At 41.0% G+C, this 72089-nt stretch overlaps 2 protein-coding genes across 5 annotated transcripts in view; both read left to right on the top strand.

The window, feature by feature from the left end:
• LOC142108170 (pregnancy-specific beta-1-glycoprotein 3-like) overlaps window positions 1-5174 on the top strand; it is a 13637-nt gene extending 8463 nt beyond the window's left edge. Inside the window, exons 4-7 of one of the 3 annotated variants that reach the window (XR_012680113.1) lie at window positions 886-1013; window positions 1325-1472; window positions 2601-2713; window positions 3371-5174. Coding sequence is in view for 2 of the 3 variants with exons in the window: in XM_075191782.1 (XP_075047883.1) it covers window positions 886-1013; window positions 2601-2713; window positions 3371-3416 (287 nt within the window). In the remaining variant the exon portion in view is untranslated. The remainder of the gene's footprint in view (window positions 1-885; window positions 1014-1324; window positions 1473-2600; window positions 2714-3370) is intronic. The other 2 variants (XM_075191782.1, XM_075191783.1) reach the window with 2 other exon arrangements.
• A 31241-nt stretch (window positions 5175-36415) lies between these two features.
• Window positions 36416-52738, top strand: LOC142108272 (cell adhesion molecule CEACAM3-like). Of its 2 annotated transcripts, none has more exons than XM_075191911.1 (5): window positions 36416-36649; window positions 42132-42443; window positions 46379-46690; window positions 49565-49642; window positions 51525-52738. In XM_075191911.1, exons 2-5 carry the CDS (start codon window positions 42245-42247, stop codon window positions 51662-51664), a joined length of 729 nt encoding a protein of 242 aa, XP_075048012.1. In that variant the 5' UTR covers window positions 36416-36649; window positions 42132-42244; the 3' UTR covers window positions 51665-52738. The 2 variants fall into 2 exon arrangements, with proteins under 2 accessions (XP_075048012.1, XP_075048010.1); XM_075191909.1 differs by lacking the exon at window positions 36416-36649 and adding an exon at window positions 38375-38450.
• The last annotated feature ends 19351 nt before the right edge of the window (window positions 52739-72089 follow it).

Raw genomic sequence — 72089 nt, 5'->3', positions numbered from 1 at the left:
AAATGAAACTGGTTTGTAGTAGGTGTAAGGTCAGCAGACTTGCATGTATTTGGCACAGGTAGATTTATCATGGCCCTCGTTCTCCTCCTACAGACCCCGGAATGTTATTATATCGTGTGACTATATTATGCTATAAGGAAAATCCAGCAGCCCGATCAGCACTGACTCCTGTGATAGGAAACGCTCACTGCAGTCATTGCAGGTTATGTCATGTCTGACTGAGTGAGCTGTACATTATAACTGTATAATAGGTTGCATCGTTTTATAATTTGGTTACATGGAGTTCCTTCGCTGATCCCTATTAGTATGTCATACATTAATACAACTGGCTCTTTCACTCAGCAGTCTACAAATTTACGGGGGGTCAATAGTCGCTCTTGTCTGAGAGTTTAAGATTCTCATCGTAGTCTAATACATTTGGAGAGGGTTTACAATATATTTCAGATTTACCCACCATTTTTATAAATATAAAAACTTTATATCAATTTATATAAAAAGTTTTTCAGTAAAGTTTTTTTTTTTTTTTTTTTTGTGCTGTTGATGCAGTTTTTATTGTGCGGTGTTTATATCTTTGTGGACTGATTGCCTTGTCCACATCCACCATAAGTCACTCTACAATATTATTAACCTCTATACACCTTGTTACTCTGATTCACAAGCCCCTTTTTGGTGAAGTATAATTTAGTTGTTTGTGTGTATCTTCCATTTCTTTAATATGTACATCTTGTATTACTAATCCTTACTGTGTGTAAGAGCGTCAGTATTATTCAAATCTTTTACCACAACTTACGGCAGACAGGTTCGTCCGCCTCCTCCCTACTGCATTTTAATTTGTCTTTTGATGATGGATAATACATGTGTATGTTCTTAAACCTCTAATTTCAGATGGCAGTAGAGGCCAGACAATTCCTGTGGTGGTGCCTATGCCGTTGTTGATAGTTCCAGTGATAGTGGTGATGATGATGACAGTGATGATGATGATAGTGCTGAGTAAACGCTTGATTGGTCAAAGTGTATGTAATATTTTACTTCAGATTTGTTTTACTTTTTTCAATATTTTCACCTGAATGATCTGCCGAATTAATCTTAAGATTGCGGGACACCGAGTCTGTCTTTTTTAGATGATGCAACTTTGTGTATTTCAAGGTAGCCTTTTGGGGGGTGCAAAGTGAGCGTTGAAATACGCTTCTATGTTAGAAATCACCAGAGTTGGTACAAAATGTCCTACAGCCTGGTTCTTCTATGTGGTCGCAGTACTACTCACTGACTTCTAATGCACCTTGCCAGTGTTTAGTATCCCAGTGTTTTTGCATCGTGACAATAGCTGTGCACCAGGACCGGATTCCCCTGTGGGCTTATCAAGAACATCTCACTCTGCCCAGATCTACCCATCGACCAGTGCCAATTCCGCCATCTTGGAACGCAAACTTGTGCCCTTTGGCATTCAGCTAGGCGCACCAGCTGAAATCAAGGTGCGTGACAACACGAGAGAGGGTTGACGCTACGCATTGGCAGTTCTACGCATTGCAAATGACTTAAGTGTTCAGATAGATGGTTATCAAGAACATTTGTAGTAATTGTTGTTTTTTGCTGTAATATTATATCCGTACAGGATTCTTGTGACGCTTCATCAATTGTTGATTCATTTCAGAAAGTGGGCAGAAAAAGCATTTAAATTCTGATCATTTTTTCAACTGGGCAAGGTGGTTCTTCCAATATTCAATTGGAGGTCAGGTGGATATACTGTAGGGTAACTGCTTTCACCATCTCCTGCCAGCAGGTGGCAGAGTTGAGTGCTCTTCATCTTTTTCAAAACCTCTGAAGCATTCCCATCAAAGTAGATTTAGAGTTTGTTATACGTTACCTCTTTCCCTGGGATTAGGGTTTTGTGACTGCCTGCTGAATTACATTGTTACATTTACCATGCACCGATGCACTATTTCCAGTTCATATTCTACGAATGACTGAACAGTTTGTAGAAGTATCACTCAGCAATGTACAAGCATCGACTCTCCGGCTTCTACGTATATAAATCGGCTTACTAGTTAAAAGCGCAGGGTGAAATAAGTGTCCATAGGTAAACGTAAACCACAGTGCAGTCACCTGTCGCTTGTAATGGAATGGGGAGAAAAACGAAAAAGTGGAGAGGCTGCTTTTGATTTCATCATGTAGAGGCACCAGTAATTTACATAGGCGAATTTCCAAAGATGGTTCAGCTCTCTGTACACACCACAGTGTCCTGTGTTTATATCCATGTCATCTGCTAACCCCGTGGTCTGGTAAGAAGCCAGAAGAGGGCAGGTAATTCCCCAGGTCAGCTCCCCACATGACATGTGTGACCAGTTACTATGTAGACACTGTTTCCCCAGCGGCTCTTCCCACTAAAGCTCTGCAAAAATCACTGGAAGCAGAGAGAAGTTATTGGCAGGAGGGGAGGGTGGTGGGTTAAAGAAAACCTATTGCCTGTAATAGTCCTTCAATGGATCTCTCCTTCTAGAATACCAGTTGACATGACTACAGAGGGGATTTTTATCTTTCACAAGTATATTCATAAACGTTTGAAGCCAATATATTTATTATGTAATTTATCCTGTTTTTAGACAAAAAATCCTTCCTCTGGGAGGTTCCCATTTATCCAAAGGTTAACAAATCAGCTGTCAGTTTCACACAAACTCTGGACTCTTGGAGACATGAGGGGAGCTGGAGGGAGCAAGTAAGTGAGATTTTCTTCTTTAATTTACCTCCCATAATTCCACCCAAATCTACCTCTGTCCATGTGTAATACATGCTGTGTACAATGTAGAGAAACTGCCTAGTGCAAGTGTAACAATCATCAGCATCATCATTTATTTATATAGCGCCACTAATTCCGCAGCGCTGTACAGAGAACTCATTCACATCAGTCCCTGCCCCATTGGAGCTCACAGTCTAAATTCCCTACTATAGACACACACACAGACACACAGAGAGGGGGAGAGACTAGGGTAAATTTTTGATTGCAGCCAATTAACCTACCTACGTGGGTTTCCTCCGGGTGCTCCGGTTTCCTCCCACCGGAGCACCCGGAGGAAACCCACGCAAACACAGGGAGAACATACAAACTCCACACAGATAAGGCCATGGTCGGGAATCGAACTCATGACCCCAGTGCTGTGAGGCAGACGTGCTAACCACTAGGCCACTGTGCTGCCCCTAACAATGAATGCAAGCGTCGCAGTGTTGGGAAATTAGCTGTAATGTCTGCCTTATATATTACCCACAAGTTAAACACTAGACGACAATATTCGTTACTCCTCTACAATTGTGTTCACTAAAGGCAATTTTGCTTTGTTTGATTTTATTTTAATTACTTGTATTTTTTTGTTTTTAGGATACGTCTTTTCCACAATTATGACCTGCCCTCCACCTGTAATTGAATGGACTCTGATTTATGTTCAGTTATGATATAAAATTCCGAATGGCCCACTCTATATCTCTTATAATTTTCAAAATTGACTTAATTCATCCACAATATTTTATAAATATCGGACCAGCCTCCCTACTGCAGGGAATAGTGCACGTCACTGACTCACCAAAAGCAATACTTAAATGCAAAGAAAACAACACAGTGCTGAGGATGGGCAAACTTAAATATTAAAATTTCCACCACAGTAAAAATAAAATAAATGTATACTTTGTTTATAATAAATATAAACAAACACTTGATGCGGTTTGCAATATAGTTACAATTCTCAGGATGCTCATGTATAGAAATACAGGGATTGTGATTTTCCATTATGCGATATATCGCATATACTGCAGGTCGCAGCTGCAGTTGACAATGTAAACTACAAGTTTGTAGTTGAAGTTTGACTTTAAATAGAATATACAGAGTTAGAGATGTTGATACTAAATGCTGTGTTCTTATTGCCTACATGGTCACATGTGAGATCTAACATGTCTTTGAACCTTTAGAGATAAAGATTACCCTGATCCCTATATTCACATGTTGTCGAAAAACGGAAACTAGAAAGTACAACTTTACTTACCAAAAAGAGGCCACACAATGGGGACTTCAGGCCTGATTCGTTAAGGATCTTAAATGAAGAGGTATCTTATGTCAGTCTCCTGGACAAAACCATATTACAATGCAAGGGGTGCAAACTAGTATTCTGTTTTGCACATAAGTTAAATACTGACTGTTTTTGCATGTAGCACACAAATACTTGATAGCTTATTTGTACACTGAAATTTGAAGTTGATATTTGTGTGTTACATGAAAAAACAGGCAGTATTTAACTTATGTGCAAAACAGGACACTCATTTGCACCCCTTGCATTGTAACATGGGTTTGTCCAGGAGACTGAAATAAGATACCTTTTCATTTAAGATCCTTAATGAATCAGGCCCTTCATCTGAGTCTAAAGTCTTCTAAAAGAAAAACCTTGGAACATTTTAATGTGTGATAACATTTTATCAACAGTCATTGGGAAAGAGCCCTGGGGTAAAAGTGCCAATGCAGGAGGAATCTTCTGGATCCGAGCAGATTGCAATCCCTTGCGGATATTCCTACAGAAAAATTATATGCTTAACTTCCGTACCAAATGTTGTAAATGAGATAAACACATAGGCAATAAGACCACAACATTTTGTTTTATTCAGTCACATAGATTGCAATATCCAATGTGTTGTTTGTATTTTAAGTTCTACAATGAGCACTAGTTTCATACCGGAGCTGTTACGGATGGTAGAGAGGAAGCTGCCGTTTCCCTGGTTCTGATCCATATACACTGGAATTTTCTTCATTGATTGTAATTCTCTACTTGTTATGAATGTATTATCTTTATTAAAGTGAGCAATAATTGCATTGGGCTGCTCCCCTGCCTGTTTTCTCTTTACCAATATCGTAACGCTTGTCTCTCTCCTCTGATCTTACGATGTGTATCTGTCTATGGATCCTGTTTCTGGATTTGGATAATATGTTTTCTTTACACTGTTAAATTCTTTATGTGCACATATATATATTTTTTTAATCACATTTATGGATTATGATGCATGGAATGTAGAATATGCTTTTACATTTTTGTTATATTCACTGTTTATTAAGTTTAATATAATTGTCTGCTTTACATATGTATTTTTAAATATGATTAATTTCCAATTTTATGATGAATAAAAAAATGTTTTTCTTAGTATTGATTGGCATTTATCTACAGGGCTCCACAAACTTTCACATCGTCATACAAACAGGGATGACATAACTTACATACCTGTAACAATACTAAAACATGATTCATGTAGAATTACAGAAGTCAATTACAAGAATATATCTAGTGGTAATACAAGAAAGTTAGCATAATTCAAGTATAATTTACAGAAGCAATTACAAAGATATCATGTTATTTATATAGCGCCACTAATTTTGCAGCGCTGTACAGAGAACTCTCACATCAGTCCCTGCCCCATTGGGGCTTACAGTCTAAATTCCCTAACACACACACAGATAGGGTCAATTTGTTAGCAGCCAATTAATCTACCAGTATGTTTTTGGAGCACCGGGGGGAAACCGCAGCACCCGCAGGAAACCCACGCAAACATGGGGAGAACATACAAACTCCTCACAGATAAGGCCATGGTCGGGAATTAAACTCATGACCCCAGTACTGTAAGGCAAAAGTGCTAACCACTACGCCACCGTGCTTCAAGGGAGCCGAAGGAAGGTTTCGAACCAAGTGGAGTAGGAATCAAGGGGGTGGTAGCAAGAGGAAAGGTGGTGATCACTGTCCAAGTGGAGGTGGGCAGGAGCTTTGTAGATGAGGATGTGGAGTTTGAATTGGATCCTGTATGGGATAGGGATTGGCAGAAATGGAGCGAAGTGAGAGATCACTCTTGCCACATCATTAAGGAGAGATTGAATAGGTGGGTTAGGGGAAGATCAGAAGAAGATTGCAGTTGTAGGATCTAATCCTGGTTATGTTACAGAGATGGAAATGACTGGATGTTGGGATTGAAGGAGAGAGGAGTTGAGTGTGACCAAAGTCTGGGAACACAATGATTGTGGAAGCGTAAAAGGCCCTGCCGCAGCAGCGTGTTCTAGCTTGCCCATAGTTACGGATATTATGAGTCTGTGGCAAGTCTGAAGCGCTATCCACCACCTTCCCACCTCTGTGTTGCAAGCGCCATCTGGTGGCGTACAAAAAGATAACCCAAATTACAGACTCCAGTGCTGTGTGTACAGAGTTGGAGAAGTGGACCTGAGGATGAATCTCCAGATTCAGATCCTCGTGGTCCAGTCCCAAGGCACAAGTGATAGATTCCTGTGCTGGTTAGGTGGACCATGAATGAAAAAGGTGAAATTAGGACAGGTATATACTATTGAGTGAGTTAGCACCCCTATTGTAGATCCACAGCTACCACAGTCCAAAGTCTCAAGCAGCTTGAGTAAATATGGTTACCCATTGGGGGGGGACAGAATGCCTATTTCCGTTCAAACCGCCGACACTGATCTGCACCGCATTCAGGGTGCAGGTCTGTATCTGTCAGAGGCTGCAAAATGGTGCCCTCTCTCTGACACACAGAGGTACTGGAGCATTCCGGGATCAGCAGCCGCACTGTTGGGTAGCAGATCCAGGGAGCCGTTAAGAGGAATGGTGATCCTCCAAAACGCGGTTTCCAGGTTCCTCCGTCCGTGGCAGGGTAATGGCGGCTTCTGGGACAGCACCTCCACACCGCAGGCAGGGCCAGAAGCTATAATTCACACGGCTGGGCTCCCAAACATCAGCCAAACAGCAGGAAACCTGTAATGGCAATACACTAAACGGCTCTACCGGCAAGGTCAGGGTCACAAACTGCAGGATAACGGTAATTGTTCAGGATAATGTAGGAGCTAAGGAGCCACACTTCCTACTCCATACTAAGCTGAGCCACACCCCCGATCACCCTCTCTCTATCTTTTATAGAACTCACGGAAGCATGGCTGTTGGTGGGAACAGGTATAGGAGATTGAAGGCCCACAGAGACACATGGCATTCATTAGATAAGCCCTCAGATCTCTCATCCTGAAGCAGAAGAACTCCACCTTGTGGTTCACCCAGGATGCCATCATGTCAATGTTTGGCTGACCCCACCTTAAGACCAGCTGCTAGAATATCTCCGAGTGTAGAGACCATTGCCCAAGACGAAGGACCTGTCTGTTAAGAAAAGTTGGCCTCCCAGTTCTCTATGCCTGGGATGAAAACCTCCAAAATAGCTGGAACATATTGTTCCGCCCAATATAAAATTATGGTAATCTCCCTTATGGCTAGAGCACTCTAAGTAATTTACAAATTGCACATTTTTGGCCCTTCCCTGCAGAAGTTGCTGGCCTGTATACTAAGTGTTGAGAATCACACTGAGGTCCAACACATTGATGGGGCATTTGGATTCCTCCCAAATGCAATTCCCCTGGCGGAAGCACCACAGGCCCCCAGCCCCAGAGATCAGCCTTGGTAATCACCAATATGCAGTCCCAGATGGTGAATGGGAGCCCCTTGTTAAAATTGTTCCATTTCAAGATACACTTGAATATGAGATTGCAAAACCCAGCTGGTCTCCTGAACATGGGACTGAAACAAGGCCATGAAACTGGTATTGTTGCAGTCACCCCTCTGGATTTGAGAAGGGCCATCATCACCATCATGATCTTGGTGAACATTCTTGGTGCTGTACTCAGGCTGAAGTGTTGAGCCCAAAACTGCTAACAGTGAAAGAGAATCGTGAATCTGAAAAGGCATTGATGACCTTTCCAGATTGGAATATGGAGAAACATATCGTTTAAGTCCATGGACACCATGAATTTGTCTAGTTTCGTGCTGTTGATGACTAACCGTTAAGATCCATCTTGAACCTGTCCACCATCAACTGCATGTTTAGGGATTGGAGTTTCAAAATAGGTCAGGAACATCTGGATCTGGAAGAAGTTTTAAGTAAAAACCAAACCCTCCCCTTTTCCTGAAACAGGAATAACCACCATTGCAGAAATGAGGGGCTTTGTCCTGTTACCTTAAAGACCTATGGTGAAGGAGGGCCTGGGAGCGAATGCCTGGAGATGTATTAGCAGACTGTTTTCCACCACAGAAGTGCTTGTCTTGCTGATGGTTTGTTAGAGGGCTTAGACCAGAGGTGACCAAACTCAGTCAAGAGCTACCAACAGTTCATGTTTTCAGGATTTCTGTATGTAGAAACAGGTGGGATAGTTACTGACCCAGACAAATACATTAACTCACCTGTGCATAATTAAAGAAATCCTGAAAACATGATCTGTTGGTAGCTCTTGAGGACTGGGTTTGGACACCTCTGGCTTAGATGATGGATGTGTAGCTGTCCAGGTCTGTCTACCTCTTTGCATCCCTCCCTGGGAGTAGAGGACCTGTAGACTTCCCATAAAGACAAAAGAAACTAATCGATTAATCGTAAGGAAGGAACTCTATCCCTTGGCCTGACCAATGACTATCCAAATAGGACCTCACCGAAGTATGGCAGGGATTGCGGAGACCTCTTCCGCATTACAGGTCCACAGAGATGTGCCACAATGGGGGAACAGAAATCCTACAACCAATAAGACCTATATTTAGGACTGCTTTCCTAAGGTACTTAGGGGCTTCACTGATATACTTCACCAAGGAGAGCAAATCTGATCTGGGTCTATCTGACTTCAAACCTTCCGCCAACGGTTCTGCCTACCTTTCCACAATCATACTGACCCAGACAGAGGCCAAACTTGGTCTAAGGGAAGCCCCTGCAGCTGTATAGTCTTAAAGGTGGCTTTGATTTTCCTCTCTATACTATCCTTTAAGGTAGCAACATTAGTAATAGGAATTGTGGCAGTCTTACAAAGGCAGGCTATGGGAGCATCCACTGAAGCCAGGGATTACCATTTTTATATATCACCACTAGTCAGAGGATAAAGACCCTACAGTCTGTAGGAGACCTGAAATTTACAGTCAGGTCTCATCCACGCATCACTAATTAGGTCCTCCAAATGTATAGATGAAGTAAAAGCAACAAACACTTTCTTTTTCCTCTTGAAAAGTGAAGGGTCTGCAATCTGTCATTCCTCACTATACCCCGATGCCAGGCTTCTGTCTAAGAGCATGCATTACGTTATCCACATCATCAAGAAACAAGGAAACCAATGGGTCACAGCCTTCCGCAAACTCCCCTTCCTCCCGGAAAGTGAGGTCCAAATCGGAACACCGCCTGTGTCTGAAAAACCGCCAGAAGCTAATGCTTCTGCGATCAAGAATTGGTGGCAGACATCAGAATCATCTTCCAAAGACGACAATACCTCAACTAAACCATACCAACAGTGCGGGCGGCTAGTCAGGTGCAAAGGGGTTTTTGCTTGGGAAAGCACTGCTCTTGCCAAGGTGGCCACAGAAAGGGTAGAAGGTGGGGGGGAGGGGGACATCCCCGGACATCCCCACCCTGTTCTCTATGGCACGCAGCATAAGCACAGAAATATATTGATTACAGAAAAATCCCTCTGCACTAGATAGCAGTAGTACTCTTTGAGAATTCCCAATGTTATTTCTATTTTTTGTCAGATATTATATATTGACTACATAACTGGGTGCTCCCTCAGTATTATATAGATATATACACTATATGGACAAAAGTATTTGGCCACAACTGTTTTATTGTTCAGTAAATAAAATAAATCATAAGCTCAAAATCACATTAAAAGTTCCCTCTGCTCCATGTGGAAGAAGATTTACCCAATTTGCAACTCACAGGTCTCTATCTCAGGATTAGCTTAGTTGACTTCTTCCCAGGAAGTGAAACACAGGGTTGTGTAATCCTTTTATTGATGCCTCACAGCGTGGTAATCAGCCTGGTAACTAACTAGGAGGCCTGAAGACCAGAAGTGGCCTAAATGAATGCAGCAAAATAATACAGGAGGATCAAACACACTTCAATTAGTGGTTGTCACGAACAACACTCACCTGAGCTTGCGTGATGCGTGTGTGACACAGGGTTAACCAAAAAACAATCACCTGGTCTGTCTAAAATGATTAAATACTTCCCTATCTATGCCACACACTAGCTTTGCCGTACCAACTATGCCACACCAAGGTTTTTTATGAAGAGCTGACACTCTTATTTAGGAAGCCTTCGGTTCTCCCTAGAATTAATCTAGTACAGTTTACTTTAATCAGAAGTAACATAAACCACAATGTTTTCCTTGTTTCAATTATGTTGCATCTTGACCAAACTGTCGTGTAAATTCGTAAGAACACAGAGACTTGAACTTAAGTGTAATTTAATATGGAAAATACATTCACAATGCTTAAGATAAAACAATTAGGAATATGACATACAAATATAATAAAATGTTTTTTTATGAAATAAAAAGGATAAAACATAGAATTGATAACGCACTTATAATCAAGTTTCTGGTGCTGGGAGATGCAGGAAAAATGGGACACTTCAATATCCCAAAGGTGAACAAATTCTTACAGTCACAGTGCAGTTTTAAAACCAAGCTGCAGGGCCCACAGCCCCCTTCCTGAGAGGTCAGAACAAAAAGGTCTGTGAGAATGCAAATTAGGGTTTTATGACTCTGCTGGAGATAACACCTTTTAAGTCAGGTTTTTGTTACCCTGTCCTAACTTTTCAACAGTATGACTTACAAACATGATTTTACCTCCACACAACAGGTCACAAGTTCCCCTTCATCTGCATACCACACATGCCTCTGGTAAGTATGATATTGGAGAAAATTATATATTTTCCTGTGACCCTATTCAGCTTGAATTTGTCATTAACATATAAACCTGTCTCTGCAGTCGGCATGTCTGAGGCCTCCCAGATTTGCGTTAGATTTCATTGTCTTGAAAGAGATATTTTCAAAGGCTTTCACGGTTGTGACCTGCCATAAATGATACAAGGTGCTACAATGAATCCAGGCTCTTATCTACCAGACCCCTCTAGGTAGTTTAACATAAACAAAACACATTGATTTAAACAGCTCCTCTGAGCCATGTCACACTATTTCTAGGAATTAATTCACAAACACATATTTGCAGATTTATATGCCTAAAAATTAGCTTGTATATAACAGTGGTCATCTTCTATTTTTATCATTACCTATATTGCTCACTAATGTATATTAGAAGAGCTAACCCTTAACCCAATTGGTGATTAATTAAACAAAATAAAAAACAAGGTTGGATAGACCAAAGATTGGATTAAAATAACATTTTTATTGAAGTTTATTAAAATAATTTCCATTTTATTTTTTAAGGTTTCATGTACCGTATTTTCCGCACTATAAGGCGCACCTAAGAGCCTTAAATTTTCTCAAAAATCGGCCGTGCGCCTGATAATCTGGTGCGCCTTATGTGTGCACCGAGTTCCAAAATCTGTAAAAATGTTGTTGTGCGACTTTGGTAAATGCTCCGCTTGATTGACTGTCGGACCATTTCCCGCTGACACAGGGACGTAATACGTACACTACGTACGGTGGCAGCGATAAACCAATCAGAGAAAAATACGTAATACGTATGCTGCAAAACAACATTTGTTTGTTTGTCTAAAGACCCCCGATAATGGCACCAGTGAAGAGACATGTTTACGAGGCACAATTCAAACTACAGGCTATCAGTTACGCGGTTGTAAATGGGAATAGAGCAGCTGCGAAAGAATTCAACATCAATGAATCTATGGTTCGGGAAGTGGAGGAAGCAAGAAAATGAACTGCGCCAAGTTAAGAAGTCGAAACAGAGTTTCCGCGGAAACAAAGCCAGGTGGCCACAATTAGAAGACCAAATTGAACAATGGATTATTGAACAAAGAACAGCCGGAAGAAGAGTCTCTACAGTCACCATTCGACTGAAGGCAACGATAGCACAAGTCATGAATATCGAACACTTTCAAGGAGGTCCGTCTTGGTGCTTTCGTTTTATGAAAAGGCTTCATCTCTCCATCCGCGCAAGGACTACCGTGGCGCAGCAACTGCCAGCGGATTACAAAGAAAAGCTGGCCATCTTCCACACCTACTGCAGTAACAAGATTACCGACAGAAAGATTCAGCCCAACCACATCACCAACATGGACGAGGTCCCCTCACTTTTGACATCCCCGTGAACCATACTGTGGAGAAAAAGGGGACCAGCACGGTATCGATACCACCACGGGGCATGAGAAGTCGGCTTTCACTGTTGTTCTTGGTTGCCACAGTAATGGACAGAAACTACCACCTATGGTCATTTTTAAGAGGAAGACGCTGCCAAAATAAAAGTTTCCAGCCGGAGTCATTGTTAAGGCCTATCAAAAGGGCAGGATGGACAAAGAGAAAATGAGAGTGTGGATAAGAGGTGTATGTAAAGAGACCGGATGGTTTTTTCCACACATCACCGTCCCTGTTGATCTGCGACTCCATGCGCGCCCATCTCACCTCTACTGTGAAAGACCAAGTGAAGCAAATGAATTCAGAGTTTGTCATCATTCCAGGAGGATTAACAAAAGAACTCCAACCTCTGGACATTGGTGTAAACAGGGCGTTCAAAGTGAAGTTGCGAGCGGCGTGGGAGCGATGGATGACCGACGGTGAACACACCTTTACTAAGACTGGGAGGCAGCGCCGGGCAAGTTACGCCACCATATGTGAATGGATTGTGGATGCCTGGGCTAAGGTATCTGCCTTAATTGTTGTCTGAGCTTTCGCGAAAGCCGGCATCATTGCTGAACAGCCACCTGACAACGAGACTGACTCCGACAATGATGAGAGGGAACTCGGCATGTTTGATGGCGCAATTGCCCAGCTGTTCAATTCAGACACAGAAGATGAGGAGTTTGATGGATTTGTGGGAGAAGATTGATTAAAAAATAATGTGAGTGTATTGTTAAATAGTAGAATAAAGTTCAACTAAACTCACTATTTTGCTTCCGTTACCTTTTTTTTGTAGACCGTATGTTTTAGCATGCGCCTTATAATACGGTGCGCCTTATGTATGGGTTAAATACAGAAATAGACCCCGTAATTGAGACTGTGCCTTATAATCCGGTGCGCCTTATGGTGCAGAAAATACAGTATTTGGATTTAAAAACAGCAAAATTAAGTTGTGATTAAAGTATAGAAATAAAAGTGTTTTTGAAATTAGCTGTGTACCCAAAAACATATGTGGATACACTGCAGTATTCAGATGTTATTGGGGGTATAAAATTTCCCTAAGGTGTAATTATTAGAGCCCTACTTTTACTTAGCGTCCCCTCTAGAGTCCAGCAATGATTATACATACACTTTGTAACAAAACCCTTCTGTGATGCGAGTTGGTGAATATAGTGAACCACTGCTGTGGATTAAGTTGCTGCTCTGCCTTCCTAATGGTAGTATGTCTATCAGCACCTTATCTGTTTGATAATAATTAGACGCGCTCTCTGGGGTATATTGTCTGAATCTCTGCCACTTATGAGACTGGTACTTTATCTCAGACTAGCAAGGTATACATCCTGTGTACAAAGTGCACGAGCCAAAGGATGGGGTTACGGCACACAAAGTGCCTGATCACCCCATCCTGGCACGTAGACATTCCAGGAGACCCTGTGGTCCCTTATAAGTTACCATCTAGGGGTCAAAAGACAGTAACACCCTACACTACAGAAAACATTTAGATCCATAGCTAGACTCTCAAAGGGTATCTCTAGAATAGTTAACAGGATCAAAAGACACTGAAATTATGGACTGGGAGCTTTGTACGTACACTCTGGGCAAGACGTATAATATTCGGGCTCATTTTTCTTTGCATCTGGCCTGAAAAAAATTCTCTTAGTTTTCTCTTTCACCAAGCGTCCTTCTATTATGTGCCCATGGGCCATATAAGGGTATAAAAGCCTAACAGGTTCTACCAGGTTATCATTAACAATATTAAAGTGTTGTCTTGCTTTGGCTGTGGGCTCGATCAACTGTTCTGAGGCAAAATGTTTTTCCCTCAACTTAAGATGATGAACATTCTTATTCTGTAAGTCTACAAACCCTTTATCAGCCATCACTTCTTCAGTAGACGATATAGTGTTTGGTGCTAAACTGTTGACCTCAACATCCTCTGTCTCCCCAGCAACGCTCGCAAAAGTTATAGCTTCAGGGGTTTCAGAGGACAAATTCATCAGCACGTTGTCAACAGTACTGTCAGAGGGTTTTGGGTTATTTGCCCCTGATCTAGTGATATTTGAACAGTTATATATAACATTCACTGCAACTGCTTGGGTTTCCCACAACTTACTGAAGTTTGGGAGGTCTCTGACAAGATCATTCATTAAGAAGGGGACTAAACGCACAGTAACAAAAGTGGAACTACACTGGACCAGTTTCTTAGCCGTAAAGTCATCCTGGGTGGCACCATGTATACAAATTACCTCAATGATTTTTCCCTGTCGTTTTGTGGGGTTCACCCACATGGCTTTCACAAGTATAAACAGACAGCATAAAATTCCAAAAAGCTTCCATACATTTTGCCAACACAGTAACTAATATAAGGATAGGTTTGTCTGGCTCCGCCTGTTGTACTACAGTACAGGCTGGCCAGGCAAAGTCCGATAACCTTCTATTTACTTGTGCAGCATCACATTGCAAAAATTCATCAGCTCCTGGAGAACTGACAGCCATATATCCTAACATACAACCTCTAAAACATTTTATCACATTATTATAAAGTCGCTTATGAGATGGTGAGCTTCGTGCCATGGCTTGCCAGTCTCCAGGTCCTGAGCACACAGTCTCTTTGTTTGTATAACCATTATAATCCATTCTCGCAGCACCCTTTTTCCATAGAACAGTCTTAGCAGATGTCACCCAAGATCTCTGGCTCGGAACCAGCGGGCGCTGTGGTAGGTTGAAAAATTCTGCGGCTGCTATATACCTAACCACCCTCTGGGCAGCTGTTTCAGGGTTAAAATTACTCAAACGTTTATACAAAACAAGCAGGGACCTCAGCAACCAGTCCATAATGAGAAAAATCGTGGACATCTCTTAACAACAATGATCAGTCTACTCATTACATGTGGAGGAAGTGTCATCAATGGAAAGGAGGTCTCTTCCTAAGAGAAAAAAATAGAAAGTAAGGCAAATTTTAATAAAATTAAGCACTAACGGAGTTAAAAAACACATCTCTAGAGTAACAAGTATTGTCCTCGTTAACAGTTTAAAATGAAGAATACAAGTATAACAGACAAAGCTTGTCTACAAACATTGGATTTTGATAATAAATATGCACTAAACCAGACACTTGCTTTCATTGTCCAACTTACACTAACAGAACAGAGGAGGAAACAGGTGAGGAGTCTCGGTGAGAAGATGGGCAGAGTTTTACCAACCCATGAAAATACTTCATGAATGAGTATACAGATATAGAAGAGTACAGGTGGTGTTTCCTTTCAACTAACAATTGGTAAAGTATAATTAATTAGGTTTTGTGTACACTTGTTTCCTTTGCATTTCTGTTCTATTGCACGTACCACTACAGTGCACAAAGCATTCAGTAGACATTATGGACAGCAGCCGATATAGGATAACTCCAACCAAATCTAAAAGTTTAGTTTTGGGTAGAATTAGGGGTAGTGAATTAAATAATAATAAAAAAAAAAGATCACTTGCCTGTGCCTTCAACATCCACCTGATCCCTTGATGCCTTAGGAAGGTTCTTTTTCTAAAACAAGAAAAATTACATACTAAATATCTTAACTTGAAACATTAGATAATATACTTGTGAGAGCTAAAAAACAAAAAAAAAAATGACATTAACGGGTGCTGTAGATATAGAGATCCTTTGAAAAACTATTAAAATATAACTATTTTTTTTTTTTGACCCACCCTCCTCCCCCAAATAATTTCTCTCTGCTCCCACTCAGTGATTTGTGCTGAGCGTTACTGAGCAGAGCGGCTGGAGAAACAGTTTCTATATAGTAACTGCTCACACATGCCATGTGGGTAGATAACCTTGGGAATTATTAAGATGGGGTGCGTCATATTGGTACCAGTAGAGTTGCCAAATGTTTGACGGTAAAAAGAGGCTATGAAGAGCGATATAACAAACTTTTGTGTGTTGGATATACGTTTGGATGTTAATAAAGGTGTTCAGCGGTGTTAATGTGGATGTTAACCAACAACGATTTTGTAACTTAAACAGGTTTCTGTTTATTAAAAGATAAACAGATAACAGATGAATAAATGCAGCTACTCACAGTTGGTAACTTGTAGTGCAGCAGTAGTAACAGTAGTAACAGTTGAACTTATACACTTGTATATACAGTATACAGACGCAGGCAGGTTGGTAATGCACTGGGCGGTCCTCTATCTGTACGTCCATACAGGTTATTGTGGGCATACAGGCATATATACACAGTATATATAATTATAATATTATATATAATATATATATTTATATATGAGAAAGCGCTCCTATATACTAACGTTGTGTTCAACCTTCAATGTAGAAAGGAATTCGGTAAGGTCACTAAACTAAAGATAAAACTTCTAAAAACCCTTTTATAGTCACTTGTTAAATTAACCACATGCACATAATTTACAACTAGAGACTACCTATGATTGATGTCCAAGGCTGTTCCTCCTATGAGGTGATGCCAGATCCTAGCCTCAGACAGCACAATCCTAGGGGTGGCAGAGAAAAGGTTCTTACCATGACTCCAGGCTCCCAACTTGCTTCTCCCCACTTCCTCCCTCTTCCACCTGCGCCAAGTCAGTCACAGTGCTATAAAGCACAAGACTGTAGGCAGATTGCTTTTATACAGGTCACAGAAATTTAGGCGACTAATTGTGAAGTGATGACATGAGAACTCTCCTGTCCTAATTTACAAATCACAAAACGACCAAAGCACACCTGTACAAGTGCTGTGCTTCACAATTTGCGAAAGGGCAAATTCAAACACAAAAGTGCACCATGATAAAAGACAGACTTTATGTCCTCTGAGTTATTTTAGTTATTGATGATTCTAACTTTTGACGTGACATTTGTACTTGTGTACTCTGTGGCTTTTTTCCACCTCTCTAGGCACGCCTAGGCGGACGTGCACCTTGATGAGTGCTGGGTAATAGGATTAGGATGCGTGGTGCAAAACCAAGCTGCAAATAGAGCACACTTCCTTTATAAGGTCCACTGTTTATACAGTTATTATGTCAGGCCCTGTGCTAGTACAGACCTGGACTTATCCTGCCATGCGAGTCTCCTATGTTCTGAAAGCCTCATTGTCACCACACAGGATGGGTGGTCACCCTTTCAGATTTCTAACATGTCATGGCTGCCAGGAGGAATCTGTAATCAAACCGTGAACTCTGGTTTGCAGCCTCTGCACAGTGAGCCACAAGCTCCGATAAATAACTACCACCCATTAAATTTTGTAAATAATTGAAATGATGTAAATAATAAATCATAAGTTGCATTATGACTATCTTCGCAAACCTGCATCAGAGGATGGCCTAATAACCTGCTGCTAGTAAAGAGTGGTCAGCTGAGGCTTGTTATTACTGTTTCAGGCCTATATAAACAGCTTCCTGTGAACAGCACATTGACAGTTTATTGAGCTTGACCCCTGGCTCTCAGAAGGCTACCTTTCAGGCTCCTGACCTGTGGTTATTCTCAGGACTTGTGACAAGGTCAGTACCCAGACTCACCCACTGTACTTAAAAGATACAGCACTCATTTTCTCACTAAACATGTTCCTGCCATTGGAATCCACCAATCAGTATATGCCATACAAAGACCATAATTCCCAACATATCTATATGTAATATACATGACTTGAGCATTAAAGTATTTTAGCTCATACTAACAAGGAGACAATTAACAAAATATAAGGTAAAATACATATACTTTGACTTCTTTTAAAGGTGCTTACCTTGCAAACCATCCACACCATTAGGATCACAAGCACTACTACCACAACTACCACCACTGAAATCCAGAGATAGTTCCTGCCGGTATTATTTTCTGAAAACAGGGATTTAAGAACATTTAATTTATCAACAACGATCAAAGTGGGAATTTTCAATAAAAGACAGAACAGTTTCTACAATAAAATTCTAGGATCACTGGAGGACAATTAAAAACGGATTCTATTTAACACTTAATTTAATGGGCTGTAGTAAAAATTACAGAATCCAAATATCTGTCCAAGTGCAAAGATTACAGCACATACACGAGTGATCAATATTAAATATAATATTAGAATATTAAAGCATTAAAAACTACTTATGTATATAGATAAATATGGCAGAATGTTCTATAGTGCAAATAAACTTAGATGTGTACATGTGACTGTACAATAAACAGTTACTAACTGTCCCTAATTCCCAGGTCAGACCCAGGTTATACATGTACAGTACAATTCATTTTCTGCACATTATACTCAGCTCTCACTATATATTCTTGTTCTCTGGACTTTATAGGGAAATATACACCGTTCAGCCACAACATTAAAACCACCTGCCTAATATTGTGTCGGCCCCCCTCGTGCCGCCAAAACAGCTCTGACCCGTCAAGGCATGGACTGCACAAGACCTCTGAAGGTGTCCTGTGGTATCTGGCACCAAGACGTTAGCGGCAGATCCTGTAAGTTACGAGATGGGGCCTCCATGGCTCGGAATTTTGTTTCCAGCACATCCCACAGATGCTCGATCGGACTGAGATCTGGGGAATTTGGAGGCCAAGTCAACACATTGAACAGCAGTGTGGCAGCGTGCATTATCCTACTGAAAGAGGCCACTGTCATCAGGGAATACCGTTGCCATGAAAGGGTGTACTTAGTCTGCAACAATGTTTAGGTAGGTGGTACGTGTCAAAATAACATGACACATGAATACCAGGACCCAAGGTTTCCCAGCAGAACGGTGCCCAGAGCATTACACTGCCTCCGCCGGCTTGCTTTCTTCTCATAGTGCATCATGGTGCCATCTCTTTCCAAGGTAAACGACGCACACATGATGTAAAACAATACGTAATTGATCATACCAGGCCACCTTCTTCCATTGCTCCTTTGTCCAGTTTTGGTGCTCACGTGTCTATTGTAGGCGTTGTCAGCATAGGCACACTGACCAGTTTGCACTGCCCCATACCCAGCCAGCTGAGATGCACTGTGTGTTAATGACACCTTTCTATCATAACCAGCATTAACTTTTTTTTAGCACTTTTTGCTACATTAGCTCTTCTGTGGGATTGGACCAGACGGGCTAGCCTCCACTCCCCACACGCATCAACGAGCCTTGGGCGCCATGACCCTTTAACCAATTCACCGGTTGTCCTTCCTTGGACCACTTTTGGTCGGTACTAACAACTGCATACTGGGAACACCCCCAGAAGACCTGCTGTTTTGGAAATTCCCTGATTGACGTCTAGCCATCAGAATTTGGCCCTTGTCATACTCGCTCATTTCCTTACACTTGCCCATATTTCCTGCTTCCAACACCTCAAGTACAAGAACTGATTGTTCACTTGCTGCCTAATATATCCCACCCCTTGACAGGTGCAATTATAAGGAGATAATCAATGTTATTCACGTCACTTTTCAGTGGTTTTACTGTTGTGGCTGATCGGTGTATAATATTGTGGAGAAATTAAAATGCAATAAAAATTACATTTTCCAGCAGGTTTGCTGCTATCAGGACACTGGCTTGGAGTGATCACATGAGCTCAGTGTCACAGGAACTTCTGCCCACACCAACAGTTCATTTCAATAATGCCCAAGGCATATATGACCAAGAGAAGGGCGGAGGGACACAGTATAACTTTCTCAGGAATTGTGCGTTAAGTTCTGTACATTGCAAGTAGGCCTTTTCCCAGACTACTATGTTATTACACCCAACAAATAGTATGGGTCCAACGAAAGAGTGGAGAGGACTAAGAATAAAAGGGTCTAAGTTAGACACACTTTACAGTCTAAAACTTTGGAGGTTTATTAACAGTATATGAACAATTTTTGAGAGGTTTTTAAAAAAGGGGAAAATCAAAAATTTGATTTGAAAAATGTTACATTTTTATTGCTGTTTTATATCTAATATGAAAGCCCATAAAAATTGCAGCTTTAAAAAGGCATATAACTTCAAAACCAGTGCACATATCAGCTTGATTTGGGGTTTTTCTTTACACCCTTGACAGCATTATACCAAATTTAATTGAAATTAGAGAATGCAAGGTAGAAGTTTTCTAAAGTTATGTTGATTTGATGTGGAATGACCCCTGCGCCTCCCTCCGGGAGGAGACCAGCATCAACGGAAGATAATGTCCTATTTAAATAAATGGGTCTTGCCTACAGGATGCTAAAGGAAGATTTCCTACCGGACAACTGATAAAATTCTTCATGCAGTATTTAGAGCTAGCAGAAACCCTCAAAATCAGACACACACACACTAGAGGCAAAACATATACTGAAAATCTGCTTATAAGAAAATAAAACTCTGCAACATTGAGCAGCTTCCTCCCCTAGCAGAGAGGAAACTTCTCATTGATGACCATAAATCTGGGAGGGTGACACACCAGAGAGATAATGTGTGATTGTAGGTGCTGGTGAAGCAGCATCTGGTAAACGTGTTCTGGTATTTACACCAGTGTGTAGTTCTATTTCCTCTATTATCCGTCTTTGTAGCTTCAACTGAAGGTGGGAAATAAGTGCAGTGTGGACGTCTCCCTTTAAATACCTGCAATGATTGCACAAGAGTCTGGAAAAGTAAGAGCTGCTATGGTGCTGGGTTCTCTAAGGTATTTTCTTGTATAATAGAACAATTCAGGGGTATTTAGGGGGAGGATGAGGGTTGTGCTCCTTTCGAAACTCTACCTGTGTCCACGACATGTAGGTCTGCTGTCTCACACCCACTACAAACACATTTTCATGTCTTATTAGAAATGTATCTTGTGCACAACATAAACATACTTCAATGGATATAGAATAATGATTTATGGTGTTTTGGGGTATAATGATTCTTATCAACGGAATATAGCACATAACTCACCTGAAATGTTGATATTATAAATCTGAGAACATGTAGTTCTATTCGATAGTAATATGCTGGCTCCGTAACGTCCTTGGTCCTTCGATGTTACATTAGTTAAGATTAATGAAGCATCATTAGAACCATTCAGTCTTCCAGTATAATGAGCTTCTCGAATACGAATATATCCACCTCGTCCTGTTGTAGCCAAATGAATTTCATCGTCGTAGAGCCAGGAGATGTTATCGATTTGTTTTATTCCTCTCTGTGGCACACGCAGAGTCACATTTCCTCCCTCTGTAGCGGTTACATTAATTATCTCTCCACAGGATGATATAGATAACACACCTATCAATGTAAACATTTCATTATTGATACAAAATTCCATACATTGCATCTACATATCATGCAGCATCAACATCCGAATATATTACATGCAAATGTTACAGACAAAGGGGCATATTCAATTCCGATCCGATGTAACGCGCGTTACAGCAGGAAAATGCGCACTACTGCCGGTAATACGGTATCGCAATAACGCGGATTTTCGTACGCAGCCCTAAGGGCTGCGAACATAAATCCACGTTATTGCGGTACCGCGGATTAGGTTCGCGGCCGTTCCGGCGCGATCCCGCGAATCGGGATCGGAATTGAATATGCCCCTTAGTGTTAAATATAGCATATAGTGAATATGTATGTAGAACTCAATTTTTTTCATGACAGCCAATCTCCGTTCTCATTCGTTAATTACAAAAGGCCGATATATCAGGCAGCGATGTACACTGAGGTTATCATGCCACAAACAAATTACATAAAATGACATGAGACGGAATGTAAAGATGGCCCATTCCAAAAGAGCTTACAATACTAAGTATCGAAGCATGAGGAGGTTTGGAAGCTGGAACGGAAGAGCTGGAAATACTCCAAAATATTCTTCTATTTTTTCTGCCCTAATGAAACACTCCTGTTAGCATTTTACTTAAGACTTTTTCTTTGTATGTTCCTTAATGATACTTTCCACTGATTGAGGATCTGGGAGGGGATTGAGTTGTGGAGCTGCACCGGTTTAAGCCAAATTGTAGTCTTTATCTATTGTTGTACGCCACAGAGTCCTTTGTGTGGTGCCATCTGAGAAGTTCTCACCTCAATGTATAGGTAGAACCGCTATGGAAACACTCCACAAATGACTCCATCTTTAAAACAAGACTCTTAGGGGTAAGATTCAATTGGCTGCACATATTTCTGGCTATTACGGCAAAAATCTCATTTTTCGGGTGCGAGGAACAATGAGCAGAGATTCCAGCATGAACATGGGTGAGATTTGACTCTGGAACAGTCCTCAAGGCCTCATCAAGCTTTATTGAGTGATGGAAATATTTAGTTCCTCTTTTTGACTTTTAATATTCAAAGATCGCCGAAGAATTATACGAATTGACATAACGTTCATAATTATTCATACAATTCACTGACAAATAGTGATATTTTATAGCTAAAGTAGGAATCCCATGAAAAAAAAAAAAGTGTTTTTTCCTTTCATTTTTATTTTCTCCTTCAGGCTGCTATAAATGATTTATGATTGGACTACCATGGCAATGAGAGTCACATGGCACATGTATTGAGCAGAAAGGCTTTGGAACGGCTTTCTGAGCTCTCCCCCCCCATCTCCATTACATGACAGGACGAGAGCTGTGTGCCTGTTAGCCATTTTTGTTTGCCAATCAGAGAGGTTTTGAAAAGGAGACAATATAAACGAGTGAGTTAACTCATTAATCACCCGATGAGATAGGGAAAAAAAAAACACCTCCAGAGGATATATAAATGTGACTCTTGGAAATGTGGGAAATATTGGGGCTGCCATGAAGTCCTTCAAGGAATCAAAATGAACAGTAAATATAATTTGCATATTTACTCCTCGGACTCCCTGGTAGCTCTAATGAATGGGATGTGCCCAAGCAATAGCAATATAGGGTGGGTTCAAGAACTAAACCAATATTAAAAAATGTGATGCACTTCTTCTAGAGGTTCAACAGAGCTTACCACTAAGGCCACTATGACAAGATTAAGATCCCATGGTGACACCAAGGTCTCATTCAAGGTTGAACTCTCTTCACTGCCTGAAAAGTATTGTAGTACAAGAACATTTTATGTCAGTCCTGTGTCCAGAAAGATGCTAAGTGCCGACATAAGGACCTTCAGATTGTTGAGAGCGAGACATTTCGAGGCCTTCTTGAAAGAAAACCCAGCACTTGTGGGATGCTCATTGAAGCATGGCTTAATATGAATTTTCTCCGAATTCTTTAATAAATTAATAGATTAATTTTGTTTCCTGGCTTGCAAGATCACTTGATCAGACACTCCTTTATTTTTGATTACAACTGTTCAATCTCCACCCCATCAGGCAGAAGGTACCCAGATTTGGATGAAAATCTGGTCCTTAGTGTAAGAGGCCTGGTCGAAGAAGGAGAAGCCAGTGTTGTTCTAGAAGCATCTCCAAGATTATAAACTTCTTAATGCATCTTCCGCTCTCCTCGATGAATTGGTTAGCGGCTGAGATAGCCTGCTACTGTTTTGTCCTTGCCTACCAAATTAAATGCTAAAAAGGACATTAAGTTGTTTTCTGCCCATATCATAATCGTTGGCAACTCTGCCAACATATTTTTGCTCGTGGTGCCTCCTGTACCACACGAGTGTGTAAATGTGCTTCCCAAACTCTGGAGCTGGAGACTTCAAGAACAGTACTCCCTTGTCTTTCCCATCCAGCTGCTACAATTGTTATTCCGATTCCTTATGTATCAGGTGTTCCCCAAGCCTCAGATTGTAAGCTCATTTGTCATTGTATGTAATTTGGTTTTGGGATGATCCGTCGGCATACGGGTTTGTGAAGTATGTTAGCGCTTTATAAATAAATAAGATTGCCACTGTGTTTGAATCGGATGTGCCAAATGTCATATTTTGCACAGTCTTTTCTCTAACAGTGGCACTGTCTCTTGCTATATCTATGTGTACTCCTAGGAACCATAGCTGTTGTGAAGGTGAAAATGGTCTCTATGTTAGATTTATGATCCATTTGTGCCCCCTGTAGAAATAAGATTACCTTTGTTGTTCTTGATTGTGCGATTCTGTGATTGGTGGGGCTGGACCGCAACTCCTTGCTTCCTGAGAACAGCTATGACAACTACCAGTAACTTGGTAAATGTCCTTGGAGTTGTAGACAGAGTGAAGGGGAACCGACAACCTACCACTGGAATGTGTAGATAGGCGCATCTATCGCATTGAGAATAGAAATGACAGATTCCATTTGGAATCGTTTTGTCTGAACAAAGTGTTTGAGCATTCTTAAATCTAAAACCGTCCAGAAATCTGCTTCTCTACCAGAAAAAGCTTGGAGTGAAAGCTGATATGTGCCTTCAATTCATGGATTCTAAAGAAATTACACTCTTTTTCGATCAACATTTGCAAACTGTTGTGCGATGCCTCCAGCTGCACCGAGTCTGGACTCTTGGACTTTACAAAAATGTCTCTTTAGCAATTATTGGAATTCAATTATGTAACCATTTGATCTAATGTCCAGCAGCCAGAGTAGTGCATGCCCATATATTTACATACTTGGAAATCCTGCCTCCCACAATCATCGCTAGCAGTTGTACTGTTCAGTCATTGGGAATCCTTTGGTCCAAATCCTCCTCCTTTGCCCCTGAAGGAGCAAAAAGGTTGTTTGGATGTATTGCCCTCAAACAGTGTAGAATACCACTAGCCAGAGAGATACCTTCTGACTTTCTTAAAGTGTTGACGAGGAGTAAAACAGGAAGAAAACCTTTCAAGGTCCTGTGGTAACCATTGGGATCGTCCTCCTGTAATCTTCTGAGTCTTTAAGTCCAGTCTATCTCCAAACAGAAAACCTTCAAAAGGAGGCATGGTTAGTTTATAGGCTGCGGGTCTGCTGACCAAGGATGTAACCACTACAGCTGAAGCCACGATCTTGATGGAAAGGGTGATTGCATCTAAAGATGCCCGACACAGGAAGTCAATCCCTTTTCTCATAAGTTTGCACAAGGCATCCATCCAAATCCTAAGTGCACTGAAGACTGAAGCCATAGAAGCCCCTAATTTAATTGCTGTTGAAGAAATACGAATTTTTTAAAAAGCATTTCTCCATCTTCCTATTCATTGGATTCCTTGGATAGAAGGTGGAATTGTGTTCTGCCCGATAAATGGCCTACTGCTGCATCCGATTTAGGAATTGAGTCCCATTTGGCGGCTTCACTATCCTGGAAGGATAACATCATATTAATTCTCTTAGGGTTAGTTGGGCACTTATCCAGTTGTTCCCATTCTCTATTAATGAGGTCCATAATAAATTCCTAATCAACACACTGATTGACCTCAAAGAAGGTATCTTCCAGGGATGTCCGAGCTGGATATCCTGTATTCCCATCACCTTGTTAATGTCTCAGAAGGCTCTCAACTAATTCTGTATTAATTGATTTGGGTTCTTCTTTTATCTCACTATCCGGCGACCAATCACACTCACCAAGGGACTCCGCTGATCCATATGTAGAGGATCCTGGTAGGTCCTCCAATTCTTACCCTGAGTGATCAGTTTCATTCTAATCCTTAAGTGGGCATGTGTCTTTCTTTGTAAAAAAAATACTTTATCCAACTAATCAGTTCTTTGCATTGTTCAGAAAGCTTAGTTGGCTCTTCCTTCAATACACAAAGTCTCTTCATAATACAGTGAGCTCCTTGTCACATGCTCCACAAAAGCTATTCTTGAGTTTTCCTGGCCTTCTTTTCTCCCACAGGTTCTGAAAGGAGACTGAAGAAAATGAATATACTATTCTAATAGCGAGTCCTGGAACTGCTTGGTACTAATCCGTGACTTATAGGACAGTTTGCCAATTGGTTATCAAATGTAATGTTTGTGCTGACTATGGTTAATTCTTTTTAGTTTTCTTGCGGCTCACACAATCTTAGACTTTGATTATTTGGCCCAATTGGGGTTTTGCGTTTGACATGCCTGCTCTGGAGGTAGTTTCCTTTTCCTGGCTCTGTTCAGCCCCCACACAGTTAACCCCTGGCCACTGTGACGGCAGTTATCCTATCTATGTTTGATAATGTTAAAGAACATTTTAGCCAACTGCACTGCAGAGGTGGTTTTCTTCTGTAGAGGCCTTTGTTTAGGGCTTAAGTACAACCCACTCTCCTTCACCTTTCTCACCAAAGGCGAGATACGACTATGTACTTGCCTACAGGGGAACATTATGTCGTTGGGTACTATTCAGTTGTGTTTTAGAGCCTAGGGGCTAGATTTACTAAAGCTGCGGGTTTGAAAAAGTGGGGATGTTGCCTATAGCAACCAATCAGATTCTTGCTATCATTTTGTAGAAGGTACTAAATAAATGAAAGCTAGAATCTGATTGGTTGCTATAGGCAACATGCCCACTTTTTCAAACCCGCAGCTTAGTAAATCTAGCCCTAGGTCTATAAAAAGAAAGCTACCATTATCATTCCATCTAGTGACTAGGAAAAAAATCCACGCAGTCAGAAATCTGGGGAACTTGTAGTTCCACCACAAGCTTATTCATTCACCGGACATCAGATCCAGGGAAGTAGACCTTTAATAAAATTGGGTGAGTACCTCTGGACAAGTTCATTATTGACTTCACAATCCATATAAGGTTACAGCACAGTGATTTTGGTTTTGTACAAAGTAACTCACATCTAAGAAGGCAAAATAATATAATCCAGCAGTTAAGACTGTTCATGTTCTTCCATCTGCATCAATTGCCTGAAAAATAACACACAACACATTCAGGCACAGTTATAGGAGGGTGAAAATTATTGGTTATATAAAGCAGAAAAAAAAAAAGCAAGACACCAGAGGGCTGATTCACCTGTGAACGCAAAATGCACTGAAGAAATACATGTGACTCGCATGTACATCTGCCCGTATGCAAGCGGATCTCAAGAAACGGCTCCAATTGGACCTGGGTACAAGAATGCCCGGGCTATGTGTTACATGCAGTATGCATACAGACAGAAAAGACTGCAGGATACACAATTGCATATGTGCTACATTAAGTCCCATCAGAACGCACACAAAAAAAAAAAAATGTATAAAAGAAATTTACAACTATTAATGCAAGAAATGCTTAAAAAAAATATATACAAAAATTAGAATGTTCTTATTGTGCACATAAAATGCATTTTTGTTGTTGATCTTGTTTGCAATCATGTTCTGGTATGCATACCATGATCAGTCGTACCTCGGCATGCCCGTAGACAGTCGGAAGTGCCATTCGCAGACATGAATTGCGTGGAATCGCATTCATGGACACATAGACCGATTTCACGCAAGCAACGGGATTTACATCTGACAATGAACCAGGCCCCTGGAGTACAATTGGGGTTTTTGATGAATGGCTGCCACATTAAATTATAAATTGAACCATATGGACTGAAGTGGGCACATATGACGAAAAAAATATATACTGCTGCATTATAATATATATTGTTAAATTTTGAAATTCAATAGACAAAATTGAAACAAAAAGTTGAAAAACAATGACACTTCCCTTTTTACAATCCCATAACCAGCACCAGCCCTACACAGCCTTACCTGGTTCCCACTGAAACAAAGGGACAATAGGCACGGGTTTCCCCCTGCAAAAGTAGAAACCAGAACCGGTCTAAAAGAAAATAGAAAAAGATATACTGTGAGGATACCGGGTTTAACGTAACCTTCTGCGCCGCACAGCTGGGCTACACGGTACCTACCCAAGGTTCAAAATCACCCAGGCAAATATTCGAAATAAACCAAAAATTTATTTAACAAAATGGTAACACAAAACAGCAATAAACATATTTAAATAATAACTTGAAACACTACAATCTGGCACAGACGACATGCAGGGTATAATGAAAACACCTCACCAGTAACCTTGTCACTTTCAGGGACTGCTGTCTATCAATCTAAGCTTTTCCCCCTCTCTCCTTTAAGGCTACCAGCAAAGGTAGTGGACCTGAGTCACTGTCACTCCACTTTCGGCGGACACACAGCTCCCCAAGACCTGGAGAGGTAGATCAGGGCAACGGCAGTACTCCAGGGACTGATTGTCCCTTTCCTGTCAGGGGCAGAGATCTATATCTAAACGCCAGCCTGACTTTAAGCTATCACTTGGTAGTGAATGCCAGTTTGCTGTCCTGTGGAGCTTTCATTTTAAGTCCAAAAATGACCTCATCAGCAATTTCAGGACCTGCCCGATTGGTCCTCTTCTACATAGTAACATAGTTGATGAGGTTGAAAAAAGACACCAGTCCATCAAGTTCAACCTATTTTGGATCTTCTGAGATCCTGCACTTATATTTGAAATTAATCCAGTGTAGGCAACCGCCCATCTGTTTCAATTTTGAAAATCCCCCCAGACTCAATATTGCAATCCAATTTTTACCCTATATCCACTATTATCCTTTATTTTAAATTAACGGTCGTATCCCTGGATACACCTTTCCGCTAAAAATTTGTCTAACCCTTTCTTAAACATATCTATTGAATCTGCCATCACAACCTTCCCTGGCAATGAATTCCATATCTTGACTGCCCTTACTGTAAAGAACCCCTTCCTTTGCTGGTTGTGAAATTTCCTCTCCTCTAACCTTAGGGGATGACCACGTGTCCTGTGTATGGTCCTTGGGGTAAAAAGTTTCCATGAAAGCTCTCTGTATTGACCCCTAATGTATTTGTACATAGTAATCATATCTCCCCTTAGACGCCTCTTTTCTAAAGTAAACATGCCTAAACTGGCTAACCTTTCCTCATAACTTAATGACTCCATACCCTTTATCAATTTTGTCGCCCTTCTCTGAACCCTTTCTAGTTCCAAATTATCTTTTTTATAGAGTGGTGCTCAGAACTGTACTGCATATTCAAGATGAGGTCTTACCAACGATTTATACAGTGGCAAACTTACACTGTCTTCCCTTGCATCTATGCCCCTTTTTATGCATGCCAATACTTTGTTTGCTGTTGCAGCTGCTGCTTGACATTGAGCACTATTGCTAAGTCTACTGTCTACGAGCACTCCCAAATCCATTTCCATTATAGATTCTCCCAAATTAATTCCATTTAATTTATAGATTGCGTTCTTGTTTTTGATCCCTGAATGCACACCCTTACATTTATCTGTGTTAAACCTCATATTCCATTTAGCCGCCCAATCCTCCAGTTTATTTAAGTCCCTCTGTAGAGAAGCTACATCTTGCTCTGATTTTATTACCTTACAGAGTTTAGTGTCATCTGCAAAAATAGAAACTTTACTCTCTAAACCATCACCAAGGTCATTAATGAATATATTAAAAAAGGAGTGGTCCCAGCACGGAACCTTGAGGTACTCCACTTAAGACCTTTGACCAATTAGAAAATGTTCCATTTATCACAACTCTCTGTTCCCTATTCTCTAACCAGTTTTCGATCCAAGTACAAATTTTGATTTCTAGACCCAGTTCCCTTATTTTGTAAACCAACCTCTTGTGTGGCACTGTATCAAAGGCCTTTGCAAAATCTAAGTAGACCACATCTACTGTCCTGCCCTGGTCTAAGTTCCCACTAACTTCCTCGTAGAAACTAATTAGATTAGTTTGACATGACCTATCCCTCACAAATCCATGTTGATTCCCACTAATAATTTTATTGCGTACCAAGTAATCCTGAATACTGTCCCTTAAAATACCTTCCAGTAGTTTCCACACTATTGATGTCAGGCTTACAGGTCTATAATTCTCTGGTTGTGATCTCGTCCCCTTTTTAAACAACGGCACCACATCTGCTATTCGCCAATCCCTTGGTACTGAGCCTGATGAGATTGAATCTCTGAAAATTAAGAATAGCGGTCTAGCTATTTCCGAGTTTAACTCCATAAGGACCCTTGGGTGTATGCCACCTGGACCTGGAGCTTTATTTATCTTAATATTCTTCAGTCGCCTTTGGACTTCTTCCTCTGACAACCAAGTATTAATTAATGGCATGGTTTCATTTCCATTTTTATGTATTACTCCTGCCATTTGTTCCTCTCTGGTAAATACTGAAGAAAAGAACGTGTTTAATATCTCTGCTTTTTCCTTAGTATCATTTATCAATTCACCCATCTCACTTCTTAGGGGTCCTATATTATCTTTTTTTAATCCTTTTGCCATTTATATACTTAAAAAACTTTTTGGGGTTTGTCTTACTTTCTTTTGCAACGTGCCTTTCATTTTCTAATTTAGCCAATCTAATTTCCTTTTTGCATGTTTTATTACATTCCTTGTACCTATGGAAGGACTCCTCTGACCCTTCAGACTTAAACAATTTAAATGCACGCTTCTTCCTTTGCATTTCTTCCCTTACCTTTTTATTTAGCCACATTGGTTTAGACTTAATTCTTTTACATTTATTTCCCATAGGAATGAACTTATACGTGTATGTTTCCAACAACATTTTAAAGACAGCCCACATTTCTTCCGTATTTTTTCCTTCAAAGGCTTTGTCCCAGTCTATGCTCTTTATAGACTCCTTTAGCATATTAAAATTTGCATTTTTAAAGTTTAAAGTCCTAGTTGATCCCTTATACTGTTGTTTCTGGAAACTAATTTAAAATGAGACCATATTATGATCACTGTTTCCCAAGTGCTCCTTTACTTGAATATTTGATATTACGTCTACATTGTTTGTTATTACTAGGTCCAGTATAGTCCGGTTCCTAGTTGGTTCCTCAACTAATTGGGACATGTAATGGTCTTTTAGCGTGCTCAGAAACCTATTTCCCCTAGCTGTACCGCAGGTCTCAGTACTCCAATCAATGTCCGGATAATTAAAATCCCCCATAATTAAAATTTGACCTAGTTGTGTAGCCTTTTCAATTTGCTGTAGAAGTTGGGCTTCCTCAATCATACTAATATCTGGCGGTTTATAGCATATCCCTATCAGAAACTTCTCTGAATGTCACTCACCGGACTGTGAGTGCTTCTTCCCGTGTGTTTAGGAACCGTGGCCGTCCACCATCCTGAGGGTCTGCGCATGTGCAGCCCTTTCAAACCTTCAGTACCTGTCCCTTTTAGTTGATTGGCTGATCAGGCAACACTCCCTATTTAAAGCACCTGAGTTCCATACCTCGTTGCCTGATCTTGGAGTCTCATTCCCCATGAGCCTCTGAAGGTGTTCCTGTGTTTCCTCGTGTATTCAGCGCTGCTGATTCCTGTGGTTTCCAGACCACTTCAACTCTTCTGTGGTTTCCAGACCACTTCAACTCTCCTGTGGTTTCCAGCTCACTTCAACCCTCCTGTGTTTCATCGTGACTGTTTAGCTGATTCCTATCCGCTGCCTCCGTGCACTACAGTCTTCAGCTCACCTCAACTCTTCTCTGTTTCCTCGAGTCTGCAACAGCTGATTTCTATCCGCTGCTCACCGTGCTCAACAGTTCCAGCTCAGCTCTACTCTCCCGTGTTTCATCGTGACTGCACCTGCTGATTTCTATCCGCTACCTCCGTGTACCCGCAGAGTCCTGCTGGCTGCTACTCCTCAGTTCTTCTCGTGTCTGCAGCAGCTGATCCGCTCTCCGTGCTTCTCAGTGTTCCTGCCGGTGTCTACTCGCCAGTCTGCATCGGACCTACGCCTCGCTGCTTTCATCTCGGCTAGACCATCGCTACTCTTCAGGGTCCTCCAGGAGTCCAGTTCTACATACTACTGCTTCCTGAGTATTTGTTGCTTTCCCTGCTGGTCTACCTATCTGTGCGCGGCACCTACTTGATCACCGCTTCACCCTCCAGGGACTTCGCATCCTGCCGGCCTCCAACCGTTCAGGTATCTCTGCACTCCTGTCTGACAGCCTGCTCCTGAACCACGGTATGCATACTTCTCATTGACTGTGCTGGTGTATTGCATATCTTGCTGGACTGAGTTGTTCTCCTCTGGAGTTTACTATCCGCTGAGACTATTGCCATCATTGACTGTGTTATCTTTTGCCCGGATACTTTCTGTGACTTTGTATTATTGCAGTGCTGTTCAGTCATTACTATATTGTGCATGTCATTGTGGATCAAGTTCAAGGTGCCCGTGTATCCTCTGTATTGCAGTCTCTCCCCGTGCTCCTCCTCACATATATATTCAGTGGTACAACTTGCTAGAGGCAGACCACTGATCCCTGTTTCCTGTGTCACCTGTTCCAGTATCCTCTCACATAGCAGTGGTACAACTTGCTAACGCAGACCACTGACTCCCCGGATACCTCCACTTGGATTCCATTCCTTCACCCAGACAGCGGTACAACTTGCTAACGCAGACCGCTGACTCTCATCACCTCCTCGTTGCTGTTGGACATTCCTCCTCACTATAGCAGTGGTACAACTTGCTACCGCAGACCACTGACTACCCTCACGTTCCTTTGTCCATTCAGTTCCTCGTGTATTTCTACATATATATTACCAGTGCTGCTAGTCATAGACTTTCACGAGCATCTCTATCATCTGCTGTCTCCTGTTCCGTGATCACCACGCTACCAGAGTACCATATTACCATCTATACTGCTCTGGTAAGCCCATCACCTGGTGATCCCTGGGTAAAGACTCCTAGTGCCCGTGACACTGAACTTTTTCCTCCGCTGGATATTTCCACCCACAATGCCTCTATATTATCACCAATATTCTCGTATATAACTTCCTGAATACTTGGTTTTAATTCTGGCTTAATATAAATACATACTCCTCCTCCCCTTTTATTTACCCTATCCCTCCTGAAGAGAGAATAGCCTTCCAAGTTGACTGCCCAGTCATGTGTATCATCCCACCAGGTCTCAGTAATACCTATAATATCATACTGCTCATTCATTGCTACTAGTTCTAACTCCCCCATTTTCCCTGTCAGGCTTCTTGCATTTGCAAGCATACACTTAAGTCTATTGCCTCCCTTAGTCTATTGCCTCCCTTCTGTGTTTACCTTTTCACAAGTAACCATACAGACAAAGGGATAGCAGATGAGCCACTCTTGATTTAATTAGGGACAGGTATTGTTCTGTGGCTATACAGAAGAGTTTGTTTAAACAGGAGAGATCACAATCCAGACACATTTACATTTAAATACACAATGAAGCCCTCTGTAATTAAACATAGAGCTCTGTCTGTGGGCCTTTTCCCTAAGCTAGCACACAAAGACCTACAGCTAAACAAAGACAAGAGACCCCCCTGGTGTGATGTATATTCATAAGGGACTGATGGATAATAATCCTTTTGTCTAGGCTGAAACAATGGACTAGTCTGCAAGATAACAAACCATACCGGCAGCCATTTTAACTACTTTCAAAATAGAATATATACAAGCTTAAATATGACTGACATGGAAAACCAGAGGGCTAGAAAAATTATATGTTTTTATAGTCCGCAATTTGTGAGAAACGAGGTGCAGACAGGTTGAGGTGATATTAATACCTCGTTTCCCCACATATACAATTTTTTTCGTAATAAAACAGGCGTGAAAAAATAAATTTTGACATTTCTTAACAAAGTCTTAACGCATACCTCCCAACTGTCCGAAATGAACTGGGACAACCTATATTTGTGAGCTCTGTCCCAATCGGGACAGCTTTGTCTTGCTTGGGCCAGAATGTTGGTAGGTAAATCCATTGAGCACCACGCAAAGAAAAACGTGATTCGAGAACTCTACCGCCACCAACTTTAGAGTTGATGTGACAGAGCTCCCTTTAACAAAAAACCCATCTATTCTTGACCTACTTCTATACCTGTAAAAACCGTGAACCCTGCGAGGTCTGGAGAGCGACGAATACGCACATCTACAAGCCCAGCCTCACTCACCATACTAACTAAAAAACCTGCATCATAGCCCAGCAATGTCAATGAGCCTTCCCTATTCTCTGGCCTAACAATGTTGATAAAATCACCCCCAAAGACAATCTACTGGCCCTTAAAAAGGTAAGGTTTAATTTCCCCAAAAAGGCATTTTCTGCCTGTTGGGTCTGTGGACCATAGATATTTACCAGCCTCGAAACATGCCCCCTTAGGGAAACACCCATAACCATACATCTAATCATGCTTATTTCTATAATCTGCTGAGTGGTTACCATACCACTAAAAACATCTGCCACTCCACCATATGGCTCAGACACGAGAGACCAATAGGAGGGACCTCGTCTCCACTCCTGTTTGCATTTGTGGAGGTCGCCCAGGCGCCCAACCCTAGTCTCTTGCAAAAAAAAACCCCCACAAAAATCAACCTCAAGGGTGTTGAAAAAACAAACAAACACCAAATAACGAGCTCGATCGGAACGCACAAGTACCACATTAATGTTGGCAAACCAATATTAAAGATTACAGGCATATAAGCTTTAATAATTTCCCCATAGCAGTATATTACCTAACCCCTATAAGACCTTTGACCCCCATCACCGAACCCTGTACACCATCACTTATGGCCAGAGAGTCTTTTGACCGAACCATACCATCATTCCCAGAAATTGCCCCCCTTCCCCCCCCTCCCTGGTTCTATCCCACCCACCTCCCTCCACCATCTTGGTACTAGAATCACTATCCTCTGCTTCCTTAGTGGATTCCCCATTCTACCTGTGCCCACTTTGCCACCTGATTTTCATGTTAGGACCAGGGCAAATACTACTGCAATAATTTATCCTATAATAATTATATATATATATATATATATATATATATATATATATATATATATATATATATTAATTAAATATAATGTATCCTTATATTTGCCCTAATTTATGTAAGTAACCCCATTTAGTGTTAATGCAATCTGAATTCAACCATCTATCTTCATTTAATAAAAGCTTTCTGAATAAGCAGCTAACTCCAGCCTCCTTGTATGCCCAGCAGGTGTATTCTGTGTATACTGTCCTGCCATACTATAGGAGAGAGCAATTATCTGATTTGTGCAATATCCAGAATCGTTCCTATGGCACCTTTATATACATATGCACATAGGGCTGCTGGAAATGACCGGTGTCCTAAATGTATAACGCCATACTGACCTGCACGGCCGAGATCTTCTTTCACTACAGATAAGCTGGAGATCTTCGCGCCAAATGCTGGGAACAGCAGGAAGTACTTCGCCCCGCCCCCTTCATTTCATTCATAAATGTCCCCGCGCTGTTCTCTCTGCGGAATCGGATACAGTACACACCCCGTATGTGTGCAGTAATAGGTCAGCGGTACTGTATATTAATAGGTCAGCAGAAGTGTATAGTAATAGGATAATGTATAATATAATTAAATATCTTCTCCCCCCCAGCTACAATGACGGTCACGTGATGTAGAAGTTTCACTTTCCCTCTCTGGACATTAGTAGGAAGACACTGCCGGCATTTGTAGGGTTACTGTGTCTGCAGCGGCCACCGGCGGCCACATGTGGAATTACACTGTTCTGTAATGTACTGCAGAGGACACGGTGACACAACCAAAGGCATTTAATTAGATCGGGGACTGGATCCTGTACTGTGGGGGGATTAGACACTGACTTGTCTGGAATGCAGCAACAGAGCAGACACACACAATCTTGCCGGCACTTTTCACCCAACACTCAGCTGTTACTAGGTCTCTAAAATGCCATTATTACTATAGGCCCTGCCAGCAGGGGGCAGTCGTTTAGTAATAGTTTGGAATAAGCTGGTAAAGGCTGCAGGTTACATAATTAGAAGAGCTACAATATACAGACAGAGCTAAAGTAAAGGAAAATATACATAGTCACTGCCAGATGCTGGTCCAGAGAGGGCAGGAGCACTCTTCCCAGTTTTCCAAAACACATTGTTGTGATAGTGGTGGGTCATGATGTGACCTCTGCTCCATGTAGACGGATGGACTGACGACTGCTGTCCACCTACTCCGCTCCCAGCGGCTTCCATGGGTACCCATCTAATCTGGTGGCATGCTCACTGTTAGCTCTTACCCATCCCTCTGGGCTCGGCTTACCAAAATCAAGGATGAGAGTCCAATCCAGGCCAGTGGAAACCTATATCTGATCAGCAGGCCTCTGGTGTATCCAATAAGTCTTTCTTTCGACCTCCTCGGTGAATGAGAAGCGGTGGCATTCACAAGTCCCAGTAAGACGGGCAAGGCGACCTCTTGGCCATCGCCTGCTCCTGCTGTCTCCATCTTGAACCATGTGACTCTTGCAGGCTTACCTCTAAGGACTCACTTAGTTCAGCTCTGCCTCCATGTAGACCACCTTAACCATTGTGGCAACTACACCATCTAGTATCCTGCACCACTACGGTCTCCTGCACCATCGTGGCTGCTTAATACTCTCATGTATGTCCTATATGTACAACGCTTCCGGCCTTTTATGGCACCTTTTGAATAAAATATATTAATAATAATAATACAGCGACATAAAACAGCAGCTAACGATGCCCTGCCCAGATGAGCTTACACTCTAATAGGTGCGGGGAACACACGATACAAGTGGGTAGCGAAATAACAATTGATGGGGAGAGTGCAGGTGACAATTATTAAACAGCAGTATGATCAGCCTCTGATAATATAATAACGCTGTTATTGGTGACTGGTATTTCTGTGCAGCTCCCGGTGGTGGGTGCGGTTGGAAGAGACAGTGGATGGTGGAGATATGAGCATGAACCAGTCAATGTAGAAAGATCAGAATATTCAGGGCAAAAGCAGCACAATCCACAAGTAAGTTATAGATCAAAATAAATATTATTGATTAAGTAAGTAATTTTATTTAATATATCAGACCTCTCATTTTTTGTATATTTTTTCGCTTACTGTTGCAAAATATTTAAAATAAAGATAGAGATTAGGGGCCCGGTTCACGTTCGTATGTACGTACGTCCATTTGCGTAACGTATCTTGCGTGAAATAGCTCTGCGCATGCCCAGAAACGGGCCATACACCAATGAACACCATTGTATGCAATTCATGTCCGATCGCAAATGACACCACTGCCTATGACTTGAGAGGCGGATCGGGGGAGGAAAGGGGCGGACTACTGTAGGCTATGTACAGGAGGGGTGTGCCGAGGGTGTTCTGATGTAGATCTGGACCAATCAGGTCCTGGGTTTATCGTGAGTCCTCTTGGTTTTAGCTGTATCATTTGTACCAGCAACAGGCAGGGCCATATTAACCCGAGGTCTATCTGGGCTACAGCCCAGGGGCCTCGGGCATCCAGGGGCCCTTGAAAGTGCTCAGCAGCATTGATCAGGCCGGGGGCGGGGGGGCGCCCAGCTCAATCAATGCTGCTGAGCCTGTCACTGTAGTCCTCCTTCCCCGGCGCTCAGTAATCTGCTTACAGAGGAGATCTTGTGAAAGTGAGACTATGAGTCTCACTCTCGCATGATAGATTGTAAGCCCCAATGGGGCAGGGACTGATGTGAGTGAGCTCTCTGTACAGCGCTGCAGAGTTAGTGGCGCTATATAAATAAATGGTGAATGGGAATAAAAAGTGGGCCAGAGGTACCCTTTAACACATACTTACCAACTTATGGGGGCGGGTCACAGCAAATTATGTCATTTTGTCCCCGGCCCCCATGACGCAATGACTGAATGGATATCTCCCTCTCTCCAAATGGGTACAGGCGTTTGCTGCCTAATTGGGAACAGTGAAAAAGAGGAGGGGGGGGTTAATACTTTATTTGCATGTCTGAGGTCATTAGTAGGTGAACTGAAGGTTCCCTTAGTCTCTCTGGTGTTGCAGTTTTCCTGGACATTACCCAACGAAGATACAACTGGATTCAGACTATGGTGGAGGCGCCGCGCAGTGGATACACCGGACAAATATTCAATATGATGTAGCACTTACCCTTGTGTATCAAGCTCCCATTGTCCCATAGATTGTACGCTTGCGATCAGGGCCCTCTTACCTCTCTGTCTGTCTGTATCACCCAGTATTATTTTATTACTGTTTGTAAAGCGCTACGGAATCTGCTGGCGCTATATAAATAAATGATGATGATGATAATATTAACTGCTGTTCTATTATAAGGGAATAAAATAGCACCTTTTATAGACATACCGAGGAAAGGGGCTGTCACAGTATTATTTAAATAATATCACAATACTATAAACACTAACAAAATATTTTTACAACTTCGTATACAACAATATAAAAAAACAAACTGAACCAGGAGCCTTCAGGAAAGGGGAAGAACCAGAGATACAGTATAATGAAAGGTAACAGTGGTAAATAGAGCATTGGAAACATTAATCTGGGGGCCCTTAAAAAATATAGCATCACTCACGGAGCCGGTGGCTTTGTCACCTCTGTAGGATGCTGGTCAGTGGTCTCAGTTCTCAGAGAAGGTGATGGAAGGAGGAAATCAGTACAGCATCACTTCCTAGGTGGTATAATGCAGTATAGGGTGGTGTTAGTAATATGTAACAGGTCGTCAGACAAGAAGGGAGAACATCTCACCTTACAGACGCAACATGGACAATCTCTTCTTCTGTGGCTTAGTGGTTCTCTATCTTCAGAACGGTAAGTTATATGCACCAGTAATTACTCTACAAGATAGTCTGGGATGGTTTATAAATATATAACATTTTTACTAAATGTAATGGTGGATGTTTAAGAAAACTGTGACACAGGTTACTATGTAAATAAAATGATGTATCTCATGAGAACTGATCTGATTCTAAAAAAAAAGATTTTCTTGCACAGTTTTAGAAATGAAAGCAACTATCTGATCTGGTTGCTATGGGTTACAGCAACATTTTCCGCTTACTTCTGCTCCAGTTACCATAAATGTCACTTTTATGTGCGAACATTTTTCATCTTTATCATGGTGTAAATACATTTTCTGTTACAAGGCAGGTACATAAGAAACGTTTAAAGCTGTAACATTTATCACCCCATAATTGATCATTGAAGAGTGCACCGTTTAAATGTACCAATAACTAGTATTTGCAGTTGTTTCTATGCTTCTCTGCTACAATCCTAGCTTTCAGAGACCCACATCATGCTCAGTAGGTACAGGAAGAAATACTTTCCAGGGTGTAAGGTCCTGTTTCAGAATGACACCTGCACCAGTTTGGATAACGTATCTTTTCGTTCCTTCACACCGTGAACCTACGCAACTGCGGATATTCAGACCTGCAATTTTTTAGCAATTACAACTCCTTATGCCTGAAGAGGTGTAACGGGGAGGGAAGGGGTATACTAACGTCGGCGATGTACAGTGTTGGCTTGTTCAAGCAATTACGTTCAGATTCAAATTGCGATGTAATCGGGGTTACAGCTGAAAAAGCGGTTTATTTGTGGGTGGTCGGGAGCAGGTGTAAGTAACGGTTTGCAAATGGTTCGCAGACACATAATGAGGCCGTAGTACCGGCACGGCCGTAGATTACGATCTGCTGAGTTGTAGCAATGATTAAAAAAAGTATTTTTGTACACATGTCGGGAAGTTGGCCCTGCTGTATTAGCTGGTTTTTATAGATTGACTTCTTATTGCATATTTTGGCCAAAATGGAAGTGTGCATCTACCAATATGGAGGGATACCTACACTAACAAATCAGTTTCCAAGCAACACTATTGCAGTTATCTATCTATATGTGTTCACCGTGTTGTGGTAGATGCACATTCAGTTCCCTCTGAGCTATAAGAGGCGTAATAGGGCATCGTCCTCCATTACAATCGTGTGTGCACGTACACAGTTCTTTAAAGTCTATGGGAAATGCCAGAGATAGAGGGAGGCTGTATTAGAGCCTCTGTCTTCCTGCCCCTGGTACTTAAACAGGGGTACTCCCAGCTTTCTATTTGTTGACTGGTGATATTTTTTTTATCAGCAGGCACTAAATACATATGTGTTGAGCCCAAAAGTTCAGGAGGAAAATGCCTCAGCTGTGACGGGGTTAAATTCATTTTGGTTTTGAAAACACGCGGCAGTAAAAATATATAAAAGTTTTATCTCAGGGTGGTTGAAGGCGTACTTGTATCTGGCCAATGTATTCCACTGCTGACTCTACGGGAGTGATTTCCCATCCGTCAGCCCGTTTGCGTACCTACAGGTGAGACACCACGTTGAATCCCTTCCTACACCTGATATAACGAGATCACTAAATTCACTGGAGTCTCTTTGGGTTCAAAATCCTCTCCAAAAGGGTATTATTTCCATTCTATGTAACCTACTCACAGCCTCTAAACACACCGCTACTCCTGTACATGAACTTGCCTGGGAGGCTGATTTGGCTAGACCACCAGAGGGGACCACCCGTACAACTACATGAAAAAACAGCCAGTATTTAACTTATGTGCAAAATAGAAAACTAATATGCACCCCTTGCATTGTAACATGGTTTTGTCCAGGAGACTACTTACTCAATTTTTTTTACTTAACTTTCCTTATTGAATCAGGTCCACAGAGCTTAAGTGATATCTTCTGCCAGAAGACCAAACACATTTTTGCTAAAGGGGTGACATTATTTAATTTCCATCTATAATTGTGGAGTAAGATTTTGAATTGCAATCTGTTCTTTTTAGAAAAACAATAAAAGTAACCCCAGTACAGCATAGAATATTAAAGTACTACACTTTGCCTTTGCACACCTAGCAGAGCTGAATTGATTAAATAGATTATTTCCGCTAACTTTTCTTACCTGTGGTGTGACTAATGATGACATGGTTTTATTTTTTTGCTTGTTGACATCAGCGCCACTCCTAATACCTGATACCGTGTGATAAGAGAAAGCTCGATCCCATACATGGAGCAATGTTGCGGCAATGGGGCTCTATGTACAGTAAATAATACAGGTTATAACTAAAGTACAAAACATATAAAAACAACACAAACAATAATGTTACAGAGTAATATGTAGAGTTGTTACTTCTTACACTCACCCAATAGCCACCCTTTTCACCATTCCACTCAGATATTTGCCATACTGATGGATACCGCATTATGAAGGAGTCATGGGAGATCTGACAACCAGGTGATGGATGAGGAGAGACACATCACCTATAGCCTGTGCATTGATGTAATTGTAATGTTTCTTATTACAAAATAATTGATTTGCTTTGTAACAGTGGTACAAGGGCTACATGTTAGGCATCCACTATACCTATAATATGCAGAAAATGAGCAACATTATAAAATTGCTTTTTTAAAAGGAAGTATTCATCCAGTGGAAAATAAATACAGTTTCTCATGCATGTTGGAGATGTCCCTATGACCTGCTTCAGTATCAGACTGTAAGCAGGATGAGACATCCTTGTCGCCACAGCTACTGTGGTCTAGAATGAACCCATAAAAGATGTAGCGGAAAACAATTTAGTCAGCGGTGGTATTGCTATGGGAATGCTTATCATAGACTAAAGGTCACTTTGCACAATCTTCAGCGTTTCCAGGAGGATCTGAGGTGGGAGCCTGAACTGGGTAGTCACCCCTGTGTCAGACATCATACAGAGACTTATATATGACATCTGTCTTCACTGCTGAAACCGGTGGTGATACTCCTGTAGTAAATAATTATTCTATATTAAACAAGAATACAGAAACAAATACATGATTTTATGTGTGTGAATCCCGCAAAACAATTCTTAAAAAGAAAAAACAATACATTAAATTTACATTCCCCACTTCTCATTCAGATAATGTTATGTGTTTGTAAGCAACTGTATCTAAGCAGATAAGACATATATACATATATAATATCTTTGCAGCATATGATAAATGTGGTTGTAAAAAAGGCCTGTATAGTAACCCTATTCAGAATTGAAATGAAAATATCACTTTTCTCTCTATACTGTAACTGAACAGTTCTGGTTTAATGATGTTATGAAGGATAGCTCACGGTAAAGTATTACTCATAAGTTACACAGATGTCATATCCATAAGACAAAATAGCGTGTTTACAATGTTAGGGGGAGATTCCTTTCTGAGTGAAGCGCCTGGCTCGTCTATTATACGCACCATATAACAGAATTTAATTCCAGGGACCGCAATGCTCATAGCACCTGGAATAGGGCTCGATTACCCTCATTTCTCCTCGCACTTCCGGGAGGAGTTGAATTGATCCCCTGACATAATAGACGAGCGAGGCATTTCTCTCAGGATTGAATCTTCCTCTTAGTTGTAAATATATAAATATCAGAAGCTGATGTTGGAGGAAACCTCTGATTTTATTATATTTATAATAACTCCATGTAAAATTCTGTTTTAGGTGTGTTAGGTGCATACTGTGGAGAGAGAAGAAATGTTTCTGGTATAGAGGGAGGAGATGTGACTCTATCTGTGGATCAGACTGAGATCAGAGACATCTCCTGGGTGACTGATATGAGACATTTTGCTACAACAGAGCCAGGTAACCCCGTTGTGGTTCGAGATAAGCTGTATAAAGGACGACTGGATGTCACAGCTGATGGATCCTTAATTATAACTAATCTGTCCAGAGGAGACCAAGGAATCTACAAAGCAAATATAGATAGACAGATATCGGGACAATGTACACAGATATATGGTCTCAAAGTGTACGGTAAGTCATTCACTGATCAATATCTTATAAAAAGGTACATTTTCTTAATTCGTTTAATACATGAATAATGTACAATCATGCCAAACCCTGGATGGCCTCGTTGACCATGTTGTTCCCCCTGATGCCAAGTTCTACGGCCAATCACAATAAATATTAAGATGCAGCTGAGTCATCACTTATTTTAGCTAACAATAATGTTTATGGATGATACATCTAGCATATAGGCCTAGGATGACACATACCTAGGACACCATAGTTCAGTCCAGAGAGCAGCACAGACATGGATTTATATCAATATTTCATTCTTTTTATCTTCCTTTTCCTTATGTTTTGCTAGTTGGTTTTTATGATTTGATCGACCATAATATAGTTGGAGGTAACATACTTAAAGAGCAATCCAGTTAGTCCAGCTCAAGGGCAATGCACTATCGATAACTGACTTAGGCCCTAAGATGTTAAAGGCCTAGTACACCTACTTCTATTATAAATGTGTAAATGAGGCACCTGTGCCTGGGGAACAGACTATGTGGGAGAGAAGGAAGGAATGTATCCCAATGCTGAATCATTATTTATAAAAAGCGAAACTTCCTTTTGTAGTGAAATCTAAATGCATTTTTTTTTAGGGAGGTTCCTTGCTGTGCGGGGAGGGGAGGGGACACAACTAAGGGGGGGGGGGGGTGCACACAGCTAATTCAACCCCACAAAAGGACTTTTTCACTAGCATTTTGTGCCTTGCGCTTTTTAGCAGAGAAGCGCATTTCTAGGCTCACTTTGTGGTGTTTCCTGAGAGCACAGATTAAGCATGCACAGTGATGTGCGCAAGGGGGACCACTTAGACGCATGCCTGCAAATCTGCTCTATGGATCAAGTGTACGTCGCAAATCCTGTGTGTTTGTTCACTGCCATTCCTTTAAAGTGCACCTATGTTATCGTCCCCGATTCTCTGCTATTCTCACACTACCAGGACCTTGGACATTAACCCTTTAATTACTGATGGCACTTTGTAGCTTTGTGACCAAGCCAAGTTTAGCTAGGTGCGGGTTAACTGTTTCCTAGAGTTATTGAGTGAATATCACATTGTTCTTATTTATAAGTGAAGTCTTCGTTCAGCAGTGTCCTGCCCAGGGATGAACTTCAGTGCCCGCTCCTTAGCCTTCTTGGAGCAGGTGCTGATGTTTGGCTCTTTGTTCCCATGTTCCGTGCGACACAGGATTCCCTGTGATGGAGTTCTGGGCATTAGGACATAACCGACAAAACTTGCAAATGGAAAGGTGCTTTACTGAGGTAGCCCAAGATATACACAGCTCTTTTATTCCACAATTTAAAGACAGCACAGTGCCTACATGACCAGCACCACGCCCAGGTTACCCACTTGCTGCTCACCATGCCCTTGGCATCACCCAGTTAACATTCGGAGAGGTTTAGGCTTCCTTTCAGCTCCAGCACCCTAGGACTGCTGGAACCTAAGCTGAGCTTCCAGTTAGTGTTCTCCATGGGCACCAAGAACACTTTTGGAAACAACAACACTATGGGCTTCCTGCGCTCCTTATTTACCACCAAAAACTATAGTATTATTAAAATGTCTGCATACTGTAAACAGTAACGAAAGATTTCCACAACTTATATAATGATATAAAAAAACAAATTTGAACCAGGAGTCTTCATGAAGTCGTGCAGAGATAATGGAAGGTAATGGTGGTAAATAATACATTTATTCTTTCTTTTACCACATTTAGTCTGACAGCCTTTAAAAATATAGCATCACACACACACTTGGTGACTTTCTTTCTTCTGTACACTGTAAATGCTCAGTGGTCTCAGTTCTCAGAGAAGGTGATGGAAGGAGATTAGTACAGCATCACTTCCTAGCTGGTATACTGCAGTATAGTGTAGTGTTAGACAGAAGTAGGTATGTGTGAGTAAATGACTTACCTAATGAATAACTATACTAACCGCATGTTGTCAGGAGGTCTTTAAATCTTTATTTCAGGAATGCAGATTCTGTGCTCTAATGTTTCTTTGTGATGCAGCAATTGATGTATGGATCAGTTTTTCCTTGCAAGGGAAAGTTATTCAAAAGAGCAATCCTTGTGCAAGTCGCAAGGGGTGAGTTCCTGTAAAAAGGGATAGATCTGTATGTATTTGTCTGTAAACACCGCAGTTGAATAATAAGCTTCTTCCGCTACTATGGTGCTGTCCGTCTTGTCCTGCAGTGTCTACGGCAGAGCGCCCTGGTTGCTATCACACACTCACTGCGGCTCAGATAGGAAATATATAAGAAAGTGTTTTTATATATATATATATATATATATATATATATATATATATATATATATATATTCTATATATTCGGAATTCTATATATATATTGAATTCCGTGGTGTACAGTATGATTGAATAGATAGATTAGAGAAAGGTTCTCAGGTGAAGATCAGTGTTGAGGCCTTTGGGGGAGAGAGTGCCCAGGGTATCTGCTCATCTATTGTTGTTATTCTTTTGTATAAATTATGTAAGGTCTTCTTGGTTACCTTTCCATATGTACAAGTTGTCATCCATATGAACAAGATGTCGTTACAATATTCTTGAAGTACATATTATTGTTCCATATTTTGTCCTTTTCCCATATAGCCATAAAGAGTTGGTGGCATAGTTTGGGGCGATTTTTGTTCCCATTGACGTTCATTGCAACTGTCTACTGTACAGTAGCTACCTTCAAACCAAAAATAGTTATGGTTAAGAATGAATTGTATGCTTACCTCTATTATCAGCCCTACCTGCTGCAGGTAGGGCTGATCTGGTGGTGAGCAAATGTTTGTTGTGTAGGCCTCCTTTCTCCTGATTGATGCATGTGTATAGGGATGTCACTAGTATGTAGGTTTGGTGCCATGTGATATTGTGAATAATTTCCAGTGTTTGGGTCATATCTTTTAGATGGCATCTTTGTGAGGTGCCCTGCACATACCTATTTTCATCCCCACCATGCACTCCCATTTCTTACCCACTGCTGGTCTTCATTCTTCACATCTTTTTTAACCATCAACATCAGTCACTCATTATTGCTTATAAAGAAGCAAAATACTGTTGATAACATCTATCCCTCTGTAAACAGGCATAAGTTGTGCGATAGAGCTGTAAACACCAACATTTGTTCTAAAGCAAAATAGATATAATACACAACAGATACTTTAATTAGAGCCACACTCGAATGCTCCTCTGCACTCTCTACAATTTCTCGTACTCTGAATCCCATCATTCTCCCCTATTTATACTATTGTAGATATAATTGTTTTATACAAGTCAGTAATTTAGACGTTATTGTCACGATCTGCCTGCAGCTTGCTGCTTTGTATTGGCAGCTCCTGCCTCCAGGACTATTAGACTTTATTATTTGTGTTTCTTTTTATGTGTTGCAGCAGTCCCTCTATTCACCAGAGGTGCTGCTATTGTGCCTGCTTCTAGTCCCTTAGGAGTTAACCCTGCTGCACTGATTATCCCTGGCTCCTGGGTGTTCCCTATGTATACCTGCCTCTCCCAGCATTCATTGCTGGTTATTGATGTTACACTCTGTGGTCACTTCCTCCTGCTGTGCTCCTGGGTTTATGTTGCTTGAGATCTCTACATACATTCTGCTGACCTGTTTCATCTGTGAACCTGGTATTTACCTCTGCATCTCCCTGCACTTGCTACTTGGAATCTTTCCATACCTCCTGTTTACCTGCAACTGCTGTATACCTGGTAATTACTGCAAGGCTCATTATTACATCATCTGTTCATACTCTTCAGCAATAAACTTTGAATGTTTTTCACCTTATTCATGGTTCCTTAACTGTATTCCTGCATTGATTCGTGACAGTTATATTGCACTATTATTGAATGCCTTGAAAAATGAACCTCTGATTTTAATGTATTTCTAATAAATCAATTTAAATTCTCAGGTGTTATAGGTGCATTATGCGGAGAGAGAAGAAATGTATCCGGTATAGAGGGAGGAGATGTGACTCTACCTGTGGACCAGACTGAGATCAGAGACATCTCCTGGGTGACTGATAAGAGAATTATTGCTAGGACAGAGCCGGGTAAACCTGTTGTGGTTCGAGAGAAACTGTATAATGGACGACTGGATGTCACAGCTGATGGATCCTTAATTATAACTAATCTATCCAGAGAAGACCAAGGGATCTATACAGCGGATATACAGGGACAAAGTTCTGAACAATGTACCCAGATCTACTATCTCACAATATATGGTACGTTATTGTCATTCACTGATCTATATATTTTAAACATGTATTCCTCTATTTTCCTATTGTTTTTTTTTTAATACACTAATGATGTTATATCATGTGATGCTTCATCTAATCTATGGATGCCCTCATTGGCCAGATTTGTCCTTCTGTTGCCAAGTCCCATGGCCAATCATGATAAATATTGAGATGCGGCTGGGGCTTTCCATCAGTATTAAAAAGGACACTGATGTCATTATGATGTCTGAGTCACAATGATTTCATATAACACTAATGTTTAGGGGGGGGGGGTGTATCTAGCATGTAGGCCTAGGAAGAGAGAAGCATAGAAATGGATTTATATCAATCTTCCACTCTATTTTCATTTTCCTTCTGTTTTTATGGCTTATGAAACTGGGTCACACAGCACAAATACAATAAACACGTATTTACCTATAGAGACAAACTACTGTACTGCTGAACAATTTAAACATTTTCCTCCTGCCATGTTGTTTGCACTCCTAAGAGAAAAGATATACATTGATCTTGATGATATAAGCAGCTGCTGTATACTATACAGAACTTTCAATACATATACTATTTGCATGTGTTTATGGTGACTCTGCATTAATAGTTTTGTGTACAGTAAACATTTTCATCTTAAGTTAATTGAACTCTAATAGACTTCTGGAGCATTGTGGTATACAGTATGTACTCTAATAAAAGCTAGGTAAAGTCATATGACAGGAATATTGTTATATATGTATCTCCTTTGTTTTAATTTTAAAAAAAAGTACAAATAGAGGCTTATTAATAATATTATTACTATTTATTTATAAGCCACCACAGGTTCCGTAGCGCAGGATACAGAAGCAAGTAACAAATATATGAGGTAATACACATAAGTAGCACAGATGAGTGTGAGTAATACTATGAGGACTCACGAGAAGTGCATCAAAACAGACATCCATCAGGGTGGAGAGGGTCAAGAAGAGAGTGGGAGGAGAGAAAGTGGGTCAGACGATTGATGGCAAGTCGTTCTAGAATTTTAGAAGTAAAATGAAGCAGAAATGCGGGGCGAAAGTTGGAGAGAGGATGGGTCAAGGGAGGGTTTTTGGCGAATAGGGGAGATAAGATCATGCTTGAAGGCTGAGGGGAAGATACCAACGGAGAGAGAAAGGTTAAAGAGGTGAGCAAGGTGATGACTGGCATTGGGAAAGAGGGAGTGGAGGACCTTGGAGGGGAAGAGGCATTGGGGTTTATTGGACTGGGAGGAAATGAGGGATGTGAAATTGGTTTGTTTAGCAAGAGAGAGGGCAGAATAGTAGGAGGAAAAGATGAATTTCAAGTGGATGAAGCTCGCAATGGAGTGGGATTTTCTCCATTAGCGTTCAGAGAAGCAAGAGCACTTTCGAAGGAGACGAGTAAGAGGGGAGGGCCAGGGCTGGGGTTGAGATTGGCAGAGATGGATTGGGATGGCTGAGGCTGCATTGTCAAGGGCAACAGAGAGTGAGGAGTTGTAAAGTGTGACAGCGGCATTGGGGCACGATAGGAAAGAAATGGGAGTGACAAGAGTTTTGAGAAAAGACGCAAAGATGATGGGGTCAAAGAAAAGCCAGGCGTGAAGTTATCCAGAAATTGTGAGTAAGGGCAAGGGGATGATAGATGACAGCTACACGACGGTGGAGAGAGGAGAAAAGATGGATAGAGTGAACTTCAAAGGAGGAGATGGAGAGGGAGGGTTCTGGGGGGATAACACTGAAGGTATAGCCAGGAGACAGTAGACACCTACACCACCTCATTGGCGGTCCACAGAATGGGGAGTGTGGGAGAATGAGAGACCCCCGTGGGAGAGTGCAACAGGGGATGCAGTATCAGAGGAGAAGATCCATGTTTCTGTAAGTGCCAGGAGACCAAAGGAGTGGGAGAAAAAGAGGTCATGAATTGGAGTGAGCTTATTGCAGACAGATCTTGCTCCAGAGTGTGTATCGGAGGGAAAGGTGTGTGAGAGGAAGGACGGGAATAAAGTTGGCAGGACAAGGTGATATGTGGTGGAGGGTGATGCGACACCTGATAGAGGGTATGGGCTTTTGCATATAGTATAAAGTAATGATGTCGGGAGCCATGTGGGGGATTGGGTAGAAGTGTTGAATGGAAAGTAATAAGGCACCGGTGATGTAGTAGCTGAGTTCTTGAAGAGTCATGAGATAGGAGAGTGGGCCAAAGTCAGATCAAACTCAGTTTCAGCTCTTCATACTTGCGATGGCAGACAAAGCCTTGAGTAGCCTTGAGAGTGCAATGATCAGATAGAAAACAAATAGCTGAAGTAGGGGAAGGGAGTGACTGAGCAAGTAACAGGCTGATTAAATAGAGGGAATGTTGCAGGAAAAATAAACTGATAGATAAAATAAACTTTCATGAACTGAGAAGGAAGTAAGCTCAGAGTCCAAAACAGTCCTCATGTTGTGTGTAGCTTGCAGCCAGGGAGAGTTGGAAACTTCAGGAGTAAATTATGGAGTTTCAGGTGAATACTGACTGTTGTCCTTGTAGCTGTGATGTTGGGTAGAATGTTCTTCTCCTGTTTCTGCCTGTTTAACACCTGTTTAACTCTGAATTATGCTTTTTAAATCTTAATACACTTGTAATTACACACTTAGAATTATACACCCTACCTAAGCAGCCATCCTAAGCATCTTAGTGAGCCATTCATTGTTCCTATGTATATGCCTTCTGTGTACCGTTACATATTGTGTCATTATACTATATGCTGGTTTATAATGTCTCTATACCATTATTACATAAACAATTACTGATATTCAGATATATGTTAATTGTTTCCATTAATTAACATTTCCCATTGCAATCATAAAATGCTAATTAGGTATGTTTCTGTTTTAGATGGAAACTTCTACAGACCTTCAATTACACAGAGCAATATCATTGAAGATGATAAAAAACTTCGTGAAAATTTTCCAGGTGAGGAGAACTGTTGCATATTCAGGACCGAAAAGCCGAAGCGCGGTACAAAATCCTCGTAGCGATGGCGGGTGTCCAAATTTTAAAAAGTTACCCCTCGATTTCGAACAAACTGTCTAGGTTTATGAACCAAGATGGCAGTGTTTCGGGAGGAGCAGAAGTTTGCAGCAGCAAATAACAGGAGTTTGTTGGAGTGAGGATGGTCCTTACAAAGTGCAGAGTTGGTGCACCGGTGAGCTTAGTTTTGCGGAGCAGTGCAAAAATTAGATTTTATTTTGCAGTTATTACAGAAATTAGATAAAGGGATATAAAGGATCAATTCTTAGGAATGTTCCTTGCTGTACAGGGGAACACACAGGCATTTGCTGACTGTAATCAGGTCTAGCCTATACTAATAATGGTCTATCATGCTCCTTACCCTCTAAGTTATTGGAGCAGGCGCTGTCCTTTGCTTCTTTTTGCTCTCATATTATTTGTGTTCTCTTCTTGCTCTATGTTCCACAAGTCTCTCTGTGATGAATCATTAGGGCAAAATTAACACAATGGCTCCTTTAAAATAGAAGGGTGCTTAATAGAAAAAGGCCAAGATGCGCACTCTTTGCTTTACAGTTTACAGACAGCAAAGTTAAAAAAATGTCCAGCAATATGTCCAAGTTATCCACCTGCTGCTCAAAATGTGCTTGGCTTCCATTAGGTATCCTCTCCAGAAGTTCTGTCTGCTGTTCAGCCCTCCTGTCCAGAGGTTTTGTCTCCTCTTCAGTCCTCCTCTCCAGAAGTTCTGTCTGCTGTTCAGCCCTCCTGTCCAGAGGTTTTGTCTCCTCTTCAGTCCTCCTCTCCAGAAGTTCTGTCTGCTGTTCAGCCCTCCTGTCCAGAGGTTTGGACTCCTCTTCAGTCCTCCTCTCCAGACGTTCTGTCTGCTGTTCAGCCCTCCTGTCCAGAGGTTTGGACTCCTCTTCAGTCCTCCTCTCCAGAAGTTCTGTCTGCTGTTCAGCCCTCCTGTCCAGAGGTTTTGTTTCCTCTTCAGTCCTCCTCTCCAGACGTTCTGTCTGCTGTTCAGCCCTCCTGTCCAGAGGTTTGGACTCCTCTTCAGTCCTCCTCTCCAGAAGTTCTGTCTGCTGTTCAGCCCACCTGTCCAGAGGTTTGGACTCCTCTTCAGTCCTCCTCTCCAGAAGTTCTGTCTGCTGTTCAGCCCTCCTGTCCAGAGGTTTTGTCTCCTCTTCAGTCCTCCTCTCCAGACGTTCTGTCTGCTGTTCAGCCCTCCTGTCCAGAGGTTTTGTCTCCTCTTCAGTCCTCCTCTCCAGACGTACTATCTGCTGTTCAGCCCTCCTGTCCAGAGGGTTGGACTCCTCTGCAGTCCTCCTCTCCAGACGTACTATCTGCTGTTCAGCCCTCCTCTCCAGAGCTTTTGTCTGCTATCCATTCCTCCCCTGTGATCCTATCTGCTATTCAGCTCCCTTCTCCAGAGGTCCTGTCTACCATTCTACCTTCTTCCCTAAATGACCTATCTTTCCCTCTGCTGACCCAGTCCATTTTCATATGTCATTTGTTTAAACCTGAAGTTTTTTCCGGCACTTTATACTCCGACTCAAATAAATAAATAGTTTCCTACTTTCTACTTGTAAAACCCAACAAGCGGGAAAACTTTTACAACCATCTATTCTTTACATGAAATAGGACAGGCGGCTGTATATTGGAACAGGTTACACCAGGTAGGGGGCTTCAAATAACAAACATTGTCTTTAGGACAAACGAAAGGCTGTTTGGATTTATTTTATTTTTAAGTGGGTTTCCTCTCAATTCTAAATATAAATCAAGATAGAACATATTATAATAATGCATTATTTTGCTAACTTTTTTTTCATTTTTCATGCTCCGACTTCAGGAAGGACACAGAAGGCAGATTACATAACAATGAATATAGTGCGTCTGACACTATCTGCCTGTGTGTTACTTATCACCTGCTGTCTGTTCACTCATCACATGAAGACTGAAGTGATGAAACCGTCCGGTGACAGCGACTGAAGATTCTACATCACTGGGCGGGATTATAGAGGATGAAATGATGTGTAAATATTCTTCATCCCTATTCATAAAATCATACATCTGGGATTACTCAGCTATACCGGGACCTGGATCACCAGAAATTTGCCTCTTGTGGTTACCTAGCTTGTTGTTTCAGCGTTAGTTTTGTTTTTTTAATAGAATATGTCTCTTTCCCTTATATGTTTATTTATTTAGTGCCTCACAATGTAAGCAACACGTCACTGTACATATGACTAACAAACGTTAAATAAAAATGAGTGTTAATCAGCTACTCCCATGAAGAATTTACATTAAGCCGTGGTAGACATACACAGATTTAGGTAAAAGTGCTGAAACATTATTGATAACATTAAGTACAATCATGGACAGGCGTAGATGGAGGTCAGGTGGAATAAGGTTCCAGAGGTAAGGAACAGCCGGAGAGAAAGGTTTAAGGAGTCATAGTGCAGCAGGAATGGGTAGCATAGAAGAAGGTAATTCTGTAAGGAATGAAGGAGTAATTTTGAAACAAATGAAGACATGTGGACTGAGATGTAAGGAGGTGCGGCTGTGTGGAGGGACATTGTGAGTGATGAGGTAAATAATGGGGCAATAGATGGTCTCTGATGGTACACTTTTCTGATATGCTCATTTTCACCTTGGCCCACAGTGGTTTAAATGGTCTCAAAGAGTATTTGAAATGGGCTGAATGTAGTAGTCGCAGATAAGGCACAATTTTTGTTTTAAGAGGAACTTAGCCAGGACCACCAGACTGGGAAAATTACAGCTGGTTGGTCAATCCTACGATTGGAGAACTAGATGGGGACACGTCTCCCCAATGTCATTATAGCAAACTCAGCCTGCCTAGATCAGGCAATCGCCAAAGTAGGAGTAGGACCATGCTGCCCATTTATGTACTGTGATTTAATGGGCCAGAGGCTTTCTGGCCTACTTCTCATTAACTTGAAACCTGGACCCCATTAACTGTACTCATGGTCGGTAGTAGGCATGTTAAGATGACCCTCTGAGATTTTAAGTCAAGTTCTAATGTCATTGTGCAGTTGTCAATTTTAGTGGGTGAAACAATAAATCTCTTATTAATCCAATTGTCATGTTTCTTATCATTTCACTGTTCTGCAGAATTTGGCACTATTTTTGTAAATTTACAGCTCAATTTATAAACTTTGACTAGAACTGGGACAATTACACTCAATTCGTTCTTCTGTGAGCTGTGGTTGGGGCAGAACTGGGAATACTCAGGGCAAAGTCCACCAGTGAAATGTGTGAAATTTGTTGGCCAAATGAGTAACATTGCTGTGTAACATCGGCACTATATAAATGCAGGATAACAACTTACATACACCATATGTTATTTTTTATTAGTTTTCAGCTGCGCAGAAAGATTGAGGGTTATTGTGTTGCTGTGTTTCAGTACCAGATAGTTTCTAAGCATATTCTAAGCTCCAAACTCAATAAGGCACAGCGCTAAAATACTAATTGATTGATATATTGTATAGCAAAAAACCAGGGCAGAAACCAAAAATATACAAAAAATGAATGCAATTTATTATACAAAAACAATAACGGTGGTATGAGCTCAATAGACAAAAACCTCCTATATACAAATGATGGTAAAAATAGGGACACCCTTTCAAACAAAAATCAGACCTGTTAGCGCATATAGCTGTAGGGTAACTGGCTGACGCTACAAGAAACACACTAATTCATACTGAGTTTCTGCCCGGGCAGGTTTCTTTTTACTCACGTATTACATTTTGGATATATCTACAGCAGAGAGTCGCGGACAAGTGAGGACCGGAGAGCCCCAAAAAACTGAGAACTAGGAGGGAGACCGTGAGTACTAACGGGGTTGATTAACCACCTATCCCTATACTTACCAGATCAATTTTATAATCGTCTCTTACAGCCATTATTATATGTGCGATTCGAGTGCTGCCAAATTATAAGGAGAATCTTCATGTATGATGCTAATCTCGGACATCTAATTATGTGAGATATGTTTCCACACCTATATGCGCTAACAGGTCTGATTTTTGTTTGAAAGGGTGTCCCTATTTTTACCATCATTTGTATATATTGTTTTTATTATGTATTTTGTATAATAAATTGCATTATTTTTTTGTATATTTTTGGTTTCTGCCCTGTTTTTTTGCCATACAATATATCAATCAATTAGTATTTTAGAGCTGTGCCTTTTTGAGTTTGTTGTCTTTTTGGGGATTAGCAATTGGCCCCTTGTTTCACAGCTGCTTTGATATATCTTTTACACAGCCTACCGCAGAATGTTTTGCTTTTTTTGATAAATATTCTAAACTCGCCCACATAACATGCACACTCTGACCAGCTTCTGACAATAATGAACAGAACCACAGACCATTCAGTACAACTCTACATCCTCCTCATTGTCTGTGGTACAGATATAGATCTACTGTGTATATAGTGATCCCTCACTATACTGAATATATTTTCCACTACACGCAGGATTTGTCATGTTGCACTATCACTTATTTTGTTGCTTCCATCGTGTGAGTCTGACATCCACAGACAGGATCCAAAGGAACAGAAATCCCTCACTATACTGAGATCTGGATTCACAGATACAGTTGTTAATGTTATGGTATAAATATGGTGGCATAAAATTGAACATACAGTTTTCAGAAAAATATAAGTGACCCATGACATATACTTTATTTGATGTGAACACAACACTGGTGGAAGATAGCTAGAAAATTATTTTCATTAATAACCACTGTCATGTGTAAGCAAATTTTTGACATAAATCTGCAAATAGGTGTTTGTGAATTAATTCCTAGAAATAGTGGGACATGGCTCAGAGAAGCTGTTAGATCAATGGGTTTTGTTTATGTTAAATTACCCAGAGGGGGCTGGTAGATAAGAGTAGGACCTTGTACCATTTATGGCAGGACGCAAATGTGAAAGCCTTTGAGGATATCTCTTTCAAGACAATAAAATCTAACACATGTTTGGGAGGCCTCAGACAGGCCGCCTGCAGAGATAGGGTTTGTATGTTAATGACAGATTCAAGCTGAATAGGGTCACAGGAAAATATCATATCATTTTCTCCAATATCATACATACCAGAGGCATGTGTGGTATGCAGATGAAGGGAAACTTATGACCTGTGGTGTGGAGGTAAAATCATGTTTGTAAGTCATACGGGTGAAGAGTTAGGACAGAGTGCCAAAAACCTGTCTCTACAGCAGAATCATAAAACCCTAATTTGCATTCTACAGTCCTGTTGGTTCTGACCTCACAGGAAGGGGGGCTGTGGGCCCTGTAGCTTGGTTTCAAAACTGTAGAGTAAATGTAAGTCTTAGTTCACTCTTAAGGGAGTCAATTTGATATTGAAGAGGGTCCCATTTCTCCTGCTTCTCCCAGCACCAGAAACTTGATTCTAAGTGAGGTATCAATTCTGTGTTTTATCCTTTTTATTTTATAAGAAACAATTGCTTTATATTGTATGCCTGTTTATAAACTGTTTTATCTGAAGCATTGTGGATGTATTTTCCATATTAAATTACACTTAATAAGTTCAAGTCTCTGTGTTCTTACGAATTCACGCGACAGTTTGGTCAAGACGCTACATAATTGAAATGGGGAGAACATTGTGGTTTATGTGAACTCTGATTAAAGTAAATTGTGTTACATTAATGCTAGGGAGAACCAAAGGCTTTGAAAATAAGAGTGTCAGCTCTGGTCAGAAAAAACCTTGGTGTTGGTATAGTTAGTACCGCAAAGCTAGTGTGTGGCATAGATAGGGAAGGATTTAATCATTTTAGACAGACCAGGGGGTAAATGTATCAAGCTGAGAGTTTTCCGGCGAGTTTGAAAAGCCAATCAGATTCTAGCTATCATTTATTTAGTACATTCTACAAAATGACAGCTAGAATCTGATTGGTTGCTATAGGCAACATCTCCATTTTTCAAACCCGCAGGAAAACTCTCGGCTTGATACATTTACCCCCAGGTGGTTGTTTTTTGGTTAACCCTGTGTCACACACGCATCACGCAGGCTCAGGTAAGTGCTGTTCGTGACAACCACCAATACCAAAATGTGTGTTTCTGGTTATGAAGCCTATTCTTGGAACTAGAGGCGAGTGAAGCTATGGCGACATTACACGCAAATAGGCTTCTGCGGCACAACAGGCCATTACGTTGTGTGATGTTCACTGAAGATGATCTGTGCCGCTAATACTCTGGATGATGGATCCCAATGGTTGGTGGTAATGCAGGGTCCAGATGTAGGGACAACAGTAATGCACCTGGTCAAACTTACACAGGCTGCCACCCACTGTCACTGTGGTCTTTCTCCTCCACAGGCACTATGCCCTCTAAACGTCCCAGCACTGCTACTGCTCCGTCCTTCTCACAATGCCGTCACTTTCTCGCTGCCCCTTAAGGTCTCCTCCCTCTATTCCCGTTCTTGGGCTTTTTTCTATATCTCTCACTGGTGCTCTCGCGCTTTCCTTTTTGCGTGCTCCTCCAAGACTTGCGAGACCCGTCCTTGGGTCCTGCACATGCACAGTTGCATCCCAAGTCCCAGACAGACGGCAGCATCCATAGGCCCACAGCAGAGCTGGGGCTACACAAGGGGGTACCAAAAATTCATATTCAGGATACATTCAAGGCTCCATCGGGAACAGGTAGTAGCACTGGACTTAGTGACCGGCGCACTATGATACCACAACCTGGCGCTCAGTGTGGCATTTACTTTAATGTCAGAGGTGCAACCGGCACCAGTAATGACACTAGCACTGCGAATTTAAAAGATCTTTCAATGCACCTACAAGCTGTTTACACATAGAGATCAGATCAAACAATGCTGCTAGATAGCAGTTCCCAGAACCTGCATCTCAAGTCCTCCCGCACCTCAGCCCGCAGCCAAGCAGCAGAATGTAGGTGAAAAATACTTATATTTGAGTATATTGTCAGATATTTTTTCACATTAATTTTCACTATACATATATATTTTTTCACTTTATATCAGTTATCTGTTCATCACTATCAATTATATATAATAAATAGTATATAATATCACATGTCTTTTCATGTCATAAATATCAATTATTTTACATGTATATATATCATGGACAACACATTTGGACTCTAGATATACATACATTAAATAACATCTTATAAAGAACCTATTTGGATCTTTAATAAAAACATCTAATCTATATACCTCAATATATTGCATTATCAGCCTCACACTTGAATCAATTCTATATTCCAATACGTCATGTCTGAATTTTATTTATGTATTTTGTGTCATCTTGTCTGCTTATCTCTGGCTCTTTTTCTGTTACCATTTTTATTACTAGTTGCATGCCTGTATAATTATCCGTTTACTACATTCATAGCCTGGGCTCATAAACTGCTATAAAACTGCTGATATATATATATATATATTGTCTAAATAAAATTTACACTAAAACTCATTTCATTGGTTGAAACTTATGCCAATCAAATTATGAAGTACCTATTGGTGGATAGTTACTTAAGTAACCAGCCCGAATACCCACTGGTTGCCTCACAGTAGAAGCAATTAGTGAAATGTATGTCAGATGTTTTTAGAAGGAGTCTGTGAGTCAGGTCAAGCAGGGAGTCCAGCGTCTAGCTGGTTATAAGAGAATCATAGATATATCAGAATATAATTTTTGCTCTATTAAGGAACTTCTCTATATGAATCTAGTGGTAGATAATTAAAGATGTTATTAAGAGAAATGAAAGCAGATATACTGTGATGAAATTTTTAAAGGATTGTTTTATCATAAATCAATCCAATTAGGTCTCTATTGTCTGTGTCAGAATACTAGAAACACAAAACAAATTGTGACAGTATAAAAAATATCCCATAAAATTTATAGTAAAAAGATATGAAAATATTCATATAATTTGAGATTTATCTATCAGTCCTGGCTGCCAAACATCTGAGAAATAGCATTGGAACTGTGATTTGTATAACTAATTAACCAGCTGTGATGAATGTCAGCTGTAGAAAAAGTCTGTGTTTCTGAGTGAATAGATACCAAATGGTACAGGGAACATGCAGCTAATTATGACAGTTTTGTCATTAATATACTAAAAACAAATTTTGCCCTACTATAATAAAATATTTTGCTACACTATCCCTTTCCTGACAGGCACTTATAGTGTGTATATATATATATATATATATATATATATATATATATATATATACTATGATTAAGAAAGCATAATTGGTATACTAAAAGGTGCTGTTTCTAGAAGGAGCCTGTGAGTCAGGTCAGGCAGGGAGTCCAGCATCTAGCTGGTTACAAAAGGATTCATATATATATCAGAATATGATTTTTGTCCTACAAAGGAACTCCTCTATATGAATCTAGTAGTAGACAATTAAAAATGTCATTACCAGAAAACAGATATACTGTGATTAAAATCTATTCTAATCTAAGTCTCTATTGTTTGTGTTAGAACACTGGAAACTCAAAATAAATTGTGACCATATAAAAAATACTCCATAAGAATCATAGGAAAAATATATGAGAATACCTATACAATTTAAGATTTATCTATCTATCAGTCCTGGCTTCTAAACATCTGAGAAATAGCATTGGAACTGTGATTTGTATAACTAATTAACCAGCTGTGATGAATGCCAGTTGTAGAGAAAGTCTGTGTTTCTGAGTGAATATATACCAAACGAAATAGGGTATATGTAGCCAACTATGATAGTTTTGTCATAAATATACTTCATTTTACTAAAATATTTTGCTACACTACCCCTTTTCTGAATACTGCTTCAGCAGCACTGATGTATATATGGTACCATCCGTATACAAGAACACATGTAGAATGTCCTTAACTGATGCTATACGTATTTAAACTCCAAAAAAAAAGGAGATATACTAGCCTTGCACTGGTACAGCAGAACAGGTGTATATAAACATGAAATAATTTGCCATTTATATACCAACGTGGCAATTCCTGTGATTTGAAGATTAACACAGTAATACACTTACCAGGACTGTTTCCTTATTACTGTGGATCTCTGGGTCTTTACTGACATATTATAGTGACATACTCATCAAAGTGACACTGACCCTATACCTCATCTGTGTAAACCACACGAGACTGTATGATTCTCATGTCCATATGATGGAAACACAATACACTTATCTTATATGATCACTATTTATGAATTGTTGGTTTTTTCAAGACCCCCTCACAAGACATCTGTATAATATAACTACCATAGATAGAGACTCCCGGTATATATTTACGGAACCAATTAAAGTGTATTAATCTTCTAAATATACGTACCTGACCAAGACTCCAAAATTTTAATATTTTGCTTTATAACCATACAGTTTTATTTGCATGACTAATAAATAGTAGTTTTATTGTGTAGTGTCAATTTATTTTTTTGTTCATTTCTATCCACTCTTGTTATCCACAATGAAGTGTCCCTTCAACAATACAAGTAGTGCCTTCCATACAAGTAGTACTTATCCTTCTCTCCGGTTATATACAATACATTACTACTGGAAGCAGCACCTCATACTATCAGACTAACATATCAAATCATATCTTGAAAATATACATTAATTGTAAAGATTTTTTCTTGTGCGGGAAAATAATATGTATGTTAGAAAAATACTTATTAGCAAGATGTTTAAAGTAATGGGCTTTAAGGGCACAGCTTACGTGACGGTATCTGCCTGGAGGCTGAACCACGACTGCTACAGTGTGTGACAGCGGAGTTGTGAAGTTCCATTTATACAAACTTCGAATATGGCTTTTGCTTCCTCATTCCATGGAAGAGCAATTTCGCACTGTAAGTGTAGATTTGCATTTAATAGGATTTATAGCATAGAAATAAAGGGGAGACTAAGGAGACGTTACTCTGCTCTGTGGTGTGGATAAGGAATAATAAGGAAGCTGGGTGACAAAATTAACAGTAACGCTTATGTTCTGGTGTGAGATCACAATGACTGACAGACAAACATAAATGTAATAAAGGATAAAACAAATGTTTATTACAAAAGATAAATATAAATTAATAGGTACTTAGCTGCGGAATACAATTTGATTATAGAGAAATGTTCTGTTTGAGGATCCCCGTTGCTAGATAGCACTCAGTAAAAAGCAGGATATCTGGATACATTCCACTTGAAGCTAAAAACTATTCTTATTTATTATAATTATTACCATTTATTTATATAGCGCCACTAATTCCGCAGCGCTGTACAGAGAACTCACTCACATCAGTCCCTGCCCCATTGGAGCTTACAGTCAAAATTCCCTAACACACACAGACAGACTAGGGTCAATTTGTTAGCAGCCAATTAACCTACTAGTATGTTTTTGGAGTGTAGGAGGAAACCGGAGCACCCGGAGGAAACCCACGCAAACACAGGGAGAACATACAAACTCCTCACAGATAACCCCTTTGAGATGATATAAGTCAATCATATAGATTGGATAATGATTTATTAATCTCAATACACTGAAGGGAATTGAGGGAGTAGTAATACCCTTCAAGATTACTAACTATAAATTGTGATGCTTTAACCCTTGAATATATAGAAAATGATGATTGCACACATGAAAGACTATCTATAGGGATAGTGGAATTTTGAATACTATATGGATAATGGTTCATCTATACCAACTTATTATTGATTATAAAGTATAATAAGAGTCATGCACACACTACTGTAATACACTTTATTGCATTATAAAGATACTAATATCTTATGATGATTTATATTTCAAACGATTGCTATTGTACTTTAGATTTTTCATTCAGTTACTATACGATTCAATAATGGCATATATTCTAATGAGTAGCGAAGTGGCATGGTAGTTGTTACTGGCATCTTAACAGTTATTTAGTCTCAATAATTACACATTTTTTTCTTTTTTTTTTTATATTTCGCTAATTTAGTTAATTTTTTTGGGGAATTAAGTAGTATTCCTTATTTTAATGTATATCGTTAAAGCTTTAATGCATATTTTATATTTATATTAATGAGATATTGAGTATGAGCCATTGAGTGCCACTTATACACATTTCTTGTCTCTTTTTTACTCTTTATGGATTATCGATTTGTGTGGGTGCACCTCCCTCGTGGTATGATAAAATATATATAAATTCAATATTGATTAGAGAAATTTTGGAGAGGTTAGCTGGCTCCCCAGTGCGGTGTGGGAAATAAGGCCTCAGATAACTATTTGGGCAGGGACGCAGCGAGGGAGGTGCGGCTGGTGCGACCACCGAGGGTGGAGGGGGGATTAACGATAAAAGAAACATGGGTGGTCAGTGGACAGCCAATCGCTAGGCTGCCTGTTGCTGTATGGGAGCCCCACAATACTGTGCAGCAGACAGGAAGCAAGGAAGTCTTCACTTCCTGTCTGCTGATCTGAAGCTCATACTTGCCAACATTTTAGTTTCGGCTTCCGGGATATGCCGGCGGGGAGGTGGGCTTGCAGGGGGCCAAACGCCATGATTACGGGTGAATCGCGGCGTTTGAACCGAATTCTGCCCACTTCACTATGAAGTGGGCAGATCAGGGAGATTGCCACACTCTCCCGGTAGTCCTTGAGACTCACGCAAAATGCGGGAGTATGATTAAGCTATAGGAAGTGTGAGGCGGGGGGGGGGGGGGGCTGTACATATTAAACTATAGTGAGTGAGGGGGCTGTACCTATTAAGCTACAGAGAGTGGGGGGGCCGTACCTTTTGAATTATAGGGAGGGGGGCTGCACCTACCAAGCTATAGGGAAGGGGGGGCTGCCTATATCAAACTATAGGTAGCAGGGCTGCCTATATCAAACTATAGGGAGAGGGTCTTTCTATATTGTGTGATAGGAGGGAAGGGACGGGGAGATGCCTTAATAGTACATGGGTGGGAGGTAGGCTATTAATTTAATGGTTTAATAGTTTAGGTAGGGGCTAATTTAATGGGTGCTATTTTATTTGTGGGGTGATGGTTGAGCACCAGACTAAGATTTGCCAGCCAGCCCCCGCCAGTGTCACTATTTTCCCATCACAGCCATTTTGCAACGCTTTGAAACTTCCTGCTGAGCAGACTATTCAAGCACAGGGAAGGGGAACGTTCTCCCTATTGCACCCCTGGTTTGGCAGATGCCTAAGATTAGAGGCAGAGATACAGCGCAGGAATGTTCCGTTCTAGAGGTACCATGATATATAGCGCTGTAGCTTCCACATATGTCCGACAGTATATGTGGGTTACTGATTATAGTGAGGTCTCAGCCATATTTACGGTCTTCTATTAGTGTATTGCTACCTCCTGGAACCCGTGTAGTAGCGGGTATAATCTCCTGTGTCATACTAATAGGAAAATGAGAGTTTACTTCAAACTGTCACATAGCCGCAGCGCGTTTCGCCCCCCATGAGCTTGTTCTTGTCTTTGACAGTGGTCAAATAGATCAGATAGAGTCACGGAGGTTATAAATACTTTCCCCTCCAACCCTAAAATGGATGCACCCAAAGAGTTTGAAGGCAATCTGCACATACAATACCTGATGCAGAGAAAGATAGAAACAGCACAAAAGAGGGATTGTTCTTGCAGTTGAGCTCTCTCCATCAGGGACAGCCTGGGCATCTGCCCCCCAGGCTGGTTCCATAGCATTTTTTTCTTTAAAGTGTTCTAAAAAGGCTGCCGAGTCGAGTCTTGCCCGCCAGGCTAAAATTTGACAGCCCTCCCTTGCTCTCTGTGTATTTATTACATTTAAATAATCTTGTTCAACAAAACAAAATCTCTTTTCTGCAATTTAGTGCAAAAAAAAGCATGCTTGTATCCCTAATCCGTACATGGCAAGGAAAAGCCATAACTCCACCCCCTTCTCCCATTGGCTGTTGCAAAGTTTTGCATCCTCACCAATAACACCACCTTGGCCCACAAACCCAGGCTCCATAGATGATTCTTGGGTGCATTTGTGTGATGTCAAAAGAAAGCATTTACACTGCCCCTTTGTATTTTTGTACATTTAAAATGTCCTATTCTGTTGGTTCTTCGTTAGTATAGGCTGTGGCCAATGGATAGGAAGAGAGTTCCCAATGACCTTTTAACATCCTTCTTGAAAACCCAACCTTTCCAGTGATAAGATTTTTATCTTCGAGCTCTTCCCCCTCAAAAGCCCTTTAGCCCTTTCCACTGCTCCCTCAGGTAATCTACCATGTGGTTGCAGAGATTCTGGCAGCATTGACTGTTCCCTGCTCGAGTCTTTCCCCTCAAAGTCACTACCCACTCCTCCAAACAAAACACTTGGAATGGCTCAGGGACTGGGTACGGTTGGTGCTCACCTAAGGGTTTCCTGTGGAGGTCCTGTCACTTGAGTTGTGATATTGTGATTGTGGCTACTTCTTCACCAATGTGTCACTGGCACTCTGTGATGACTTCTTCATCCCCCAAATAATCATAGGGGATACTGAATGACGGTAGCTCTGTGACAGTATTGGAGCCAGGCAGTGCAGCTACTTGTCCCTCATATAGGAAAAGCAATTGTAGGGAGTGTCCCCTGACATCCACCTGGCTGTAGAACCCGTACTCACATGGTTCATTGTGACACCCTTGATCCGAGATCTCCAATAAGTTCTCTGTTACCTAGTATTCACTTACCAATTCCTTGCCTCCCAAAAGCGTAGAAAAAGAGATAGGTCAATAATTCTGTGGCAAGGCTTGGTCAATACAAAGCCTATGGTTCTTGCTGGATGACAAGAAGCTGTCCCAAAGGTGCTCTTTTGGATTAAGACCTGGTGACTGTGAAGGCCATTGGAGTACACTGAGTTCATTGTCATGTTTGTGGAACCAGCTTGAGATTTTCCAGATCATGTGACTTTTTTTCAATCTTCAACTGTCTAGTTTTGGAAAACCTGTGCCCACTGTAGCCGGTTTCCTGTTATTAGCTGACGGGAGCGGAACCCTGTGTCTTCTTCTGCTGCTCTAGTCCATCCACTTCAAGGTTGACGTGCTATGTGTTGAGATGCTCTACTGTGTTCCACTGGTTATTTGAGTTACTGTCGGCTCGAACCAGTCTGGCCATTCCTCTATGATGTCTCATTAATAAGGCATTTTACACTAGATATTTTTTTATTTTGTGCACCATCTTCATCACATGTAACCTGTAGACACTGTAGTGTGTGAAAATTCCAGAAGATCAGCTCTGAGTTACTCAAACCACCCTGTCTGACACCAGCAATCTTTCCACACTCAAAGTCATTTAGATCACATGAATCTATGAATTATATCTTCCACACACTTATTGCTAAAATTCTTTGTTTTACATGTTCAATTCCATGGAATTATAGCTGTTATATATGCCAGGTGAATCCAGGAATGTCAATAAAAAGATGCATGTATCCCGTTGAAAGACCCGATTCTCCCAGATCCTCTAAATGCCTTTGGCAAGATACTGTATAGAAACTGGTGGGGTTTCCCTTTGTCCACAATCATCAATATTTTTGGGGAGAAATGTTCATGGACCTCAATTTGAGGCAGAATCCTCGTTGCTCCTTTTGAGTACAGAGAAATGTTATCATATTATTGAAGAGCAATTGGCAATTGGGTACAAAGAGTCTGTGGACAAACAAACATGGTCATCATTAGGACACAAGTAGAGGATGTGGGGAAAAGACAAAAATACGTCAAGGTCAAGAATTGATGATACAAATGTATACAGACACCAGACTCTATTCTGTGCTCCTTACTGGAAGAGGCACTCATAGTCTTGAAAATGCTTGGAGGAACCAACCGACAGAAAAAATAATGCAACCCTAAAGCAGGAGAAGGTATACATGAATGCATCACCAAAACATTTTACACCAAAAACTAATGTCACAAGAAAAAGTGATGCAAGTTACATACCTCCTTGGAATATAGAAAGACAAGTGTTTGAAAGAGAACTGCTTAGCATTGAACAGGTTATTCTGAAGACGTTTGTCTCTGGTAAATGGCATTGTAATGAAGTTACAAAAAAAGCCATATTGAATACAGTATATGCCACAGAAGTATAAATGAACACATATTGGCATGTTTAATTTATATACACCATTGTGTGGTATAGGATCATGTGCTGATACTTTCTACAGCAACCTAGTACAAAAAAGTTCCTTAAAACATGTACTGTCACTCAACCAATCCAGAACTGTTACCGCTCTGTTTCCCACACAATTGTATAGGAGCGGGCATGTGTCTCTTGTTTTCTTGTCACCTGACCGCTAAGGGAAGTTCTGATGTCATCAGGCGCCAAATAGGTTACAGACCTCGGCTTGTCTGACCACTCTCTTGATACCTGATTGTGCTCCAGTTGTGCTTTCCGTTGTTATAGACCTTGGGTTGTTTGATCACTCTCAAGATTCCAGGCTGTGTTACAGTTGTGCCGTCTTTTGTTACAGACCTCGGCTTGTTTGACCACTCTTCTGATTTTCTGATAGCGCTTCGCCTTGTCTTTACCATCCAGGCTGCTATATTAGCCCGTCACACCAAGAGTCAGAACTTAGGGCCATGATCTGCGGACTCCCAGAAGCTACACTCAAACTTCCTTGTGGGGTTCCCTGGTGAATTCCATGGGGTTCGTTAGCTTCTGTGTCTCTATTCTGCCAGAGCTAAGCTTGGTTGATACTAGGAACCCACCACTTCCAGGCTCTAGTGCATGAAATTAACTTTATCCGACTCCCTTTAAACATTGATGCCTGGTGACCTGGCCAACATTGGTGTCATTATTTTTAGAACCAGAGAAGGAAAAAAATAAAAAGCAGCAAGGGGCATGGTGAGAATATTTTGTCCATTGAGTGGTCGGTCATCAGTTGGCACATGTATTTTTGAGAACCTACCCATCGTAAAGGCTGCCATGGAGGATTGCAATTGCAGTTCAGAATATATACACCACATATGGTATTGCAATTTATGTGACTGAATAAAATACATTTAGAACTAAATGTTGTGATCTTATGGTCTTTGTGTTTATCTGTGATGTATGTCCATTATATAGCGTTTCTGTAGGAATTCCCTGAAGAGACTGTAATCTGCTTAGCTCTAGAAGATGCTCTTTGTGATGACTCCTTCCCAATGACTGTTGATAGAATTATATTACACATTAAAAGTTCCAATTTTTTTTTCAAGATATTGGATATTTGCCTAGGTCTATAAAAACATACATATACTTCCAAATGTGAGATGTATTTTGAGAATTTTCTATATTGAAGTATTTTTATTAGACTGACACAGGCAGTAAAACAACCAGGAATAGAGACACAAGTCCACAAATGTAGGTACAATTATACTCAGATATACAGCTGAGTGTTCTTCCCATTCTTTATTCTGGTACGGAACTGTCCCTATAACTGCATTTAAGGTCTGCATGATAAACTCTTCTTTATAATCTGAAGTAAACAGCACTGGCTGAGTACACAGAGCATGTTTTAAAGCCTGAAAAGTCTTTTCAGGTTTAGGAATACATTTCATCATGGACAACTGTTTCCATTTGTTAAGATCAGTAAAAGGGTCAGAAGAGATGGCAAAATTGGGTATAAACCTTTGATAACAGCCCGTGATCCCCAAAGAGGCTCTTTACAGTCTTCTATTGATAGCCTCTCTCGTATTAAGTAGGTGTTTTACCAAATCTCTTACAATATTATTCCCCAGGTACTTTACCTCCCTTATCCCTATACATCTCTTTGGCTTGGCCATCATCCCAGGCTCTCAAATTGAATCTAATATTTCCTCTACCCTGGGTAGATGTGACCTGCAGTCAGGACTATGGCCAATTATATCATCATAAAGGGAGGGGGCAGCATAGCGTTGAGTGGGTCTTAAAATTTTATCAATTATTCTCTCAAACGTAAATGGGGTCCCATATAACCTGAATGGCAACACATTATATTTAAAGAGTCCTCTTGGTGTGGAGAAGGCAGTCTTTTCTTTCACTTTATCAGGTAATACTACTTGCCAGAACCTTTTGGTTAAACCAAGAGTGCTAAAATCCTGGGCTGTTCCCTGTCTTTCTATTACCGTACCCATATGGGTGATACGGGGTATACGGCAGACATCAGACCTAGAGACCTTTTTCAGGGTCAGATCAAAGGTACTTGAACAACCACTATGTGAGTCTTCGATTACGCCTCTCGGTAACTCCTGTATCTTTTTCATTTTAGAAATGGCCTCAGACCTGCCCCCCGTGGAACCCATAGGGCATTTGTTTAACTTTAGCACCTGGTATGGTCATATTGTCATTCTCAATGTCAATTGTTTGGTCAGGTACTTCAGAAAATATCTCCTTATTCCTCATAAGTAATGCTTCGACTTCGCTCTCTTGATCTCCAGACGGGGTGACCGCTGTTTTCGCTTCGGGAACATTCGTTGTAGGAAGTGATGTCCCTAAGAGACACAGAAATATAAGTGAAATGTAATAAAATTAAAATGGAAACAGATCATTAGTGAACATCTGTAGAGGAGTAACGAGTATTACCATCTAGTCTTTACTGTGTGGGCAATGTAGAGTAGAAGTAAAACAGACAGTAGAGCTCATGTACCAATGCTGCATTTAAATACAGATGTGCACTGAACCATAGCAACCAATCAGGTACCTGCTTTTATTGTCCAACTTGCACTAGCCAGATAACATTAACTAAGAGATAGCAGGAGGTATTATTATGTCAGAATTTGAACCCAGGGCTTCTGCCTCCGTGGACTGCTGCTCTGCTGACTGAGCTATTCTGGCTTCTGGACAGTTCCTTGTCATTATTCAGTGTTCTAGATCCGTTCCAGTGATCTCCTGATCTTCCAGCATGCCTTAGCTCCACCCCTTGACTTCCTATAAAAGCCTGGCCAGTTCCTGTCTCCAGTACCTGATTATTGTGCTCTAGCTCCTGCTCCTGTTGCTGTTCCTGTCTACCTGCATTTACTACACGTGTACCGACCTCAGCTTGCCCTCCACTACGCTTCTGCCTCAACCTTTGGACTGCTACGCCTCTCTGTGTACCGAACCCGGCTTGTTTGACCTTTCTTCCATCTTATCTCCTGTTAGCCAGCCTTCCTCCCTGCCACTGGGCTCCTATCCAGTCTCCGGACCGTGACAGAATAATCAGGCCCCAAAAATGGATCCCGCGGGAGTAGCTGCGCTAAATACTCTGAAAAACCAAGTAAAGGAGTTGCAAGAGTTTGCCTGCATTTCTCAGAACAAGATCAGAGAACTAGAAGCCCTTGCTGAAGCTCAGCAGAAACAAATAGCTCAATTGCAGAAAGAATTAAAAGATTATGACGCCACTGCTGCACAAGTTTCGCGTCCACCATTGCCTACAAAATTCTGTGGCGATTGTCGGTTATACAGAGGCTTCTTAAATCAGTGCAACATTTATTTTCACATGTTGCCTACACAGTTCAAAGATGATAAGATGAAGATATTCTTCATAATCAATCTCCTGATAGGGGAAGCCCTAGCCTGGGTCTCTCCTTACATTGAGCAAGACAGTGCTATTCTGCAAGATCTGGATTTGTTTACGTCTGCCATGGGGCAAGTCTTTGATGATCCTAACCGATGTGCCACCGCTAAAGCTAAACTCCATAGACTGCGACAAGGAAGACGCTCGGTGGCTGAGTATACCGCTGAATTCCGATGCTTGGTTGCAGACACTACATGGAACGATTCTGAAAAAAAAAGTCAGTTCCGTTGCGGCCTTTCTGAGCAAGTAAAGGATGAACTGGCCAGAGTAGACACCCCTGATGATCTGGACGATTTTATCCAGCTGTGCATTCGTATTGATCAAAGGCTAAGTGAGAGGAAAAATGAAAGATTAAGAGCCTTCGGTATGAGCAGTAATTTGCATCAGTTTAATAGACCTACAGTGTTCAAAGCTGCACCATCAGACAATCCAAGCGTCTCTCCCGAACCAATGCAAATTGATGCAATTAGGAAACCACTCAGTTTTAATGAGAAACAGAAATGTCGGGAGGAGAATCTTTGTTTATATTGTGGTGAGCAAGGACACTATGCCTTAACTTGCCCAAATATGATTCGCCAGACCATCGCTATGACTGACTTAAAGCAAATGGACTCCAAAGAGTCTAGTCAATCCAGTTCCATCTCGCAACCACTTAACCCCTTGGCTCATGAAAACGGAGATCCTCTGCCTCAACAATCACATTTTGTTATCCCAATAACACTTTCATCCGGGTCTCTTTTAATTTGCAGCCTGGCTATGCTTGACTCGGGTGCTGGTGGCAATTTCATGGATATCACCTTTGCACAGGAAAACTGCATTGAATCAAAGAGTACACAAGCTCCTGTAGATTTGGAGACTGTAGATGGATCCCCTTTGTCTTCTGGGCCAGTAACTCACGAAACAATCCAGCTACAAATGACTATTGAACCAGGGCATCAGGAGGCTATAAGCTTTCATTTGATTGCTTCACCTACATTTCCCATAAAACTGGGAATCCCCTGGCTGTCTACCCATAATCCTTCTGTCAACTGGGATACTCGTACTTTATCCTTTTCTTCTGAGCACTGCAAACTAAACTGCCTATCTAGAACTGTGGTATCTGTAGACCAGCAGGTCACCAAACTTCCTTCTAAAGATTTCAAATTGCCTCTGCAATACAGTGAATTTTCAGATGTCTGCGATAAAAAGAATGCAGATATATTACCTCAACATCGCCCTTATGACTGTCCTGTTGAGCTGCTATCAGGATCATCCATACCTTTTGGAAGACTTTATTCTCTATCCGAACCGAAGTTAAAATTCCTTCGGGAATTTCTGGATGAAAACTTAAACAAAGGCTTCATTCGCCATTCTACTTCACCTGCTGGTGCCGCCTTATTCTTTGTTGAAAAGAAAGATTCTACCTTACGCCCCTGTATCGATTATAGGGAACTCAATAAGATTACAGTTAAGAATCGTTATCCACTCCCCTTAATTCCTGAATTGTTGGAGAGGCTACAGAAGGCAAAGATCTTTACAAAGCTTGATTTGCGTGGGGCATACAATCTTGTTCGTATTCGACCCGGGGATGAGTGGAAAACCGCCTTCCGGACAAGATATGGACATTTTGAGTCTTTGGTCATGCCTTTTGGCCTATGTAATGCCCCTGCAACTTTTCAGCATTTCATCAATGATGTCTTAAGAGACTTATTAGATCAATTTGTTGTTGCCTATCTGGACGACATTCTTATATTCTCTGATAATCTGGAGGAACATCGCAAACATGTCTGTACTGTATTCGACAGACTTCGGAGGAACCAATTGTATATCAAATTGGAAAAGTGTGAATTTGAACAAGCCAAGATTCAATTCTTAGGATACATAATTTCCCCTGATGGTCTGAGCATGGATCCCAGTAAGATCGATGCAGTCATTAACTGGCCTGTACCTAAGAACGAAAAACAAGTACAACGGTTTATTGGTTTTGCCAATTTTTACCAAAAATTCATAAGAAACTTTTCTGGAATCGTTTCTCCTATTACGCAACTTACAAAGAAGGGCGTTCCTTTTGAATGGTCACCTGAAGCTCAAGAAGCCTTTACCCAACTTAAGACTCTTTTCACATCAGCACCAATCCTGATACATCCAAATCCTGAATTACCCTTTATTGTCGAAGTTGATGCCTCTGATTCTGCAGTGGGAGCAATTCTTTCTCAACGCGCCGGCGAGAAGACGTTGTTCTTATTTTTCTCGCCAGATGACATCCGCTGAGAAAAACTATGATATTGGGAACAAGGAATTACTGGCCATTAAGTGTGCTTTCTCAGAATGGAGACACCTTCTTGAGGGTTCTATCCACCCTGTGACAGTCCTTACTGATCATAGAAATCTTGCATTTTTTTGCACCGCTAAACAATTGTCTCCTAGACAAGCCAGATGGACTTTATTCTTCTCTCGCTTTAACTTCATAATTTCTTACCGACCGGATCCAGAAATGGCAAAGCTGATACACTCTCAAGAATGTTCTCCGATCCGCATCTAGAAATGGATTCTGGAAAGACTATCCTACCTAATCACAACTTCTTAGGGGCAACTGTTCCTACGGATTTACTCTCTCTTTTGAAGAAAGGTTATGACACTGATCCTTTCCTCAGAGGTCCTACTTCAGATGTTAATTTAACTTTTAATAATGGCTACTGGACTCAGCTTCATCGCCTTTATGTACCAGAGTCAGTACGAATTGAAGTACTGAAATTAGTCCATGATTCCAAACCTGCTGGACATTTAGGAGTATACAGGACTCAAGAATTGTTGACACGTTCCTTCTGGTGGCCAAAGTGTAAAAGCGATGTTAAAAAATATGTTTCATCGTGTCTGACATGCGCCCGAAACAAGACTCCTCGCTCCTCACCACTAGGTTTGTTACAACCTCTTCCAATTCCATCTCGTCCCTGGAGCTCTATCTCGGTAGATTTCATAGTTGATCTACCTCCTTCGAAAGGGATGACAACAATTCTGGTGGTAGTGCACCGTCTAACTAAGGTGGCTCATTTTATTCCTGCTAGAGGAGTACCTACTGCTGAACAGACTGCAGAGCTTCTAATTCAGGAAATATTTAAGCTTCATGGCATCCCTGATGACATAGTCTCTGATCGTGGTGTTCAATTCACTTCTAAGCTCTGGAAAAGTTTTTGCACTGCTTTGGGAATAAAAATTAATCTGTCCTCCGCTTTCCACCCACAGTCTAATGGACAGACTGAAAGGACTAATCAGACACTTGAACAATATTTGAGATGTTTTATTAGTTACCTTCAAGATGATCTGCTGAATTTTCTTATAATAACTCTGAACACAGTTCAATTTCCCAGACACCTTTCTTTGCCAACTTTGGACTCCATCCAACGTTTATTCCAAATCTCCCGGTTTCCACACCAATTCCAACAGTAACTGATAGAATCAGAACATTACAAGAAGTTCAAAAAAGGCTTATTGAAAATTTAAGAGAAGCCCAGGAACATTACAGACAAGCTGCCAACAGACACCGTAGAGCGGCACCCAATTTTCATGTTGGAGACAAGGTCTGGCTATCCACTAAAAACCTTAAACAGCGGATACCCTCACCAAAATTGGGTCAAAAGTTTATTGGGCCATTCAAAATTCTATCCCAAATTGGTCAAGTTGCCTTCCGCTTAGATCTTCCTAACTCTATGAAAATACATCCGGTATTCCATACTTCCCTGCTCAAACCCTTTCGTGACAATCCCTTCCCGGGCCGGATTTCTGCCCCACCACCACCAGTCATGGTGGAAGGAGAAGAAGAATTTATTGTTGAAGAGATCCTGGACTCCAGAATGCACAGAAATAAATTACAATATTTGGTAAAATGGAGGGGATATGGTCCAGAAGAAAATTCATGGGAGCCTGCAGAAAATGTCCATGCCTCCAGATTGACCG

Source organism: Mixophyes fleayi, chromosome 12, assembly GCF_038048845.1.
Source record: "Mixophyes fleayi isolate aMixFle1 chromosome 12, aMixFle1.hap1, whole genome shotgun sequence".
NCBI lineage: Eukaryota > Metazoa > Chordata > Amphibia > Anura > Limnodynastidae > Mixophyes > Mixophyes fleayi.
Note: the sequence above shows the minus strand (reverse complement) of the source record. Positions and strands in the feature narration are given on the sequence as shown.

What these genes read in the sequence shown, in the direction of transcription:
- LOC142108272 (XM_075191909.1), top strand. Translation starts at nt 38,402, where the DNA reads ATGGACAATCTCTTCTTCTGTGGCTTAGTGGTTCTCTATCTTCAGAAC. An exon ending in GGTTCTCTATCTTCAGAACG is followed by an intron (nt 38,451 to 42,131) that starts GTAAGTTATATG and finishes ATTCTGTTTTAG; the next exon opens with GTGTGTTAGGTGCATACTGT. An exon ending in ACTTCGTGAAAATTTTCCAG is followed by an intron (nt 49,643 to 51,524) that starts GTGAGGAGAACT and finishes CTCCGACTTCAG; the next exon opens with GAAGGACACAGAAGGCAGAT.